The sequence below is a fragment of the Scomber scombrus genome, chromosome 5, assembly GCF_963691925.1.
Source record: "Scomber scombrus chromosome 5, fScoSco1.1, whole genome shotgun sequence".
In the NCBI taxonomy this organism is placed as follows: domain Eukaryota; kingdom Metazoa; phylum Chordata; class Actinopteri; order Scombriformes; family Scombridae; genus Scomber; species Scomber scombrus.
In genome coordinates, this window is record NC_084974.1 from 32,088,757 (window position 1) to 32,159,204 (window position 70,448).

The 70,448-nt window shown below is 40.3% G+C and overlaps 2 protein-coding genes and 1 long non-coding RNA gene across 3 annotated transcripts; 1 reads left to right on the plus strand and 2 right to left on the minus strand.

Annotated features, from left to right (window-relative positions):
- Positions 1-1,853: 1,853 nt before the first annotated feature.
- Positions 1,854-2,921, minus strand: LOC133980091 (uncharacterized). Its single transcript, XR_009925153.1, has 3 exons — positions 2,901-2,921; positions 2,075-2,132; positions 1,854-1,912 (listed from the first exon to the last, which is right to left on the minus strand). It is a non-coding gene; the product is annotated as an uncharacterized LOC133980091 (long non-coding RNA).
- A 5,202-nt stretch (positions 2,922-8,123) lies between these two features.
- Positions 8,124-18,785, plus strand: LOC133980074 (cytochrome c oxidase subunit 7A2, mitochondrial). The gene is made up of 4 exons (XM_062418645.1): positions 8,124-8,249; positions 16,807-16,893; positions 17,384-17,468; positions 18,589-18,785. The coding sequence occupies exons 1-4, from the start codon at positions 8,235-8,237 to the stop codon at positions 18,642-18,644; spliced, it is 243 nt and encodes an 80-aa protein (XP_062274629.1). The 5' UTR covers positions 8,124-8,234; the 3' UTR covers positions 18,645-18,785.
- A 13,306-nt stretch (positions 18,786-32,091) lies between these two features.
- chp2 (calcineurin-like EF-hand protein 2) lies at positions 32,092-39,694 on the minus strand. The gene is made up of 7 exons (XM_062418632.1): positions 39,557-39,694; positions 36,830-36,902; positions 36,627-36,707; positions 36,147-36,274; positions 35,964-36,025; positions 33,724-33,846; positions 32,092-32,761 (listed from the first exon to the last, which is right to left on the minus strand). The coding sequence occupies exons 1-7, from the start codon at positions 39,621-39,623 to the stop codon at positions 32,705-32,707; spliced, it is 591 nt and encodes a 196-aa protein (XP_062274616.1). The 5' UTR covers positions 39,624-39,694; the 3' UTR covers positions 32,092-32,704.
- Between the last annotated feature and the right edge of the window lie 30,754 nt (positions 39,695-70,448).

Genomic DNA, 70,448 nt, shown 5'->3' on the forward strand with positions numbered 1-70,448 from the left:
AAGAAGGAAGGAAAGGAAGAAGGAAGAAGGAAGGAAAGGAGGGAGGAAGAAGGAAAGGAGGGAGGAAGAAGGAAGGAAGGAAAGGAGGAAGGAAGAAGGATGGCAAGGAGAGAGGGAGAAAAGGAAGAAGGAAGGAAAGGAGGGAGGAAGGAATTAGGGAAGGAAGGAAGGACAGGAGGGAGGAAGAAGGAAGGAAGGAAAGGAGGGAGGAAGGAATTAGGGAAGGAAGGAAGGACAGGAGGGAGGGAGGAAGGAAGGGAGGAAAGGAAAGAAGGAAGGGAGGAAGGAAGTAAGGACGGAGGAAAGAAGGAAGGAAAGGAGGGAGGGAGAAACAAAATAAGGATGGGAGGAAGGAAGGAAAGAAGGACAGAGGAAAGAAGGAAGGGAGGAAGGCAGGGGGGAGGAAAGAAAGAGAGAAGGAGGGAGGGAAGAAAGAAGGAAGGAAGGGAAAAAAGAAGGAAGGAAGGAAGGAAGAAAGGGGGATGGAGGAAGGAAATAAGGAAGGGAGGAAAGATAGAGGAGGGAAAGAAAGAGAGAAGGAGGGAGGGAGGAAGGAAGGAAGGAAGAAAGGGGGATGGAGGAAGGAAAGAAGGAAGGGAAGAAAGAAAGAGGAGGGAAAGAAAGAGAGAAGGAGGGTAGGAGGAAGGACAGATGGAAGGAAGGAAGGAAGGAAGGAAGGAAGGAAGGGAGGAAAGAAGGAACAGTCAAAACAGACGGGGTCAATTTGACCCGGGAGGACGACACGAAGATTAATGTGTTCAATGTGTGTATATTGGGTGTGTACTCAGTGTGTATACTGAGTGTGTGTACAGTGTGTATTTAGAGTGTGTACCTTGTAGGGTCGCTCACAGGATGGAGTGATACCAGCTTCCTCCAGAACTCTGCAAAGAAGCAGCAGCATCAGTCCCGTTAATGAATCTGTGTGTGTGTGTGTGTGTGTGTGTGTGTGTGTGTGTGTGTGTGTGTGTGTGTGTGTGTCGTACTAACTTGTGGAAGTCAAACTGAGCTCGTAGTTTGAGGCAGATCTGGAAATATCTGAGCGGTGAGTTCATTCCTTCGACGCACGCTGCACACGCGCCATGTTTCTCCCACTCCTCCTTCCTGTTACACACACACAAACACACACACACACACACACACACACACACACACACACACACACACACACACACACACACACACACACACACCATGATAACATCAGCTTAAAGGACCACTCTGTTGTTTTTCTTCTCGTCTCTCATGTGCAGAGTCACAAATATATAGTTTCATTCTGTGTGTGTGTGTGTGTGTGTGTGTGTGTGTGTGTCTATTTGTCTGTGTGTGTGTGTGTGTGTGTGTGTGTCTATTTGTCTGTGTGTGTGTGTATTTGTCTGTGTGTGTGTTTATATGTGTGTGTGTGTGTGTGTCTGTTACTCTGTGTGTGTGTGTGTGTGTGTGTGTGTGTGTGTGTGTGTGTGTGTGTGTGTGTGTGTGTGTCTGTTACTCTGTGTGTGTGTGTGTGTGTGTGTGTGTGTGTGTGTGTGTGTGTGTGTGTGTGTGTGTGTGTGTGTGTGTGTGTGTGTGTGTGTGTGTGTGCGCGTCTGTTACTCTGTGTGTGTGTGTGTATATTTGTCTATGTGTGTGTGTATATGTGTATGTGTGTGTATGTTACTCTGTGTCTGTCTATGCGGTGTGTTTGTGTGTGTGTGTGTGTGTGTGTGTATGTCTGTTACTCTGTGTGTGTGTGTGTGTGTGTGTGTGTGTGTGTGTGTGTGTGTGTGTGTGTGTGTGTGTGTGTGTGTGTGTGTGTGTGTGTGTGTGTGTGTGTGTGTGTGTGTGTGTGTGTATGTGTGTATCATTACCAGAACATGAAGCTGGATCTTTTCTTCACTAACGACGGCCAGTGTTCATCCAGCTCGTCCTTCAGCTCCTGCAACACAATCAGCTATCAGCCAATCAGCTGCCAGCCAATCAGCCAATCAGCTGCCAGCCAATCAGCCAATCAGCTGCCAGCCAATCAGCCAATCAGCTGCCAGCTTTTCACACTGCCTGTTAAAGCCATCAGCTCTACCTGTAGATGAACTGGACTCACCTGGACGTCAGACTGGAACATCCGCCAGCAGTCGCAGCATCTCATGGCCTTAAGGGGCCTTCACACACGCACACACATACACACACACACACACAGAGTAACAGACACACACACACACACACACACACACACACACACACACACACACACACACACACACACACACACACACACACACACAGAGTAACAGACACACACACACACACACACACACACACACACACACACACACACACACACACACACACACACACACACACGGTGAACCTCAGAGGTCAGGGGTCAGCTGTGTTACTGTGTAACAGTGGGTGATAGGAGGTGATAATAAAGGAGGTGATAATAAAGGAGGTGATGATAAAGGAGGTGGTGATAAAGGAGGTGATGATAAAGGAGGTGGTGATAAAGGAGGTGATGATAAAGGAGGTGATAATAAAGGAGGAGGTGATAATAAAGGAGGTGATGATAAAGGAGGAGGTGGTGATAAAGGCGGTGATAATAAAGGAGGAGGAGATGATAAGGGAGGAGATGATAAAGGAGGTGGTAATAAAGGAGGAGATGATAAAGGAGGTGATAATAAAGGAGGTGATAATAAAGGAGGTGATGATAAAGGAGGTGATAATAAAGGAGGTGATGATAAAGGAGGTGATAAAGGAGGTGATGATAAAGGAGGTGGTGATAAAGGAGGTGATAATAAAGGAGGAGGTGATAATAAAGGAGGTGATGATAAAGGAGGAGGTGGTGATAAAGGCGGTGATAATAAAGGAGGTGATAATAAAGGAGGTGATTAAGGAGGTGATGATAAAGGAGGTGCAGGTGTGATATTTACCACAGACCGTGGATGCTCCAGCTGTTGATGTTCTGAGGAATCCTGCACTCAGACTCCTTGTTCAGAGACTGAAGGACAGACAGGAAGTGAGACAGGAAGTGAGACAGGAAGTGATGTTAGTGATGCTTTTATTATATTCTATCCTCTTATTATTATCTATTTTAATCGTTTAGCCTTTTTATTGTATAATTGTAGTTGTTTATATTATTATGTTCTCGCATTCATGCTAACTTTTTTCATTAATATATAAACTCTGCTTCACACATGATTATTGTTTTTAATCCTTTCCTTTCCTACCTCCTTCTTTCCTACCTCCTTCTTTCCTTTCCTATCTTCTCCTTTCCTTTCCTTACTCCTCCTTTCCTTTCCTTACTCCTCCTTTTCTTTCCTACCTCCTCCTTTCCTTTCCTTACCCCTCCTCTCCTTTCCTGTACCTCTCCCTTTTCTTTCCTGCCTCCTCCTTTCCTTTCCTTCCTCCCCTTTTCTTCCTTACTTCCTCCTTTCCTTCCTTACTTCCTCCTTTCCTTCCTGCCTTCTCTCCACTCTCCAACTTTCACCTTTTCCTTTCTACTTACCCTCTCCTTTGATCCATCCTCCTTTCTTGTTTTACTTACTTCTTTTCTTCTTTCTTTCCTCCTTTCCTTTCCTACATCCACTTTTCTTTCCTACTTACTTCCTACTGTCCTTCTCTACTTCCTCCTCTCCTTCTCTACTTTCTCCTCTCCTTGTCTACTCCTTCCTCTCTTTCTCTACTTCCTTCTTTCCTTCTTTACTTCCTCCTCTCCTTCTCTCCTACCTCCTTTCCTTCTCTACTTCCTCCTTTCCTTCTTACTTCCTCCTCTGTATCCTATACGTTAACATTGTGAATGAATCTTTAGTTATGCTCAAGTTAAACATGATGATGCTGCTGCTGATGATGATGATGAAGATGATGATGATGATAGTGATGGTGATGATGAAGATGAAGCTCACCTGGCAGAAGCCCCCGGGCCACTGCAGGGTGAAACAGGAGGCATTTCCAGGAGCAGTTGTGGTGGCACTGGAGCTCCAGTGGTCTTCATGCTGAGTGAAGCTGATGTGAGGAAGCAGGAAGAGAAGCAGAACCGCAGGACTCAGACTCACCAGCAGGGGCAGAACCGAGCTCATCGTACTGTTCTAATGACACAATTCATTATGATTACATTATGATGGTTTAAAAGGTAAACATATGATATATAACTGACCTGAGCGGACCTGACCATGGTGAATGTTGCAAATAATATAAAATGTAGAGAAAACTATCAAAATCTATGCTGATGCTTAAATATTCTACATGTTTATATTATTATTATTATTATTATTATTATTATTATTATTAAAAGTAGTAGTAGTATTAATAATAATACTAATACATTATTATTATTAATTAAGTGTGTGTTATTAATATTATTAATAATAATTATAATAATTAGCAATTATTTTATTATTAGTATTATTTTATTATTATTAAAATAATAATAACAAAATAATAAATATAATAATACATTGATTAATAATTAAATACATACAAAATAAAATTAGTATTATAATTAAATTATTATTAATTGTAACAATATTTTAATATTTATTATATTTTATTATTTCAATAATGTTTTAAATTATTAAAATAATAATAATAATAATAATAATAGTAACAACAACACCAATAATAATAATATTAATAGTTTTGTTATTATTAATAATAATAACAACAATTATGATAATGATAATTACATTTCTCTTGATTAAGTAATTGGTGCATCTCTAAATAACAACAATAATAATATATTATATATTATATTATATATATATAATATAATATATAATACACTATTAACGTTACATATTACTGTAAACATATACAACACATATTAATATACAGAGATAAAATATTTAATGGAAAAATCTCTAAAAATGTATTAATCTCATAAAATATAATAATACTCGAGATGTTGAAGGAAGTAGGAGTAGCTGGTAGTGAAGCTGTTTATCACTGAAGGATTTCATACAAATACAATACATACATCACTAAAAAGCACTTTGAGCTGTATTTCCTGTATGAAATGATACGCAAATAAACAGATCAACTATAAAATAAAGAGTTTCCAGAAGGTGAAACTCAACGTAGAGCTGCTGCTGCTGCACTGAGCTGCTGCTGCTGCTTCACTCTGCTTCACAGCACACAAACAGGAAGTGAAACTCCAGAGAGGAAGCAGTTCCTCCTCAGCTGCAGGTGTTCAGAGAACAATCTGTTCCTGTAACCTGCTGCTATATGATCATTTAGTTACTCTTCATTTACTTAATATAAGTAATAATAAGGATTCATTACAACTGTCAACTGTCTAATATTACTACATGTGAGCGTTGCTGCTGTCACATGATGTCTGACGCTGTCCACCTTAAAAAGGTAAGGTAAGGTTAATGTTAGTAAGAGCCGGCTCCAGACTGAAGGAGGTTTAAACGTGTTTCTGCAGGCTGGACGTCAACAAACCTGCTTCACAGAGACATTTACGTGTGTTTAGAGAACTGTAATTCCACCTTTAACTCACAGTGAAAGTACTTTATTACATTTATGTCACAGCTTTACTGACTTTAAATGACTCATATTCTTCACATCTCCATCTCTATATTAATATTCTGTGTCTCTACTGAATATCTTTGCATGTTGGAGCTGAATCACATCTGAGATATGAGAGTGGAAACACCTTAGCAACCGCCTTAGCAACCACCTTATGAACCACCTTAGCAACAACCTAGGAACCACCTTATGAACCACCTTAGCAACAACCTTAGCAACCATCTTAGGATTCACCTTTGTAACCACCTTGGGAAACACCTTAGGAACCACCATAGCAACCACCTTAGAAACCGCCTTAGCAACCACCTTAGAAACCGCCTTAGGAACCACCTTAGTAACCACCTTAGCAACCACCTTATAAACCATCTTAGCAACCACACTTAGGAATAACCCTAGCAACCGCCTTAGCAACCACCTTAGAACCCATCTTAGCAACCACCTTAGGAACCACCTTAGAAACTGCCTTAGAAACCGCCTTAGAAACCATCTTAGCAACCACCTTAGGAACCACCTTAGAAACCGCCTTAGGAACCATCTTAGAACCACCTTAGCAACCGCCTTAGCAACCACCTTAGAAACCATCTTAGCAACCACCTTAGGAACAACCCTAGCAACCACGCCTTAGCAACCACCTTAGAAACCATCTTGGCAACCACCTTAGGAACAACCCTAGCAACCACGCCTTAGCAACCACCTTTGAAACCATCTTAGCAACCACCTTAGGAACAACCCTAGCAACCACGCCTTAGCAACCACCTTAGAAACCATCTTAGCAACCACCTTAGAAACCATCTTAGCAACCACCTTAGGAACAACCCTAGCAACCACGCCTTAGCAACTACCTTAGAAACCATCTTAGCAACCACCTTAGAAACCATCTTAGCAACCACCTTAGGAACAACCCTAGCAACCACACCTATGGAACAAACAAAAAGTGTGACATGTCCCCTTTAAACTAATAAATTATAATGTATTAACCCAAACCAGCCGGCCATCCATCAGTTCTCCTCACCGGACAACAAGTTGAATTACTTACGACTGCAGCTACACACTCAGAATGAAGCGAGGGGCCGCTGTGTTCTCATGTTTCCAGCTGGACAGCTTCACATTGTCCTGTGCTGACAGGAACACTGCAGGAGAGCCGCGGCCCCCTGTGGTCAGTCCTTATTTATTTCTTATTATAAACCAAATGTCATTGCTAATCAGTTTTTTACTGTTTTTGCAAAATAATGTCAAATATTTGCTCATAATGTATCAAAGACATTTATAAAAGTTTACCCACTCAAAGCTGAAGCTGAACACAATGAAAACATCAGTCCACACATCACTGTTTATGAGTCACAACAGCTAACAGAGCAATATGAACAAAGACAGGAAGAGATGCGTGTTTATATTAGTGGCACAAAACTTGTTTTCATTCCCAGAACAATGTGGATGAGCTGTAATTCATTGGAAACAATCTTACTTATCTTGAATTAATATTATCTACGTCCCAGTGCCAAACTGGTGGAATCACAATTAAACAAACTTGAAACTGAAATTGTCCTTTTTGCACGATGAGTGTTTGTTTTGGTGGGCATGCTTCAATGTTGATGTTTCTGTACTTTTAGTTTTTATTCAAGATTGATTTCAGGACTTTAACCCTCCTGTTGTCCTCTCGAGTCAAGGAAGTAAGGGAGGAAAGATGGAAGGGAGGAGAGAAGGAAGGAAAGGAGAGAGGAAGGAAAGAAGGGAGGAAAAAGGAAGAAAGGAAAGAAGGGAGGAAGAAGGGAGGAAGGAAGGGAGGAAAGGAAAGGAAAGAGGAAGGAAGGAAGAAGGGAGGGAGGAAGGAGGGAAGTAAGGGGGGAAGGAAGGAAGAAAAGGAAAGGAGGGAGGAAGGAAGGAAGGGAGGAAGGAAGGAAAGGAAGGAAGGAAGGAAGGAAAGAAAGAAGGAAAGAAGGTAGGAGGGAGGGAGGGAGGAAAGAAGGAAGGAGGAAGGGAGGAGAAAGGAAAAGAGGAAGGAAGAAGGAAGGAAGGAGGGAGGAAGGAAGGGAGAAGGAAAGGAAGGAAAGGGGGAGGAGAAGGAAGGAGGAAGGAGGGGAGGGGAGGAAAGGAAGAAGAGGAAGGAAAAGGAAGGAAAGGAAGGAAGGAAGGAAGGAAGGAAAGAGGAGGAAGGAAGGAAGGGAAGGAAGGAGGAGGAAGGAAGAGGAAGGAAGGAGAAGGAGGAAGGAAGGGAAGGAAGGAGGAAGGAAGGAAGGAAGGAAGGAAGGAAGGGAGGAAGGAAGGAGAGGAAGGAATGAAGGGAGGAAGGAAAGGGGAAGGAGGAACAGGAGGAAGGAAGGAAGGAGGAAGGAATGAGGAAGGAAAGGAGTAAGGAGGGAGGGGAGGGGAGTAAAGAAGGAAGGAAGGAAGGACAGGAGGAAGGAAGGAAGAAAGGAAGGAAGGAAGGATGGAAGGGAGGAAGGAAGGAATGAAGGGAGGGGAGGAAATAAGGAAAGAGGAAGGAAGGAAACATAAAAGTAATAAAATAATAAAGTAGAATATAAAGAGAGTTTTGCGTATGGATCAGTGGTTCATAATAACTGTGAGTCTTTGCTTTGCCAGGCAGACACAGTTTGGCCTTCACAGCTGACCATAGTTTGGCTGAGATTCAGATACTTTTATACTGAGTGTGTAGTTGGTGTGTGTGTAGTTGTGTGTGTGTGTGTCCTTGTCAGGGTGAAGGGAAATCTGCAGCTCGTCTTCACAACGCCACAGACATGAATCGCCTGCTGGTAACTACTCCTGTTTTCTCTCTTTTTTTGGGCTCAAATTGACTCTTTTAGCTTCTAGAAGGAAGAAATTTAAGACGATGTGGAGATATATATATAAAAAAAAAAGAAGGACAGAGCAGATTGTGTTTGTGTGTCAGAGGGAAATACGGGAGGGTGACCTTTGTACTCTGAAGGGACAGAAGCGTAAAAAGTTTAACAGCAGCCGAGTGTTTGTGTTCACGGTGTCAGACGAGGTAAAGATCTGATCTATATATAAACATCTATACTGACAACATGCAGGCTCGCCCTCACATGACCTGTTGCACGTACACAGAGGACACACACACACACACACACACACACACACACACACACACACACACACACACACACACACACAGGCCTACATGTTGCAGAAGAGAAAGTTTGCAAGAAGTACGAGAAAGTACGTTTTTACTCATTTACAGGGAACAAAAAGAGGAAGTTAAAGTCCTGCAGCATGTTGTCCTCAGGTCAAGGAAGGACAGGAGGAAGGAAGGAAGGAAGGAAGGAAGGAAGGAAGGAAGGAAGGAAGGAAGGAAGGAAGGAAGGAAGGAAGGAGGAAGGAAGGAAGAAGGAAAGGAAGTAAGGAGGGAAAGGAGGAAGGAAGGACAGAGGAAGGAAGGAAGGAAGGAAGGAGAAGGAAAGGAGTAAGGAGGGAAAGGAGGAAGGAAGGACAAGAGGAAGGAAGGAAGGAAGGAAGGAAGGAAGAAAGGAAAAAGGAGTAAGGAAGGAGGGAGGAGGGAAGGAAGGAAGGAGGAAAGGAGGAAGGAAGGACAGGAAGGGAAGGAAGGAAGGAAGGAAGGAAGAAGGAAGGAAGGAAGAGGAAGGAAGGGAGGAAGAAGGAGGAAGGAAGGAAAGAAGGAACAGTCAAATGAGATAGGGTCAATTTGACCCGGGAGGACGACAGGAGGGTTAAAAAAGTAGAAAATGATCAAAAGTTAAAACCGTCTTTATTTTCTTCTTAATGTTCTTGAGTGTTGAGTTTTTCTGGGCCTTTAAGGTTCAGTGATGAGCAATTAAAAATCAGTTAAACTAGATTTAAAAGCAGCATCAGTTTGTTAAAATGTACATTTAGTATTTTTGTTGGTTTTATATCATTTGAAATGACATTTGCACCATTTTTTACCAAAAGTAAGACTGAATGCTCCTGAAAATGTCAAATGGTGTAACCACAAAAGAATGATACATATTACATATAAAAGTTATAATGTAAGATCATGCCAAACTAGTTGATATGGTGTTTTATTGACAATTTACTGTTTTTAAGCAAGTTGAATTATTTGGTACAAAGTTTTTATGGTTACACCACTTAGACATTTTTGCCATAATCCTCTAATATATTCTCTCAAAATTGATTTAAAAGCAGAAATTTGATGCTGGGTCCACAAAAAAAGAATGTGTGCAAGTTTATTCATATGTTTATTTTCACATTTTAACAAATTCTACCACTTTCTATTGTTCGTGAGTCTTTCTAAGAGCTAAAAACACAACAATAAAGTTGAAGTATAAATCAGGCAGGGAGTTCCGGTCCTCTGAAATGACGCCAACGCAGAAGTAACTTAAAACTGCATTCTATCAAAAGGCCACCAGGGGGCGACCGTTTTGGTGTCAAAAGGACTTCCGTCTCTATACAAGTCAATGGAGAATTCACCAACTTCTCACTTGATTTCTAACCTCAGTAAACGTTTTCAAAATGTGTTTATGGTCTCAATCGCTAGTTTAAAGCCTTCTTCAATGCAGTATGATGTTCATTTGGGACATTTTGGCCTCCCTGATTTTATATGTGACGATAAAGCAGGGTATGCATTAGGGCGTGGCTACGTGGTGATTGACAGGTTGATTGGTTCACAGGTTCAGGAGGGCGCCTCATGCTCCTCCTGATGCCCATATAAGTAGAATCCATGTTTTTATTTTTCCCAGCATGCACCTGAAATTTTCAAGATGGCGCCGCCCAGATCCGAAACTATTGGCCTCCGAGCAGCAGTCCACAAACCAATGGGTGACGTCATGGATGTTACGTCCATTTCTTATATACAGTCTATGGTTAATACTCACAAACTGAGATGTAGTTAAAGTCTTTTCCTGTTTTCAGTCTTTTTGGACCATTGAAAAAAGCCTTTAATAAAAAGGACAATGACAGCTGTAGCGCTAAAGAAGCTAAAAGATAAAACTGAAGCTCTGTAACTGAATTAATTTAATTTATTTAACAAAAACATTTGTGGTTTTTAATCAGATGTTTAAAATCTTTATTTAATGACTCTTTTTTATATTTAGAGCAAATGAGAAAATAGTACGATGCAGCTTTTAACCGAATTTCCAGAGAATCGATCATGTTATGTGAATATTTGGAGATAAAATCAAACATTTTTATGAGTGTGATTGGAAACAGTTCTGAGGACAGAAACTAAACAATGATAAATTGTGGAAATCTTCTGTCTGCATGGCTGAAAAACCAACATTTCTATCTGCCATGTGGGGATACAATTACTTTTTTCCAAAGAATCATAAAATGTGTTTTATATTTGGCCAGTTTATCCTCAGTTTGTCAGTTTCTCTGTTTGTAACAGTCAACGGAGTTAAAGCTTACAGATGATCTGTGGTTGATCCACTGCAGGCTGTTTATGTTTATTTATAACACACACACACACACACACACACACACACACACACACACACACACACACACACACACACACACACACACACACACACACACACACACCGTCATGGCTGCGCTCAGCGACCTGATGTGACCTTGTTCCAGCAGTAAAGGAAAGTCAGGCAGAGAGTTAAAGAGACAGACAGCTGAACACTTTCTGTAACACAGATTGTGTCATTAGGACTTTATTTAACCCTTTACATTCTGTTCTGTTCTGTTCTGTTTTAACTTTTTTCAGCTTGTAAAAACCATAGACTGTATATAAGAAATGGACGTAACATCCGTGATGTCACCCATTGGTTTGTGGACTGCTGCTCGGAGGCCAATAGTATCAGATCTGAGCAGCGCCATCTTATTTCCTTCCTTCCGTCCTCCCTCCCTCCCTTCCTTCCTTCCCTCCTTCCTTTTACCTTTCCCCTCTTTCCATTCTTCCTTCCTGTCTTATTTCCTTCCTTCCTTCCTTCATCCTCCCTATCTTCTTTTCCTTCTTTCCTTCCCTCCTTCTTTCCTTCCTTCCTTCCTTTTACCTTTCCCCTCTTTCCATCCTTCCTTCCTGTCTTATTGCCTTCCTTCCTTCCTTCCTTCCTTCCTTCCTTCCTTCCTTCCTTCCTTCCTTCCTTCCTGTCTTCCTTCCTGTCTTCCTTCCTATCTTCTTTTCCTTCCTTCCTTCCCTCCTGTACTGTGCCAAACAGATAATGAGTCCACAGAAAACTGTTTGGAAAAAGACTCTTTTTAAATGTTTTAAAGGAGAAGTCGTCAAATTTAAAAGTAAGAAGTATTTAGAGCTGGGGAGTCAAACTAATCTTCATTCAAGGGCCACATACAAATTTCAGGTGCATGCTGGGAAAAATAAAAACAGGGATTCTACTTATATGGGCATCAGGAGGAGCATGAGGCGCCCTCCTGAACCTGTGAACCAATCAACCTGTCAATCACCACGTAGCCACGCCCTAATGCATACCCTGCTTTATCGTCACATATAAAATCAGGGAGGCCAAAATGTCCCAAATGAACATCATACTGCATTGAAGAAGGCTTTAAACTAGCGATTGAGACCATAAACACATTTTGAAAACGTTTACTGAGGTTAGAAATCAAGTGAGAAGTTGGTGAATTCTCCATTGACTTGTATAGAGACGGAAGTCCTTTTGACGCCAGAACGGTCGCCCCCTGGTGGCCTTTTGATAGAATGGTCAATGGTGCCGAAAACCGAAAATCCTCAAATAAACTATTGATGTAGCAAGTCACACATCTGATTGGCAACTGAAAGAGGAGGTTAGATATACAGCAGGTCTATAGTTGGCTAAAACCTCTGAATCAAGAGTAAAGACTGTCTGTTACTGATCATATCTAATAAAGAAGGGCTGACTGAGGGAAACACTGACTAGGATGGAGTCTGAAAGAACCTTAACCTTCCTGTTGTCCTCGAGTCAAGGAAGGAAGGGAGGAAGAAGGAAGGGAGGAAGGAAGGAAGGAAAGGAGGAAAAGAGGAAGGAAGTAAGGAGAGAAGGAAGGGAGGAAGGAAAGGAGTAAGGAGGGAGGGAGGGAAGAAAGGAGGAAGGAAGGAAGGAAGGAAGGAAAGGAGGAAAATAGGAAAGAAGTAAGGAGAGAGGGAAGGGAGGAAGGAAAGGAGGAAGGAAGGAAGGAAGGAAGGAAAGGAGTAAGGAGGGAGGGAGGGAGGAAGGAAAAGAGGAAGGAAGGAAGGAAGGAAGTAAATGAGTAAGGAGGGAGGGAGGGAGGAAGGAAGGAAAAGAGGAAGGAAGGAAAGAAGGAAGGAAAGGAGTAAGGAGGGAGGGAGGAAGGTAGGAAGGAAGGAAGGAAGGAAGGAAGGAAGGAAGGAAGGAGGGAGGGAGGGAGGGAGGAAGGAAAAGAGGAAAGAAGGAAAGAAGGAAGGAAAGGAGTAAGGAGGGAGGGAGGAAGGTAGGAAGGAAGGAAGGAAGGAAGGAAGGAAAGGAGTAAGGAAGGAAGTGAGGAAAGAAATATGGAAGGAGGGGAAGAACGAAGGAAAAATTAAAGAAAGAGGGAGGAAGGGAGGAAAGAAGGAACAGTCAAAACAGACGGGATCAATTTGAGCCGGGAGGACAACAGGAAGGTTAACATATATCAAGTTTAACAGCTGTTTCTAAGAGTTTTAAGTTTCCTGTGTTTGAGGATAAATCGATGCCTATTGAGGTTAAACGGTCATTAAAGAAACTGATGAAGTCATCATTACTGAGAGTTATAGGAATACAGGGACCAATAAAGTGATGAGTGTTTGTCAGCTTGTCCCAAACCTAACACTGTGTTTATTCTCCTCTCTCAATATTAAAGCTTTATCTTGCCAGATTAAACAACATTCTTCCAATTTGGTGAAACACTTTAAATGTGGCTCCGGTTCAGATTTCCATCTGATGGAACCCCCGCACCCCCCCCCCCCCCCCCCCCACACACCCCCGCCCCTGCCCCAAAAGAAAGTATTGTTGCAACAGCGCTTAATCGACACTAACATGACAGCTGATCAACATCCGCAAAGCATCAAGACACCACTGTGCAGCATCACCATCAGATCATCTTCCCTTAGGTCACTGCACACTTTACAATATACATACCATGTGACACAACATACTGCCCGACTGCTCTTAGAGGAAACTTCTAAATCACTTCACAAATAAAATAAATTTCTATAACAGACACAAACATGCTCCAAAAACGCTTCTAAACTTACTTCACAAAGAAAGAGAGAAAGAGAGAGAGAGAGAGAGAGAGAGAGAGAGAGAGAGAGAGAGAGAGAGAGAGAGAGAGAGAGAGAGAGAGAGAGAGAGAGATTAGCCCAACAGCAGCGCCAATCTGGTCCAGAGAAAGTTAAAAAAAAACAACTAGCACTCACCGATGACTTGTAGATGAAATCCATCCTGCGATCCTTCATGATGAAAGAGTCACCCGAAGCAGGTCCGCAATCATATCTTTATCTACCGATCTTGCCGTTAAATCAACCGCCATCACCTTTCCAGAATAACAGTGCGTCATCACTCACCTGCCCATGGGCCAATCAGCAGAGCTCATTTGAATGACGACGCCCAGAAACTCTGCTTGACTTAGGGCGTTCTGTCAATAACACATCAACATCTGATTGGCTGATGATACGGTCACTCAACGTTACGCAGCCAATAGCAGCGTCCAGCTCGATCAGAGGCTAGCAAAGCAACTACTGCTAGCCCCAGCAGAGGAAAGGAGCTGTGATGCGTTTATAGGACATAGGAGATTTGAGCTCCACAAAATATAACCATTCGTTTTCTGAATGAACCCATTTTTGAAACTGAAAAAACCCATTTTTGACAGTGCTAGCAGTGCTAGCCTTGCTGCCCCTGACTGCACACCACTGCAAGGAAAGTGGGCCGGATTGGATACGTTGTTGGGCCGTTTCTGGCCCACGGGCCTCATGTTTGAGCTCCTGCCTCAGCAACCTTTCCCCTACTCACAGCGTCGCTGATCACACCTATGATCCAGTTCTGTATGATGCAACGTTTGTCTTCTTAATACATGTTGACATCTTAATGCCGTTGGACAGATTTCTATCTGATGGAACCGGAGCCACATTTAAAGTGTTTCACCAAATTGGAAGAATGTTGTTTAATCTGGCAAGATAAAGCTTTAATATTGATAGAGGAGAATAAACACAGTGTTAGGTTTGGGACAAGCTGACAAACACTCATCACTTTATTGGTCCCTGTATTCCTATAACTCTCAGTAATGAAGACTTCATCAGTTTATTGATAACATCGTAACTATGAGAGACAAAACACCTTTTAACCTCAATAGGCATCGATCCTCAAACACAGGAAACTTAAAACTCTTAGGAACAGCTGTTAAACTTGATATATGTTAACCTTCATGTCGTCCTCGAGTCAAGGAAAGAAGGAAAGATGGAAGGAAGGAAGGAAGAAAGGAAGGAAGGAAGGAAGGAAGGAAGAAAGAGAAGACAGGAAGAAAGGAAGGAAGGAGGAAGGAAGGAAGGAAGGAAGGAAGGAAGGAAGGAAGGAAGGAAGGAAGAGAAGACAGGAAGGAAGGAAGGAAGGAAAAGAAGACAGGAAGGAACGGAGGACGGACAGGTGGAAGGAAGGACAGAAGGAAGGAAGGGAGGAAGGACAGAAGGAAGAAAGGGAGGAAGGACAGAAGGAAGAAAGGGAGGAAGGACAGATGGAAGAAATGAAGAAAGGAAAACAGGAAGGTAGGGAGGAAAGACAGGTGGAAGGAAGAAAAAGAACACAGGAAGGAAAGTGGGCCGGATTGCTCCCCCTCGACGGGCCGGTTCTGGCCCACGGGCCGCATGTTTAACCCCCTCATTTAGAGTGTATTTACTGCTTCAAATGTAAAAATGGGTCAAATGTGACGGTTAAGAAGCTGAAATCAGAGAATGTTTGCTTTGCTTCCTGGGCTGAAGAGTTAAAATGAGTCATTGATCATTAAAAAGTAGAATAATCTCTTCTGCAATAATCACAGTCTTCTGCATGGAGCTCGTCTATCAGGTGACTTTCTGACCCCGACTCGGTTGGTCGTCTGCGCTGTAACGGAAAAAGGAACAGAGTCACTTTCAAATCAGCTAAAAGAGAAGAGCGTTTAAAATGTGAAGAATAGCAAACACAGAGTGAGGTTTTCAGTTTCCACATTAAACCGCAGTAACCAATGAGAGGACAGCTGCTGCCAACCAGTCAGCTCCCAGCAGTAACCAATGAGACGACAGCTGCTGCCAACCAGTCAGCCAGCAGTAACCAATGAGACGACAGCTGCTGCCATCAGTCAGCTCCCAGCAGTAACCAATGAGACGACAGCTGCTGCCGATCAGTCAGCCAGCAGTAACCAATGAGACGACAGCTGCTGCCATCAGTCAGCCAGCAGTAACCAATGAGACGACAGCTGCAGCCATCAGCTCCCAGCAGCCGGAAAACAGAAACGATACGAGCCTCACGCTCACTTTCCCTTCCTCTTTCAGTTTCTCTCCATTTTTAAACTGTTGCAGCCTTTTAATTATAGAGACTGTGATGTTTCATAATGTAAAAAATACTGTGAAAAGCATTCACACGGGTAAATGAGTATTCAGGCATATGTACAGGAGTGTATGTATGCAACTGTTGAGAGGGAATAGATATAGATATGGATATATGTACGTATGTGTATATATTTTATTATTATTATTTATTGTATTTTTATTGTATTTTTATTGTATTTATTTATTTATTTTAATTTTATAAATTTTTTATTTTTTTAAATTTATTTTTATTAATTTTTATTTATTTATTTATTTTAACTTTAATTTTTATTTTATTTATTTATTTTTATTTATTTATTTTAATTTGTATTTATTTATTTTTAAATATGATGCCCATTCTTTCTTTATTTTTATATATTCTCTACTAGTTTTATTCTTCTTGTATGTTTTTTATATATATATATATATATATATATATATATATATATATATATATATATATATATATATATATGTACATCATAGTAATATTGTAATACTATATATTTTATATTAAGATATATGTACACATGTTAGAATATTTAAGGGGAAGGGAAAAAAATAAATAAAAAAGGGTATTGATGTTAAGTTGGTTTAAAAGTGTATCGATAATGCCAAGACTGTTTTATAATATATTATAATATATTCTGGTTCTACAGCAACTACTGGCAATGACATGACTGTACGCAATGCTCTGAAAATTAAAAATAAATAAATAAATACTGTGAAAATAGAATTTATTCAATCTGCATGCATCCTGGAAAAGACAAAGATTTCTCTAAACTCTCCTCTGTGTTGCAGCTGCACTTCAGACAGGTTTTATATTTCACTATCTTACTTATTTCTGTTTGTTTTGTTTTGTTTTTTTCCAGAAAGTTCCACTTCTGGCCAGACGTGCCTTCAGCACCTCGACCAGACAGCTGATCAACAGAGTCCCAGAGGCCCAGAAAGTCTTCCTGGTAAGAGAAGAGACTAGTTTAAGACCTTATTGGGCTCACATGCATTTATTATAATATAAAGACAGTCAATGTGGCAGATATCCACTTTAATATGACTCAGACTGCTGAAACCTGAATAAACCAACAGTCTTGTAGTGATTCCTCCTGTTCATACCGAGCATCAGAACATCACAAACCCTAACCCTGGAAACATGTTGAAAACATGATGTGAAACTAATATGAAGCTTCAGCTGTATGAAAGTCTTCAGTTACTATACTTCCACTTAGTACTACTACTACTACTACATAAAGTACTACTAATACTACTACTACTACTACTACTGCTACTACTACAAAAAGTACTACTTCCACAACTACTGCTACATAAAGTACTACTTCTACTACTAAGGAGATGTTGTAATGGTCCGTATGAACAGGAGGAATGATTCAACCTCTCTCACTTATCCTTTAAATGCTGAACTGAGGACTGGTATTGGTTCTGTGGTTACAGGCGGACAATGGGTTGCCTGTCCACATCAAGGGAGGAACCTCTGACGTCATAATGTACCGGATGACCATGACGATAACCCTCGCAGGTAAGATGTTCTCACTTTACACATCTCTGGGTTACGTAACGCGGCGGTGTTAACCAATAGCACGGTTACACACCGGAGCATAAACCCGCCCCTGCTGCTGTAGAGGTATAAATACATTCAGCGCACACTACTACTACTACAGTCTACAGTTAGCCAGTTAGCTGAGTTAGCCGCCGAGCTAGCAGCTGAGTTAGCAACAGAAAGCTCTCAGACCTAGCGTCCATGTTTCCGGTAGAGGTGATGACTTTGATTGACAGGTGACACTTGGTAGGGGGCGGGGCTTCACTCCCACAGCGTTTGGGAGCAGAGAAATAGGCAGACTTTTACACAACTTTGAAGCCTAATTTCATATATTTGGTGATTTTTTTAATCATTCACATTTGACAGGGTGGTTAACAACACACTTTTCTGTGTTATGTCAAACTCAGAACACATATTTATGTATACTTTACACGGACTTTAACCTTCGTGTCGTCCTCCCGGGTCAACTTGACCCCGTCTGTTTTAACTGTTCCTTCATTCCTCCCTCCCTCCTTCTCTCTTCCTTTCCTTCCTCTCTTTCCTCCCTTCCTTCCTTCCTCCCTCCCTCCCTCTGTCCTTCTTTTCTTCCTTCCTCCCTTCCTCTTTTCCTTTCTCGCTCCTTCCCTCCTTCCTTCCTTCCTTCCTTCCTTCCTTCCTTCCTTCCTTCCTCCCTTCCTCCCTCCTTTCCTTCCTCCCTTGACTCGAGAACAACAGGAGGGTTAATATATGCAAATGTACAAATTTGACCTGTGTTTATTTATAAAAACAACTCAAAAATCATGTATTCATCATATTCTATCAAATAAAACAATGATTGTGAATGTCTATTTTCCCCCATAATATTAATCACACTGAAGGATTAACAGCATTTATTAAAGACTGATGGGAGATTTATGAATGTGAATTGATGCTGAGACTAATTATGAGTCAGAATATGAACAGTATGTAAAGGGTTAAAACAACAAATGAGCCAAAAAGAAAAAAAAAACTGATGTGAAACTGTTCTCAGTAGTAAAGATACAAACAGGTGTTGAGCCTCAAAGATACTAAAATAAAAGTGTCTTATATTATCTTTGTTATTTCTGTTTCTTGTCTGCAGGAACCTGCTACTCTGTGTACTGGCTGCTCTACGCCGCGATGCCTCGTAAGAAGTAGAAGAAGAGTAGAGGCTCGGTCTACTGCATGCAGCCGGACGCTCGGCTCCATCTAACACTAATGTTTGATGTGTACATTTCTTTGATTTCGTCATCATGACTCACCTGAACCTGTAAAACCTGATAAAAGACTTTAAATCAATGTCTGCAGAGTTTTACTTTGTTTGTGTCTCTGAACTTCTTCATGTGCAGTAATGAAAGTAAGAATGCTGTAGTACAGTCTGAGGTACTTGTATTTTACTGTAGTACAGTTTGAGGTACTTGTATTTTACTGTAGTACAGTCTGAGGTACTTGTATTTTACTGTAGTACAGTCTGAGGTACTTGTACTATACTGTAGTACAGTTTGAGGTACTTGTACTTTACTGTAGTACAGTTTGAGGTACTTGTACTTTACTGTAGTACAGTTTGAGGTACTTGTACTTTACTGCAGTACAGTTTGAGGTACTTGTACTTTACTGTAGTAGTTTGAGGTACTTGTACTTTACTGTAGTACAGTCTGTGGTACTTGTACTTTACTGTAGTACAGTCTGAGGTACTTGTACTTTACTATAGTACAGTTTGAGGTACTTGTACTTTACTGTAGTACAGTTAGAGGTACTTGTACTTTACTGTAGTACAGTTTGAGGTACTTGTACTTTACTGTAGTACAGTTTGAGGTACTTGTACTTTACTAAAGTACAGTTTGAGGTACTTGTACTTTACTGTAGTACAGTCTGAGGTACTTGTACTTTACTGTAGTACAGTTTGAGGAACTTGTACTTTACTGCAGTACAGTTTGAGGTACTTGTACTTTACTGCAGTACAATTTGAGGTACTTGTACTTTACTGTAGTACAGTTTGAGGTACTTGTACTTTACTGTAGTATTTCCATGTGATGCTACTTTCTACATCTCAGAGGGAAATATTGTACTTTCTACTCCACTACATTTATTTAACAGCTTTAGTTACTTTTCAGATGCAGATTTGACACAATGGATAATATAACAAGCTTTTAAAATACAACATTGTTGAAGACTGTGTAAACTGAATTCAGACATTTTCTTCTAAACACATTAAATAGGTCATAAATGTATTTCTAAAAAATGTGTGAAAAGTATTTCAACCATTTAGATTTGAATTGAATTCACAAACTGTGTTTCAACATTTCTGTCTGGATTTAATGGGCGGGTCTGAAAATCAGTGTTTAGCATAAACCCGTCCCTGCTGCTGTAGAGGTATAAATACATTCAGCGCACACTACTACAGTCTACAGTTAGCTGAGTTAACCGCCGAGCTAGCTGCCGAGTTAGCAGCTGAGGTAGCTGCCGAGTTAGCAGCTGAGTTAGCAGCAGAAAGCTCTCAGGCCTAGCATCCATGTTTCTGGTAGAGGTGGTGACTGATTGACAGGTGACACTCGGTAGGGGGCGGGGCTTCAGCGGACTCAGCAGGCACTGCCACAGCGTTTGGGAGAAGAGGAAAAAGGTTGATATTTACACAACTTTGAAGCCTAATTTAATATATTTGGCGATTTTTTTAATAATTCAAATTTGGCAGGGTGGTTAACACACTTCCCTGTGGTATGTCAAACTCAGAACACATTTATTCTTACTTGACACGGACTTTAAAGATGAAACCAGTGGTTTACAAAAAGCAGTGTGTAGTCAGCTCACATTTCAGATGTCTATGAGTTGTTAACAGCTCCACCAAATAGTGATTTTTCCCTCTAAACTTCTAACATGGTTTCATTTTAATGAATGTTCAAATGATCCAATATTTCAGCAAAAATCAAAGATTAGAGAAAAAGTCCAAAAACTGAAAACACATTTGTGTATCAGAACTTAGTTTGTTTTTCTTTCCTCTCCCATTAATCATCTCACCACCCCTCACATTTATCTGCTGACCCTTTGGAGGGGCCCCACCCCTAGGTTGGGAACCACTGGACTAAACTAGCTAACTGTATATAAAGTAGTGTAAACTAGCTCCACCTCCAGCAGCTACAACAGTAACATGCTGCTCTAACACTGATGCTTCACTATTAATAATCTAATGATGTCATAATAATAATATATCAGTCAGAGGACCAAACCACTACTTTACTGTAATACTGCATACTACATCACTCATAATACTGCAGTACTTTTACTGTAATACTGCATACTACATCACTCATAATACTGCAGTACTTTTACTGTAATACTGCATACTACATCACTCATCATACTGCAGTACTTTTACTTGTAATGGAGTATTTGTACATAGCAGTAAAGTTAAATGTTGAGCAGCTTTTAACTGAGACTTTACTGTAAATGAGGAAACACAGTTTGAATCCACAGTGCGGCTCCTCGTCCTGATAACCGTCCCTGTTCTTTAAACACAACAAGCTCCACTCTGGGATCAGAGTTCCTTGTTCTCTCCCTTCAGGTCTACAGGTTGTAGATGGGTGTAACCAACATGTGACGCAGCACAGAGCTGTCAGGCTGCATTCACTGCAGGATCACATGATCAAATAGAAAGTGAAACTCAGACAGTCGTTGCCTCTGAGAGCTGAAATGGCGCAGAAAGATCAGCTGGACGAGAAACACTCAGCTGTTCGATCTGTCTGGATCTACTGAAGGATCCGGTGACTATTCCCTGTGGACACAGCTACTGTATGAGCTGTATTAAAGGATTCTGGGGTGGAGAGGATCAGAGGAAGATCTACAGCTGCCCTCAGTGCAGAGAGGCCTTCACACCGAGGCCTGTCCTGAAGAAAAACACCATGTTAGCAGCTTTAGTGGAGCAGCTGAAGAAGACTGGACTCCAAGCTGCTCCTGCTGATCACTGCTATGCTGGACCTGAAGATGTGGCCTGTGATTTCTGCACTGGGAGGAAGCTGAAAGCCTTCAAGTCCTGTCTGGTGTGTCTGGCCTCTTACTGTGAGAATCACCTCCAGTCTCACTATGAATCACCTACATTTAAAAAACACAAGCTGGTGGAGCCCTCCAAGAAGCTCCAGGAGAACATCTGCTCTCGTCATGATGAGGTGATGAAGATATTCTGCCGTACAGATAAGAAGAGTATCTGTTATCTGTGCACTATGGAGGATCATAAAGGCCACGACACAGTCCCAGCTGCAGCAGAAAGGACTGAGAGGCAGAGAGAGCTCGAGGTGAGTCGACTAAACATCCAGCAGAGAATCCAGCACAGAGAGAAAGATGTGAAGCTGCTTCAACAGGAGGGGGAGGCCGTCAGTCTCTCTGCTGATAAAGCAGTGGAGGACAGTGAGAAGATCTTCACTCGGCTGATCCGTCTCCTCCAGAAAAGAAGCTCTGATGTGAAGCAGCAGATCAGATCCCAGCAGGAAACTGAAGTGAGTCGAGTCAAAGAGCTTCAGGAGAAGCTGCAGCAGGAGATCACTGAGCTGAAGAGGAAAGACGCTGAACTGAAGCAGCTCTCACACACAGAGGATCACAACCAGTTTCTACACAACTACCCCTCAGTGTCACAACTCAGTGAACCTACAGACTCATCCAGCATCAATATCCGTCCTCTGAGATACTTTGAGGATGTGACAGCAGCTGTGTCAGAGCTCAGAGATAAACTACAGGACATCCTGAGGGACAAATGGACAAACATCTCACTGGCAGTGACTGAAGTGGATGTTTTACCATCAGAACCAGAACCCAAGACCAGAGCTGAGTTCTTAAAATATTCACGTGAAATCACTCTGGATCCAAACACAGCAAACACATGGCTGTTATTATCTGATGGGAACAGAAAAGTAGAACAGACGAGACAACAACAGTCTTATTCTAGTCACACAGACAGATTCACTAAATATCTTCAGGTCCTGAGTAGAGAGAGTCTGACTGGACGTTGTTACTGGGAGGAGGAGAGGAGGAGTTGATGTAGCAGTCGCATACAAGAATATCAGCAGAGCAGGAGATGAATCTCTATTTGGATGTAATGACAAATCTTGGTCTTTATATTGTTACACTAACAGTTATGAATTTTGCTTCAACAACATCTCAACTCCAGTCTCAGGTCCTGATTCCTCCACAGTCGGAGTGTACCTGGATCACAGAGCAGGTATTCTGTCCTTCTACAGCGTCTCTGAAACCATGACTCTCCTCCACAGAGTCCAGACCACATTCACTCAGCCTCTCTATGCTGGACTTTATGTTGATTATGATTCCACAGCTGAGTTGTGTAAAGTGAAATAGACAGAAGTCATTTCAGACTTCATGTGTCAGATGTTGTAATTCTTCATGTTTTTGTCTCCATGTTTCTGAGCTGCTCAGAGATCAGCTGACATGCTAATAGTGATATTCAACACTTTGTTTACTTTATGTTTCATTGATATGTTCAGTTTCTTTAAATGTGACTTTTTCCTGTGTGTTTTTATCCATGGAGGCTCTCACTGCTCATCACCATGTTTTTAACTTCTCTTTGTTCTAAATGTTAGTTTCATGTTTGTATTGATGTATTTGTGTCTGTTGTTTCTTAAACAGAGAAAACAGCACAACTTCCTTCATCACAGATATTTTGTTCTCATCACTTTGTAAATTCATAAAGAAATGTTCAATCAAACTGTAATGATCATGATAATAATCATTAATGATGTTCTTGTACATAGCTGACATTCTGGGTTAAACTAACTGACTGTGTGGATGAAGTCAATCTGAACATGAAATCATTGATCACACTTTACTGATTGGATGTGTGAACAATCTGAAGCTTCAATAATCAATAAACAGGATTTTTATCAACAGTGATCAAAGTGTTTTCTTCTTTTACTGTAATACTGCATACTACATCACTAATAATACTGCAGTACTTTTACTGTAATACTGCATACTACATCGCTCATAATACTGCAGTATTTTCACTGTAATACTGCATACTACATCACTCATAATACTGCAGTACTTTTACTGTAATACTGCATACTACATCGCTCATAATACTGCAGTACTTTTACTGTAATACTGCATACTACATCGCTCATAACACTGCAGTACTTTTACTGTAATACTGCATACTACATCACTCATAATACTGCAGTACTTTTACTGTAATACTGCATACTGCATCAAGTTTATAATACTTATGTAGTTTCAAGTAAAGGAACTGAGTACTTCCACCATTGACTGTTTGCCTTCAAGGCCCAAATGTCGGCACATATTCATGGAGTTCAGTTCCCTGATCTTCAGCTACAGAGGAGGAAGTTGAGTGAAATAATCTTTGAGTTTGAGTGAAACCTGCAGGAGTTTCGGTCCTCAGCGATCACACTTGAGTAAACAACAAGAGCAACATGTAGTCCTGCATGTTGGCCTACGTGATCAAGAGTAAAAAAAGAGAAGAACACAAAGAGCAGAAATACAATAACAGCTAGAGATGGATGAGGCTCCAGGAGGAACTGAAACAGTGTACTGTACAGTTTGATTTGAATTGTTGATGGCAGCTGAGGGTTTCTGATCTTCTCCAGCTGTTCGACACAAGAAGAGGCTGACAGAGCAAAAAGGTGATGTTGTGTGGCTCCATCTAGTGGCACCAGAGTGGAAACACACCAATATCTTATATAAGGCAAGGCAGCTTTATTTATACAGCCCATTTCATACCCTGTGGCAACTCAATGTGCTTGTTTAACATTTAACAGTAAGAATTGGAAACAAAAAACATAAAAACATACAATTTGAGAAATAAAAATAAAACCCAGTAATAGTACAAACATGTAAACATTAAAAATACAAAAATAAAAATAAAATAAAAACAAAGTACAGAAAAATAGAAAGAGAGAAATAAAATAAGAACTAGACTATAAAAGAGCATTAAATAAAAGGTTGCAGCATAAAATAATGATTTGCTTTAAAATTATTAAAAGGACATACAGTCCAAATGAAAGATTAACATTTAAAGTGCTTTAAAAGAGCTCAATCATAAGCACAGGAGAAGAGAAGTGTTTTTAACCTGGATTTAAAAATATTCACATTTGGGGCTGATTTCAGTTGTAAAAGCTGCTTCACCATGTTTAGTCTGAACTCTGGGCTCCACTATCAGAACTTTAAAATCTATTCTATAGCTGACTGGGAGCCAGTGTAAAGACTTTAGAACTGGAGTAATGTGCTCTGATCTCTTTGTTCTGGATATTAGAAATGTGATAGTACTTTTCAAACTAGTACCTTGGTGTGCTTCTTTTTATTCTGATATCTGAAGCAACTTCCATCTTTGTGTCATATATCTTGATAATTCAGTGATTTTCTATTGTTTATATCCTGTTTTGATGTCACATGGTCAAAGCTACAACACTTATGGTGAACATATGTAAACAGACAGGAGCTAAATCACAGACACTGAAATTTTGGGATCTAGTAGAGTTCAAAACCGCACAAATTCTGTATAAAGCACATCATAAATTACTTCCTGGCCATATACAAAAAAACTTTATTGATAGAGAAGGGGGATATGATCTAAGAGGGAGATGGAATTTTAAACAACCAATTGTTCACACTACTCTGAAAAGCATTTGTGTATCTGTCTGTGGGGTGAAGCTGTGGAACAAGTTAACTAATGAGATCAAAAAAAGTAAAAATCTGGTGCAATTTAAAAATAAGTTTAAAAAATTCATTTTGGAAAGATACAGTCTTGACGGTGGGGAATGATTTTTGGGATTAATGTTAAATATTTATTTTGCTTGATATTTGCTGAGTATGTACATGTAGGTGTATGTATATGTGTGTAGATGGCACGTATGTTTGTTTGTTTATGTATAGGTAATGTATATACGTATATTTACATGTATGGTTTAAAGGTTAGGGGCATCTATAAGCTTGTAGCTTCAGCCCTGACCCTTTCGATCAGCCATGCAGCCCTGTTGTTAGAGGGATGTGTTACTGCTTTCTTTTTTTGTGGTTTTATTTATTTTTTGCTGATCGAAATATAATAAATAAACTCAAACTACAACGGCCTGTTTCAGACAGAGACTGACCTGAGTGGCTGCATAAAGGACCAGTAGAAGATAAATAAGGAGTTTTTAACTGGAAATCATGCAAAGATATTCCAGTAGAGACACAGAATATTAATATAGAGATGGAGATGTGAAGAATGTGTCTTTTAATGTGGTTTAACATGTTTAACTGCATGAAGGAAAGTCCAAATATAACCTGAAAAACAATCTGTGACTTACAGCAGCCCAAAAAAAAATCATGAATTATTAATTTATTTGAAGGTTAATTTATATTTAAGTTTATTTTATGTTATTTATTCATATTGAGAGGGACCAGATTTTGTCTGGTACAATAATTAATTGTAGCCTGACCTAGAAAATGGTTTTCCCAGTTTGGGAGTGGAATAAACTGGACTGACCTCAACCCTCATTCAACACCTTGATGGATGAAATGGAAATCTGACTGTGAGCCAGACTTTAAACAGAGTTGGAATTCTTGAACGAATGTTTGAAGTGAGAGTCTGCGTCCAGTTTGTAATCCAAAAAATTAGAAAACCTCCCCACACGCTATCGCTTACTGCTGGTTTACGACATCACTATCAGTCTGATCTTCATGATCAGGAAACACACACACACACACACAATACTCCATTACATATAACTCACTTGTGGGCTGACAGCTCCAATCTTTATTTTCATTCATCATTCTGTAACAAGCAGTAGGATAATGTCCAACTGGAAACACTTTGATTTCATTCCCTTCCTTCCTGCCCCCTCTCCTCCATTCAGCTGTATTCACACAGCATTAAATGGATCCAATCGTCTCACTTGCAGACAGCAGATGTATTGCAGATGTAGATTCACAATGAGATCTTTTTTGTTCTTGTTCTTGCGCCCGTTTGGTAATTTCCTGGACTGAAATAAAATCTGCCCACGCTGAGGTGTGTCCAGAGGAAGAGCCGCAACAACAAAGATTGTGTTGTTTTTTCCATTTGGCGTTTTTGCAATCCGCTCACCAGCTTCCAAAAATCACAAATCTTTCATATTGGAGTGTTTTCACCCACACACAGATAATGGATGACATGAATTACTATCATATTGCACCAGCCATTAACAGGGTGAGAAGAAAGCCAGCAATGTATGAACAAATATTACTTTCATCACTGCATCCTTATAAGTAAAGAATTAACCTTTACATACTGTTCATATTCTCTCCTCAGTTTGTTCTCCTCATAAAAAGTGTCTATACCAAATGTTTAAGCACAGATGTGTTTAGAAAGCATCAATAGTCGATCTGACTGATCAATAAATGTGATTAAACCTTGATTCATGTTTCATAGAGCAGAGAGAGTGTATTTTTTTAGCTAATGACATAACTACTCTGGGTGGCGTTACTTTGGCCTCCAGCACCACTGTAAGGAACCTAGGAGTTATATTTGATAAAGATTTGTCTTTTAACTCCCACATAAAACAATTTTTCATTTTTCATCTATGTAATATACTGCAAAAATCAGACGTTGGTGTTTCTAGGCTGGATTATTGTAAATAATTATCATCAGTCTCTCAAGACTCTCCAGCTGCAAACATACTGACAAAAACTGAAAGATCATATTACTCCCATTCTAGCTTCTCTGCATTAATAGAATTTAAAATCCTTCTCCTCACATTCAAAGCTCTTAATGGTCAGACTCCATCATATCTTAAAGAGCTTATAATACCTTATGAACCTACTATAACTCTTCGCACCCAGCATGCAGGCCTACTGCTGGTTCCTAGTGTTTCTAAAAGTAGATTGGGAGGCAGAGCTTTCAGTTTTCAGGCTCCATCTTTCATATTCAGTCCAGAGAAAGCTTAAAACTTTCCTTTTCGATAAAGCTAAATATGGTCACTTCTTTTCACTGTGCTCTGACTCAAAATACCAAGCTGGCTGGCAATCAAAATGCAAACTCAAGGCTTCATAACTGGATAACCAATGGGTAACATCATGGTGGCTTTTAAAAAAACAGTCTATAGTTCATCACCATGAACCTTGACTAACTTCAGACTGTAGTGTTGTTAAAAAATTGATTATAATTGCTTTAACCTTTACATACTGTTCATATTCTACACCTTCATAAAAAGTGTCTATACCAAATGTTGAAACACAGATGTGTTTAGAAAGCATCAATAGTCGATCTGACTGATCAATAAAAGTGATTAAACCTTGATTCATGTTTCAGAGAGCAGAGAGAGTGTATTTTTTTAGCTTTTACACCACTAAACATCTCCTATCACACAATATCATGTCCTATTTTACCTAAGACATGATAATATAACATAGCAGTACTGAAATATTCTACTCAAGTAAAAGTACCACTACTTTGATGACATTTTACTTGAGTATAAGTAAAAAGTACTGGTCTAAAAGTAGTTCAAAAATAAAGTGATGGCCCATAAATCTCTAACTAGTCGTTTTAATTAAAGGTAAAAGTATAAATGTACAAATTAAAGTTCAATGTCAAAAGGAAATGTGTCAACACACAACATTTAAAACGTTTATGGAGATATAATGTGTCATTTTAGAGCAGACCATCCCATAAAACATTTTCAAACAACCGAACCATTGAATTGAAGGAGGCATAAATTGTGGATTCTGTAAACCAGGAGCGATTTTAGACCCTTTTTAGGGATGCTCTAACATCTCAGCACCCCGAAAAATAAATAAACCCTCCATAGTCTCTTTTTGCAGGGCATTGAATGAGCTGAGCCCCTCTAAAGGTCTGATCCTAACATTTAGTGTAGAATGAGATGTTAACTATAGATTTAAAGTGTCATAAAACATCTGAACATATAAAAATAAAAATCAATCTACACATAGAGTGCAGAAACATAACCATTACTCTCTGTTCAATCACATAACACCATACTACTTTCACTTTTCACTCTGAATATCTCCATAAATATACCCAGATGCAGATATATAGTGTTCAAATCAATGTAAATGACCCTGTATACATTTACAGTACAGTAAAGTATTTTTACCATGACAATTATTCATTATGAACTTCTATTACTCAACATAAATTCACTTATTTATACTCATAAAGCACTATTTATGTTTTTAAACAGCTCTATTAATCAATATTCATCTTTGTAACTGTAGCATAACATCTCTTTTTAACCTTTTTAAATGTAAATGAACAGTATTACATGAGTATTTAAACAACTCCAGTGCAATAAAACACATTATACACATGACAGTTATCACAAAACAATAATTATCACAACCTGGCATCTTGTCAACACAAATATGCATCATGTGCTGTCTCTATTTCTCTCATTTAACTTCAGAAGCAGCACATTAGCTAACTTAGCCACACCGTTAACACTCACACTGAATATCAAAGGTAATATCTGAGCTAGCATAGCGGCAGCGCCACTCGCGGCTAGCGTTAGCATCGTGCTAATTTAAGCTAGCGATCTTTTTAGAGTGAGTTTACACTGTTGACAATGATACAGACAATACCACAGTGGGTTCAAACATTAGGAAACATTCCTGTAACTCCAACTGGTTTAAGTAAAGTATCTAAATGAAAGGCATTTTCACGCAACAAACTACATCAACAAGCTAACAACAAGGCTTAGCCTCTAGCATGTAGCATGTAGCAGCAGCTTACCGGAGGCTCACACGGTGAAACGGCTCCTCTCATCCAATATAATAATACACAAGACTCGTTCCTAACAAGCAAAAGACTTATTAAACAGTGCTATGAGGTGATGAATCATTAACATTAATCATTCAACCTTTACCTCGTCTTTCTTACCAACGTTGGTCAGCTCGTTGTGTAGTGGGGCTTCTATCAGTGAGAGCGGACTGGTGACCATGACAGTGAGTAAAGAGCTGATGCGCCACCTGGTGGTGGGGAATTTAACACTATTAAATGACAAATGGGTTTAGTACCCATGTACATGATTTACTTCTTTTTCTGCATCAAGTTACATAATTGTGTTCAGTGAGATTTCTGAAATTATAATATGTAGGAAAAAAATGTCCTTATCTTTGAAAATGTCCACCAAAATGTTTCCACATGTCTGCAGGAAAACTGGAAACCCTGCTGGAAGACACAGTGCCATCTAGTGGAGCTTTTTTAGTATTACAACTAAACTGAGTAAAGTTAGAGGTAGAGATGGCTCAATCAGGTTGAGTTAAATTCAACACGTTTTTCTTTTTTATTCATATTTTTAACACAACACAACATCTGGAGTTCATTAATAATTTAATATAATAAAAAGGCCCAAATTTTAAACCAAGACCATAATCATAACTACTTAAAACGAGAACATAATACAGATTTGGTAAAGAGATTAACTGAAAGTACCAAAATAAGTACATAAATCTTCTGTTTTATATCTGGGGCAGAGTGATTAATTGTTTTAGGAAACTTCATGCATTTTTATTTGAGTGAGATAGAATTTATTTCTAAATTTAAAATGTGCTTCTTTGATTTTGTTACTTGGAAAAAATGGAAAATGGAAAATGTAGTCTGGCCAGGTATTTTCATCTAACTCTTTAATATGTTTGAGAAAGATGAACGACCTTTGGACAACATATCATAGAATTCACTGTTATTTATTTTCTTATTGTGATTGAGGTTTGGTTAGGACAGGGATAGAGATATAGATATAGACATAGATATTGAGATATATATATAGTAACTCAACATGTGCTCTACCAAACAGCTGCACAGAACATTACAAGAGTTTAACACTTACAGCAGAGATGTCAAATATGAGGCCCGTGGGCCAGAACTGGCCTGCAGAGGCGTCCAATCTGGTCCACTTTCCTTGCTTCCTTTCTTTGTTCCTTCCCTTTCTTCCTTCCACCTTTCCTGTCTTCTTTTCTTCCTTCCATCTTTCCTGTCTTCTTTTCCTTCTTTCCTTCCTTCCTTCCTTCCTTCCTTCCTTCCTTCCTTCCTTCCTTCCTTCCTTCCTTCCTTCCTTCCTTCCTTCCTTCCTTCCTTCCTTCTTTCCTGTCTTCTTTTCCTTCCTTCATTCCTTCCTTCTTTTCCATCCTTCCTGTCATCTGTCCTTCTTAATACATTGTATTTTATTTATTTTTTGTGGCTTTTTCATAAAGTTTCCATGTTAATAAAACCGTGGCGACTGATCAGTAAGCAGCCTGAAAACTTGTCCAACCACATGAAAAATATAAAACAAATACTCTGGAAACAACCTCACAAATGCCTTCAAAACAAAAAAAAACATACATAATGATTAAAGAAATAATTAATGATAAGCCTCACCAATAATAGCTTAATAATAATACTAATGAAAACATGCTTCTTTTATAAAACGTGTATTAAAGTTAAAGTCCTAAAGCAAGTAATTCATCACCATTATTATAAAAAGTTCATATTGGCCCACTTGTATAAAGCTAAGGTCCAAAATGCTTAAAGTCCTCATTAATCAGATTTGGTAAAGCCTCAAATCTATTACAAATAAATAAACATCTGGTTGTCTGGTTTTTTGTCTTTTCTTCTGGGATTTTCAAGCAGCTGAGTCTGACTGAGTTTGACAATTGTGATTAAAGATTACAACTTTCATTTCAGTTGAGATTTTAAGCCTTATGGTTATCAATGTGCATTTTCTCTGGAAATAAGTCACCACTAATGTTTGCAGTTCATATTGCAAAAGCAACAAAACTAATTTCTACACTTGTGAACCTTCCAGGCTCCTGCTGACATTCACACGGATGAGATCAGACTGACCTAAGTCTGCAGTTATATCCCAGAAAAAGTGAGTGTTGTCAAACCCTGATTATGCACCCAGTTACTCTTAATTACTGTGTGGGATCCAGTCCTCAAACACTCGACCCTACAGGTGTTCTGAATAACCCTCCAATCAAGCTGTTGGGATTTCAGCTACAGCAAAGGAAGGAATATGTGGGCTGTCTAACAACAAACTGTGGCTCAAGTCTATTTACACTGTCTTAAACATACAAGTAAGAGACAGCTGTTTACAGCACGAACAGGAACGCAAAGGGAATGAAGAATGAATGCATGAACACATTCAACTTTAACCCTGTAAGGCATTAATCTGATCTCACGAGGGCCGAACCAGTAAACAGAGGGAAGGAAGGACAGAAGGAAGGAGGGAAGGAAGGAAGGACAGAAGGAAGGAAGGAAGGAAGGAAGGAAGGAAGGAAGGAAGGAAGGAAGGAAGGAAGGAAGGAAGGAAGGAAGGAAAAAAAAGGAGGAAGAAGAAAAAGAAAGAAAGATGTTTCCTGATCTCCATGATTCCCCAGATTAAATGTAATATGTAGAACAATTGTATTCCATTACCTTTATTTAATATAAAAGTTATAATGTAAGATCATGCCAAACTAGTTGATATGGTGTTTTATTGACAATTTACTGTTTTTAAGCAAGTTGAATTATTTGGTACAAAGTTTTTATGGTTACACCACTTAGACATTTTTACCACAATCCTCTAATATATTCTCTCAAAATGGATTAAAAGCAGAAATTTGATGCTGAGTCCACAAAAAAAGAATGTGTGCAATTTATTGATACGTTTATTTTCACATTTTAACCCCTTTAAATTTAAACTAAACCACATGGACACAATAAAACATCTGGGTGACAGAGCAGCTCTATATGGGTTTAGAGATAAAGCGATACCAGTGAATATCACATCCAGCATTATTGTACTAAATATAATGACATGCACCATAAATGTCTCCAGTAATAAATCTTAAGGCAGAGTGATATACAGAGTTAAGAGGTTTGAGAGTTGAAGAGGATGTGTGTCTCTAAATTACATCACCGTCATCCAGGACTGGCCATAAAACTGTCTCAACAAACCTTTTTTCCAACAAGACATAGAAATAAATAACATCCTGGTATTTGTGCCTGAGGGCCGCCGACTTTGCTCAGATTATTTGATACATCAACCTCCATAAAATCCAACAATGAGCTTCAGCTGGAGGCTAAAACATATGAGCCAACACTGTATTTCAGTGCTGTTCATTGATCTCTTCCTGCTTCCTGTTTCTCTTCACATCTTTCATTGAATCATCTTCATCATCGTCTTCTCCGACCGGCTTCAAGAAAAAGAGCTGCCGTCTTCTTCTCCACGCAAACAGGAAACAGTGAAGTATCGGAGTAGGAAGTGTCTTTATTTCAGGAAGCGACGGATACTCATCTTGTGCTCGATGTCCACTTTCTCCAGAGACTAAAAAAGGACAAAATGAAAATAGTTTTAAAGGAATGTTACGTTCTTTTCCTGTCATATATGAAGACGGTGTAAGGGCGTGTATACAATTTCATGTGTAAATTTTCTTTAATATATTAATTTTAAAATGCTGCTTTCTCCTTTTTTAATAAAGATATATGATCATCACTAGAAGCTGTGTGTTGGTGTTGATGTTAAAGTTGTTTAGGCATTTATTCACAATTAAAAATTAAGTTTGTCTTGATTCATTATTTGCAAATATCTTAATAAAAGTTAATAATAAGTTATTAAGTTTTATTCAAGCATAGAGAGTTTATTTAACCTTTGTGTCGTCCTCCCGGGTCAAATTGACCCCGTCTGTTTTGACTGTTCCTTCTTTCCTTCCTTCCTTTCCGTTTGTCCTTCCTCCCTTCCATCCTTCCTTCCTTCCTCCCTTCCTATTTTCCTTTCTCCCTCCCTCCTACCTTCCTTCCTTCCTTCTTTCCTCCGTCCTTCCTTCCTCCCCTTCCTCACTTCCTCCCTTCCTTCTTTCCTTTCCTCCTTTCCTACCTTCCCTCCCTCCCTTCTTTCTTTCCTTTCCTACCTTCCTTCCTTTCGTCCTCCTTACTCCCTTCCTTCCTTCTTCCTCCCTTCCTTCCTTGACTCGAGGACAACAGGGGTTAATCTTCTACTGATTTAACAAGTCAAAATTCAGCAGGCAAATAGAGTCATGCTGCTCATTCTGCATCTATTTACTAAAAGAAATGATGGATTAAAAAAATAATATACATCTGCATTTGCTATTAGTAATATATGCTGAACTTAAATTAATCCAAATCAGATTTATGGAAACATTAGTGTTGTTTTTATCCAGATCAACATCCTAAAAAGTGTCTGTTTGGTAGTTTAGTTTAGTTTTTCAGCTGTTAGGTTCTTATTTAATAGTTTTTAAAAAGTGAAAACTCAGTAAAAACTCATCTCACCTTTTTGAACTCGTCGAAGGAGATGGCATCATCGCTGTCCAGGTCTGCTTCCTGTATGGCTCGCTCAGCGATGCTCTGCAGCTGCTCCTCCGTCACCTGCAGCCCCAGCATCGCCCGCAGCACCTGTCAATCACACAACCAACCAATCAGAGCTCACGTGTTGGGTGGGCAAGTTACTGAAAATTAGTAATTAGTTACAGCACAGTTACGTCTCTCAAAAAGACACTGAATTACTTTACCAGTTCAATCCAGTTACACAAAAGACAGTTTAACCCTCCTGTTGTCCTCGAGTCAAGGAAGGGAGGGAGGAAGGAAGAAGTAAGGAAGGGAGGAAAAGAGGAAGGGAGGAAGGAAGGAAAGAAGGACAGAGGAAAGAAGGAAGGGAGGAAGGTAGAGGGGAGGAAAGAAGGAAGGGAGGAAAGAAAGAAAGAAGGAGAGAGGGAGGAAGGGAGGACGGAAGGAATGAAGGATGGAAGGGAGGAAGGAAGGAAGGAAAGGAAGGAAGGATGGAGGAAAGAACTAAGGAAGGGAGGAAAAGAGGAAGGGAGGAAGGAAGGAAAGAAGGGCAGAGGAAAGAAGGAAGGGAGGAAGGTAGGGGGGAGGAAAGGAAGGAAGGATGGAGGAAAGAAGTAAGGAAGGGAGGAAAAGAGGAAGGGAGGAAGGAAGGAAAGAAGGACAGAGGAAAGAAGGAAGGGCGGGAGGACAGAAGGAACAGTCAAAACAGACGGGGTCAATTTGACCCGGGAGGACGACATAAAGGTTAAAAGTCTGCATTTTACTGCAGATCCAGAAATAGCAGCAACAGGTTAATAACAGGTATTATTTATGACCGGGACTTTACTATTTACACGTAAGAGAAATGAAATGAGTAACGAGCCCTTTTTAATTTTTGTAATTGTGTTATTCAATGTGAAAAAGTTTGTATGTAACAAGGAGAATGTATGTTGTCAGGGGCGCCATAAGGGGGTGAAAAGTTAGGAGGAATCTAAAGGCCCGTGACAGACAGGGGAATGAGTTTTTTGTTGTTTTCTTTAAAATGTACTTATAATCATCAATAGACTTTAATAAAACATTTTATTTACAATGTACTCAATAAACTAACACTTTATTTTTCTTGTTTCTGGCAAAAATTAACCATCCAAAGCCTCTGTATTGCCCATACACCCCCCTCTATTTACATGAAGTGGTTAAGTCCTGTCTCCTATTTTCATAGCTCAGTGTCAGTAGATATTGTACAGTTAGTATTGGACTACAAAAGAGTTGCAAGCCTTCACAGGTGGCGGTGTGGTTAAAGCAATTGTGCATGGTTGGAGGGACCTGTGTGTGGTGGTGGGGCCCAATGTGATATCTTTTCATGGGGCTCAAAATACCTGGTGGCGTCCCTGTATGTTGTATCTGAGCTTTGAATGGTATGCAACGTCTAAGAGAGACAGTAACGTTTCTGTATCTGAATCCATTCACACACTGATGACAGAGGATGTGCATGTGGGTCCCATGTAGGTTAAATGTGGGCTAAGTTGGTACTGAGTGGGCTTGAACTGGGCACATTTTGCAGGTCCCACATGGTTTCAGTAACAAGGGCCCCACATGTGAAGCCTGACTGTATGAGCCCCGTAAGGGATTATAAAACCTGATAATGTAATAAAGTGCATTTCCCAATAATTGAACAATCTCTCTACTGATGATGTCATAAATTATTACATTATTGGGTTAACCTTATTTTTGCAGAACCTAATAATGTAATAATTTCCCAATATTATAATAAACATTATTACATTTTGTATTGAGTTACGAGGGTTTTTATATTACATTATTGGGAAATTATTACATCATCAGGTTCTACAGGGATGTAAGTGGGCAAATTGTATGGGCCCCATATTGTTTCAGAAACATGGGCCCCACTTAGACCCCATATGGGCAAACATATGAGGCCTACATGGGTGTAACCCAGTTGGGCCCAACCTGAAACACAGTCTGAACCCACTTGAAGCCCATATGGGCAAACACAGGTGGGGTCACCATGGAAACTGCAGACAAACCCATTTCGGACCCATATTTGCAGCCCAAATTAAACCCTTATGGGGCCCACATGGACACGCTGGACGTGCTATCACAGCCGTCAGGAGTAATTTTGGGTTAAGTATCTTCTGGGCTGGAGGAGCCGGGAATCGAACTTCCGATCTTCCAGTTAGCTCGACATCCTGAACCACAGCCAGCGATGAATTACAACAGCTACAAACCTGAAGAAGCTCAAATCTGGAGATCTTTCCATCTTTGTCCAGATCGTACAGCTGGAAGACAACTACACACACACACACACACACACACACACACACACACACACACACGGTTTTCTATTAGATATTTCCATGTTTTCAGGTATTGATGGATCAGGAGGTCAGATGTAAACAAAGCGGACTAACATCGGAGCTTCCCGGTCCTGCTGTTAGCCGGCTCCTGCTGCTGCGTCGCGTCTTTAGGTCGGTTTGTGTCGGACGGACGGAAATGAGCGAGAATTCGGACGAAAGAGGGAAAGTCCAAAGTGTCCTGTCTGAAGAGAGAAAGAGAGGAAAGGGAATAGTTTCTTTCTTCTTGTTAAAAGTGGAAAACAAGAACTTCTCTATAATATCACTGTTTTCAAGTCCAGACCAACACAACTAGAGTTATGTTTTAACTTTACATGATTCATTTATTGTGTGAGTTTCTTCTCCACATCAAACATACATCATGTGTGAAAGCTACAGTAATACAATGGTGGTTTAGTTAAGAGCCAAACAGCTGGCTGGGTGGTCAAAAGAAGAAGAGACATTCTGTAGTTTTGGGTCTAAAAAACATGAATAACAGCACTTATAGGCTTTTTAATAATGTGTTGTATAAAGAGAAGCATATGCAGGCTGTCATACCCAGAAGGGAAGAAAGCGTTGACGATTCTGTCTCCGATGGGGTTCATGTCCAACTCACGCACCGTTTCCAGATCTTCAGGCCTTGACACAAACAAACAGCTTTCAGTAAATTCACATCACAAACTGTCAACGCGTTTTCAGAAACTACAAACAAAACAAACAGCGCTGGGACATTTCTAAATATGAATGACTTTCCCACCAACCTGAGCTGTCCCGTCTCGTTTTTGTCCAGGAACTTGAACCTCTCGTGCAGACGGAGGATGTGAGCGGCAGAGACTGAGACACAGAGAAGGTTTGATTGATTACAGACTGATCAATAACCTGATTATCAGAAGAACTTTAATATTTTACAGCTCAGCAGGTCAGATACTGTATGACAGGGGGGTGAAACCAGGAGGGGAGTTCCGGTCCTCTGAAATGATGCGAACGCAGAAGTAACTTAAAACTGCATTCTATCAAAAGGCCACCAGGGGGCGACCGTTTTGGTGTCAAAAGGACTTCCGTCTCTATACAAGTCAATGGAGAATTCACCAACTTCTCACTTGATTTCTAACCTCAGTAAACGTTTTCAAAATGTGTTTATGGTCTCAATCGCTAGTTTAAAGCCTTCTTCAATGCAGTATGATGTTCATTTGGGACATTTTGGCCTCCCTGATTTTATATGTGACGATAAAGCAGGGTATGCATTAGGGCGTGGCTACGTGGTGATTGACAGGTTGATTGGTTCACAGGTTCAGGAGGGCGCCTCATGCTTCTCCTGATGCCCATATAAGTAGAATCCCTGTTTTTATTTTTCCCAGCATGCACCTGAAATTTTCAAGATGGCGCTGCTCAGATCCGATACTATTGGCCTCCGAGCAGCAGTCCACAAACCAATGGGTGACGTCACGGATGTTACGTCCATTTCTTATATACAGTCTATGGGTGAAACTCATTCTAAAGGGCCACAAACAACCATCACATAATAACCTATAAATATAATAATATGTATATAATAAACAATCTATTTACTTAAGAAAAATGAGCAATTTCAACAATGTCTTGTTTATTTTGCACAGAAGCTGCTGATTGACAACATTTTGCATAATTTTAAATATATGAATGTTTTAAATAAATGATCACAATATGTATTAATATATAAAACAATACATATATATATATATATGTATTGTTTTTGTTATTGAGTTGCGTTCATGCTCAGTGTTTAAAAACGTCTGAAGCAGCAGAAAAATTGGAATGACTTTTCTGTCATTTTTATACTTTGCAAACTTGATTGGACCCTTTGGTGGGCCGGTTCTGGGCCGCGGGCCACATGTTTGACACCCCTGCTGAAGGATCACTGCTGACTTTCACTCAGGATAGAGAGCAGAGCTTCATATTCTCTCTTTTATCTGTATATTTCAAACAGGACTGCGTGCATTTAAGAGTGAAACACAACCGAGAAGATACATTTTAAGCTTTTTAAATCTTTAAATCTAAAAAATGTCTTTTGTTTTTCTGACATATTCTTCTCGACTTTGTACTGAAGTCTCGTCAGCATCTGTTGTATCTGTTGTTTTTAAATGTGCTCTATAATTAACTTGACTTGACCTGAAGAACTAAATAAATTACTATGTAGTACAAAGTCTAACACAGAACTACTCTACAGAGACATGATCTCTGTTATTAAGAGGAACATGTGACCCAGTGCAGTGGTGCAGCTCATTAACACACACACACACACACACACACACACACACACACACACACACACACACACACACGCACACACGGTCCTTTTAAAATCACAAATAATAAAATTAGAAATAAATTATTTAATATAATGATGCTATAAGTCAGCAGAGAGCACGTTGAAGTTTTAGCTGTTTAACAACGTCGGTATCAGTCGGGACATTTCAGGGTGTCGACGCAGAAACTGAGAGATTAAAAACCAACACTGCTATCACACACACACACACACACACACACACACACACACACACACACACACACACACACACACACACACACACACACACACACACACACACACACACACACACACACACACAGAGAGACACACACACACACACACACAGAGAGGGAGAAAGATAGTATTAACACATGCAGACTGATGACAGCTTCATATTAAAAGTGTTTTTTTATCACTTTTAAATTACTCTTCACTTCTTCAGACTCATGCAGGAAACGTTAAAGCTTCTTTTCATTGTGTCCATGTGGTTTAGTTTAAATTTAAAGGGTTAAAATGTGAAAATAAACGTATGAATAACTTGCACACATTCTTTTTTTGTGGACCCAGCATCAAATTTCTGCTTTTAATCCATTTTGAGAGAATATATTAGAGGATTATGGTAAAAATGTCTAAGTGGTGTAACCATAAAAACTTTGTACCAAATAATTCAACTTGCTTAAAAACATTAAATTGTCAATAAAACACCATATCAACTAGTTTGGCATGATCTTACATTATAACTTATTATAAGTGATATTTATCATTCTTTTGTGGTTACACCATTTGACATTTTCAGGAGCATTCAGTATTACTTTTGGTAAAAAATGGTGCAAATGTCATTTCAAATGATATAAAACCAACAAAAATACTAAATGTACATTTTAACAAACCTGATGCTGCTTTTAAATCTAGTTTAACATATTTTGAATTGTTCATCTTATCAACCTTTATCTATCACTGACTCAGCTACGTAGTGAAATTAAGGTGAAATATGTGACTTTTTTTGGGTTAAAGCAACTGTTTAATCATTCAGTGGTGACCCAAGAGAGGTTTCATGATATTTTAAGATGGTTTTAATGTTTATACAAATGATAACTGATGTTTTGTTCATGTTGAAGATCCACAAACAGTTTCTTTTTCTTTTTTCTTTTTTTTTTGCACATCTAAAAGAACAAAAGCCAAAATAATCTGAACTCACAGCCGGTTTCCTCTATGAGCTCCTGAGCGTTTGGGATGCGTCTCAGTTTGGAGCTACTGGTTCCCATCCTGCTGCACACACACACACACACTCTAACACACACACACACACACACACACTCACAGCTCACTCTAGGTTGTTAATGATGACGTGCTGTAAGCTGCAGTTTACAGTGTGAAGTTGCAGGCTGATAACAACACTCTGACACTGTGATCCAAACACACACACATGACACACAGCCAATGAATCCTCATCTAAGAAGCTCTGATTGACCAATGGGCTTCATGGACGAGCCCCAACAGACGCACTGCAACTACAAGATATATTCTGACTAGATAAGAGACAAAGCATGCAGGCGCTGCAGATACAACTTTAACCCTCCTGTCGTCCTCACGGGTCAAATGGACCCCGTCTCTTTTCACTGTTCCTTCTTTCCTTCCTTCTTTACTTCCTTTCCTCCCTCTTTCTTTCATTTTTCCTTCGTTCTTCCCCTCCTTCCCTCTTTCTTTGCTCCCTCCTCCTTCCATACTTCTTTCCTCACTTCCTTCCATCCTTCCTTGCTTCCTTCCATCCTTCCTTGCTTCCTTCCTCCTTCCTTCCTTCCTTCCTTCCTCCTGTCCTTCCTTGACCTGAGGACAACAGGAGGGTTAAAGTAGGGGTGTCAAACATAGGGCACATGGAACAGAACTGGGTCCAATGATTTGTAGATGTGTTTTTTCGTACATACACACATACATATTTCAGTTCCGAGCTTTATTGTCCCTCGAGGGGAAATTTAGTTTGCAGTGAAAGTACAAAAAACAACTAACACAACAACCATAAATAAATAAATAAACAGTGACATAACAAACATCATCTCAGCATTCAGCACAACCAAACTTGATCAGAACAATCAAACAATCGGAATAAAAGTAACAGCGTCAGAAAAGTCTCGCCACACGAGCAGTGCGATTAGGGTTTTACAGGTTAACTGCGTTGATTGCACCTGGAACAAAGGAACATTTGTGCCTATTTGTTCGTGCTCGAGGTCGCTTATATCTCCGTCCAGACGGCAGAGGAATGAATTCTTCCAAAAGTGATCAGAGCTGGACAAGATGCACCATGCTTTCTTTAAAACAAGCCTGTCAAAGATCTCTGAGAGAGAGAGCTGCTGCAGGCCAATTATCTGAGGGCGTACTCACACTAGGCAATCGTACCGTGCCCTAAAATCTGGATTATTAGTCTAGTGTGAGTGCAAGTGTACCGTGCTTGAGTACGGTACACTTCCCTGGTCCGGTACGGTTGGAAGAGGTGTGCTTAGGCACGGTACACTTGGTCACGCATGCACACTAGGGATTCATATTTTACCCGAAATAAGACATCGATGATTTTTAAAAGGCAACACTAGCTGCGCCCTGTTCACTTCAAGCAACACTCAATGCAATGAGGAGACATTATGTATGAATGGGTTCACAATCCAACCATTTTTTGTGTATTATTTTATCATTATTAAGGCAAAATAACTCAATTTATGTCCATCGACATTATAATGAATGAATTACTGGCTTCTTTCACAATTTTGAACAGGCGATTTTTAATTTTTACTGACAGGTTTCCATAAAACGAAATTATGTTATGTGTAAAAACATTAAGACGGACTCAGTAAAGGATTTATAAAATAAAACCATCAAAGTCTTGTCAACATTAAAGGAATTTAGTCTGTGCAGAAAGTAGAATCTCTGCAGGCCCTTTTTGCAGATTGGATCACTATTTGGCAAGCAGCTGGTAACTATAGATAGGCAGAGATAGGTAGAGTCTGCTCAGTGATGTTATCGGTCCAGTTTATGGTTCGATTGCATTGATGCAGAAACATGTGCACGTTATTAATGTTTATTTACTTGGTGTGTTGACTCAGTGGAGCCGAAACTGCTCCTTATAAATGAACCGTCTGTCTATGGCCACTAGATGGAGCCATTCCCTCAAAAATACACACATACAGACACACACGTCCTCTCAGTTAGGTTAGGATATTGGTTTAATTTGGGGTATTAGTTATTTTTATGGACTGTATATATTTATGGAGACATTCAGTCCCTGATCATTAGTTTATATTCAGATAAAGACGGATTATTACGGCTTTGCACATTAAATAGCAGAAAAATGCACTTATACATTTATTTAGATGTTTAAAGCTGCACTAATCAGTTCTTTTATATATAGTTAAATACAAAATAAAGTGCCTCTTTTAAGGTTTTTGTGTTTTGGTTTTGGCTTTATCTTTTGTTTGAGATATATTTGTTAAAAGATGACTCAGTTTTATAAAAAGTTCAACTGAAAATCAATGCAGATACAGATAGAGTCTCTTTTATTCCACATATTCTGCTTCTTCATGGTCAAAACTTGGTGCCTACATTACCCATAATTCAACTGGAGGTTGTGTTATGCTATAGTCTTTATTTTCCCCTGTAAGACTGTTGTATTATTGGATTATTGTAACTTTTAATATCTTACCTGGTTTAGATGGTGTTCTTGAGGCATTGAGTCTTAAACTACAGCTGTCAGATAAATGTAGTGCAGTAAAAAGTAAAATGTGGCATAAAATGTTAATACTACACATAATTGTACTTTAAAGGACGAGTACACAATTTTTCAAGTGTGTCTGTGGTGTAACCATAGTAACAAAAAGACTTTGCTACTAAAAACACTGTAACGTTGAAACATAGAAGATGAAGATTTGACTCATTCAGACGACTGAAGCTTCATATTAGCTTCAGATCAACTTTTAAATCCATGTTTCCACAGAAGGAGGACTGTGGGTTTAGTCCTCCATCACTTCCATTGTAAACATGATGAAGGATCTAATGGTCAGTATGAACAGGAGGAATCATTACAGAGAGATAAACACACTTCATGCTACTTTGGGCTCCTGACTGTTGCTTTAAGACACACTTTAAAACACAGTAGCAGTGTCAAATGTGTAAAAAAGGCTTCATGAAATCAGCTGTTGCTGTTATAGCAGTGATTTGTAGACGTGTTAACAGTGTTATCAGCGGTAATGTCGATGTTTCATCAGTCCTAGTTCAGCTTCTCCCTCTGGACTTTGACCCAGTTTAATTTTTTCCTCCAAACACACACACACACACACACACACACACACACACACACACACACACACACACACACACACACACACACACACACACACACACTGAATTGGCAGGCTGAGAGTTTGCATTCCTCTCTGGTAACATTTACAGTTGACTTATCATCGCTGTTCATCTAAATAAAGCTGGATTTTAATAACATTAGTGTGTAACAACATGCACACTAATGCTACGTTTGTTAGGTTTGGTTATGTGTGTTTTTCTGTTGCTGTACTTCTTCATTTTTGTGCATTTTGGGCGACTTTAGGAAGACATTAGTGGTGTTTTTTACAAGCTATCACATGACGAAACGGGGTAAATTTAACCCAAACAGAACAGCATGTAAGGGTGTGTAGTTGTTTCATTTTCACTCTGATTTATACACCAAGCAAACAAAGAGGAATAAACATGAAGTCAGTCACATGTCGCCTGGCAGGTGACTCACTAATTGGACAGTTTTGATGATGTCATCCTGCATGAACATCGGACAAAGAGAAAAAGAAGAAAAAATGTGCTTGTTGTTGTTTTATCCAAATTTTCCAGCAAAAAACCCCAAAATTTCTGTGACAGCTTTTATCAAACAAACAATAACACTGTCCTCCATGTCAGCGTGTACTAATACATCTAAACAAAGCGGTTAAAAATGCACAACCTCGTCAAGCTTTATCACATTTTTTATGCAGCTGTTTATTTTTCCTTATCTTGACTTTTATCTTATTTCCGTCGTTATTCCCAACAACTGATTCCTTTGCTCTCAAGTCTTATACAAACACTGGGAATTAACTTATTATCAAAGATCTCTGAGTACTTGAGTCTATAAAGTTACACATCCCTTAGCAACAAGTAGTTTATTCAAGTGTACTACGAGTAAACTTATTTTATACTAAAACTGAACCACAAGTCATTAATAAATTGGTGATAAATTCTTAACCTTTGTGTCGTCCTCCCGGGTCTAATTGACCCCGTCTGTTTTGACTGTTCCTTCTTTCCTCCCTCCCTTCCTTCCTTCCTTCCTTCCTTCCTTCCTTCCTTCCTTCCTTCCTTCCTTCCTTCCTTCCTTCCTTCCTTCCTTCCTTCCTTCCTTCCTTCCTTCCTTCCTTCCTTCTGTCCTTCCTCCCTCCTTTTCTCTTTCTTTCTTTCCTCTCTCTTTCCTCCCTTCCTTCTTTCCTTCCTCCATCCCCCTTTCTTTCGTCCTTCTGTCCTTCTGTCCTTCCTCCCTCCTTCTTTCCTTCCCTCCCTCCTTTCCTTCCTTCCTTTCCTTCCTCCCTTCCTTCTTCCCTCCCTCCTTCTCTCTTTCTTTTCTCCCTCCCTCCCTCCTTCCTTCCTTCCTCCCTCCTTCTTTCCTTCCCTCTTTCCTTCTTTCCCTCCCTCCCTCCTTCCTTCCTTCCTCCCTCCTTTCCTTTCCTTCCTTCCTTCCTTCCTTCCTTCCTTCCTTCCTTCCTTCCTTCCTTCCTTCTATCCTTCCTTCCTTCCTCCCTCCCTCCTTTCCTTCCTTCTTCCTCCCTTCCTTCCTTGAATCCAGGACAACAGGAGGGTAAAATTTAAATAAACAGTAGATTTTAATAAATACGAGTCAAACACTCAACCAACATTCATATCAGCTGCACAAAAATGTTTTTAAAAAGTTCCAATTTGTTGTATTTTTTGGGTCACGTGAGGAGAAGTCTTTATATTTCTGGCTAAAGGAAAAGTTGTTAAGGTTTGTTTTCATCTTTCAAGTGTAAAACTGGGTCAAATTAGACCCTGAACACTATCTAAGGGTTAACTTTGACCTGTTGACCTCATTCATACACATTTCTTTGTGCCACCTAGTGGTAGAAAAAGCTCATTACATCAATCTGTGTAGAAACCAGATGGCAGCTTCTTGGTGAAGTCAATCAAAAGTGGACCAAAATCCCTCCTAGATATTAGGGGTTAATAGAACCTGATAAGTACAATAACTAAACATCATCTTTGAACAGGAAGTAGTTTTTAATATAAATAAAGTCCTCATATGGAGACAATGGGTTTATTTTACTGTTTAACAATTAATTCACCAGTGTATAAAACTATTTATTTCCTCACATTTACACCAATGATAATAAAGTCCCAACATCCTCAAACATCCTGATTAACAGTGTCGTAGCTTGTTGATAAAATTACTCACATTTGTATCAAACTACAAACATTATTAAACATAAATAAACAAGTTTCAGCCATAAAATCTGATAAGGTTTTGTACCTGGTCCACTTTCCTGATTGAATAAACTACTTTTTGCTAAGGGTAGATTAAAAAAAATGAGATGGCAAAGCTGAACCTTAGATTAGACCAAACTGTAAGTGAGACGTTCTGCAGAAAAAGGCGTTTAAAGTTTAAAGCTGTTACGGGAATAATCATGAAATGAGTGACAGCAGGCTGATCCTGTTCATGTTACAGTGAAATGAGACGGGTCATGTTATGTCTTGTTTTGACTGTCGTGTGTTTGCTTATCTGTCATCTGTGTCGTCCATCAACCCGCCCACGTGTCACTGTCACACACACACACACACAAACACACACACACACACACACACACACACACACACACACGCCCCAAACATACCTGTGCTTTCATTTCCACACCTGACATGAAGGCCGCAGTGGAGAGAAGTCGACAGGGGCGGGACTTCTAAGAAACTGAGACAAAAAGAAGCGAAGGGACGGGACGCCGTGATGGATGGATGACGGGAAAGTAAACGGATAGAAGATACGAATGAATTCATGCAACGGGAAAACACCGACACGACATTTTTCACAATTTCCTGACATTTTATAATCCAAGCAATGAGTCAAATAACGGTTAGTTGCAGCCCTGGTTGGTTTTATCCAATCACAACATGAAACATTAACCCTCCTGTTGGCTTTGGACAAATCTGACCCGCTTTAGAAATGTTTTTACATCAGAAATATGGATTTATTTCATCTAATTGCCTGAAAATCACATGGATTAGGAAAGGAGGGAGGGAGGGAGGGAGGAAGGAAGGAAGGAAGGAAGGAAGGAAGGAAGGAAGGAAGGAAGGAAGGAAGGAAGGAAGGAAGGAAGGAAGGAAGGAAAGAAAGAAAGAAAGAAGGGAGGAAGGAAGGAAAGGAGTAAGGAGCGAGGGAGGAAAAGAGGAAAGGAGTTAGGAGAGAAGGAAGGGAGGAAGGAAAAGAAGGGAAGAAGGAAGGAAAGGAGTAAGGAGCGAGGGAGGAAAAGAGGAAGGAAGGAAGGGAGTAAATATGGATTGATGGATATTGGATGAAAATCACATGGATTACTTTCTTTACAAGTATCATCATCACTACTTTCATTGAATTGGGTTATAATTTATACTTTATACTTTATTGTAAACAGTCAAACTAAGATGTGCTGCCTTTCAAATATTTGAAATGGTTTCTAAACTGTATCATTTTGTTATAATCCATCAACATATTCCTTTCCTTCCTTCTTTCCTTTCCTTCCTTCCCTCCTTCTTCCCTCCCTCCTTCCCTTCCTTCCTCCTTTCGTTCGTTCATTCGTTCCTTCCTTCCTCCTTTCCTTCCTTCTTTCCTTTCCTTCTTTCCCTCTTTCTTCCCTCCCTCCTTTCCTTCCTTCTTCCTCCCTTACTTCCTTCTTCCTTTCGTTCATTCCTTCCTTCCTTCCTCCCTCCTTTCCTTCCTTCTTCCTGCCTCCTTTCCTTCCTCCCTCCCTCCTTTCCTTCCTTCCTCCCTCCCTCCCTCCCTTCCTTCCTCCTTTCCTTCCTTCTTCTTCCCTTCCTTCCTTGACTCGAGGACAACAGGAGGGTTAAATGAGGCTTATTGATCACAATTTTTCCAAAAAATTAGTATGAAACTTGTGGTAATAAGTTGGAATGAAGTTGGCTAAAATGGTCCAACAGAGAACTGGGTGATAATTTATACTTTATGTTTTATTATCAGTCAAAGCAGAGCAATGTGACCCGGGACAGGAAGGTTTCTAACAATGTGCAGGTCTAACAGGACAAAGACTGAGATTCAAAGGTTTGAAACCAGTTTACCAGTCGAGCTAGACACACCAGAAGAAAAAAACCCAACAACCTATAAGCCCCGCCCCCCTCTGATTGATTGACAGGTGATCAGTGTTGACAGATTTATGAATCGCAGCCTCGGCTCTGCTCTGCTGTTCAGCCTCACTGAGCTTTTGTCCCGACTGCCACAACCAATGAAACCGAAAGCATGTCAGGGAGTGTGTGTGTGTGTGTGTGTGTGTGTGTGTGTGTGTGTGTGTGTGTGTGTGTGTGTGTGTGTGTGTGTGTGTGTGTGTGTGTGTGTGTGTATTGGCAGCCAGCCAGCAGGAAATGAATGAAGTTTTCCTGGCTGAGTGAACTCTGACCCCCTCCCAACTCCCTCCACCGCCTACTGGCTCCGACACAGAGCAGAGCAGAGCAGGACGGAGGTGTGATATAATAAATAAAAACTCTACATAGACAGCAGACTAAAGTGCTACTAACATATTTAAAATACAGGTAACATGAATTGCCCAGGTGTCATTGATACGTATTTACAGAGTCCAACGACCGACTCTCACTTCCACAACCTGACATACTTGTGGTGCAGCAGCTAATTAAAGATTAGCCCGTCCAGTGTCAGAGGTTCATAAAGGCAGACGGAGCAGAGAGCAGCAGACTCATCATGAAACAGCATAAAAGGTGTGGTGCAGTCTAGTCCGCCACAGTAGTCCAACACGTGTGTCTCATTGCTCCTTAACCCTCCTGTTGTCCTCGAGTCAAGGAAGGGAGGAAAGGAGAAAGAAGGAAGGAAAGAAGGAAGGAAAGAAGGAAGTGAAGGGGTGAAGGGAGGAAGAAGGAAGGAAAGAAGAAAGTGAAGGGAGGAAGGGAGGAAGAAGGAAAGAAGGGAGGGAGGGAGGACGGAAGGAAGGAACGAAGGAGGGAAGGAAGGAAAGGAGGGAAGAAGGAAGGGAGGAAAGGAAAGAAGGAAGGAGGGAGGAAGAAGGTAGGAAAGGAGGGAGGAAAGAGAGAGGAAGGAAAGAAAGAGAGAAGGAGGGAGGAAGGAAAGGAAGGAATCACGGAGGAAAGAAGGAACGAGGGAGGGACAAAGGAAAGGAGGAAAGAAGGAAAGAAGGAAGGGAGGATGGTAGGGGGGAGGAAAGAAAGAGAGAAGGAGGGAGGAAGGAAGGAAGGAAGGACAGACGGAAGGAAAGAAGGAGGTCAATTTGACGCGGGAGGACGACACAAAGGTCAAAACCAGAAGTTGTCATCTATCTATAAAACCTCATTATTCAAGCTTTGTCTTCTTACCCGAAGAAGGTGTCTGACTGCTCGTAAATACCCAACGTGTGGGTGTTGGGACATTCCCTTTGGCTCAGGTTATATTTAATCCTCAGATATTGAGGTTAGAGAGCTCGATGACGAACCCCCTCTCAGGTTTAATAAGTGTTACAGAGGACTGGTTGTACTGGTCAGCTCCCAGCATGACTGAGCCGAACCGACCGACCTCCAGTCTGAGTTAAAAAAAGGCTGAAAAAGGTTCTCGTTAACCCTCCTGTTGTCCTCGAGTCAAGGAAGGAAGGGAGGAAGAAGGAAAGAAAGGAGGGAGGAGGGAAGGGAGGATGAAGGAAGGAAAGGAGGGAGGAAGGAAGGAAGACGGAAGGAAAGGAGGGAGGAAGGAAGGAAGGACGGGAGGAAGAAGGAAGGGAAGAGGGAAGGAAAGAAGGATGAAGGAAGGAAAGGAGGAAGGAAGGAAGGAAGGTAGGAGGGAAGGAAAGGAGGAGGGGAGGAAGGAAGGAAGGAAGGAACAGTCAAAACAGACCGGGTCAATTTGACCCACGAGGACGACACGAAGGTTAAAACCAATTTTCTTTTTTTCTTCTTTTTTTTGGTAGAAATATGTCAGGAATGCGGTTATATAACTGTGCCATTGTTTCTAGAGACAAATGAGAGGTGACGCTCTGCAGTCCGGCCTCCAGCAGGAGAGAGACGGAGCGCAGGAGGAACATCCCACTGGGTCCAGGCCGGCTGGTAATGAGACAGAAAATTCCTTCCCAACAGAGGAGAGAAGAAGCTGAGAGACCAGTGAAGGGATGAATGATATGATATAAAACCTGTTAACCTGTAATGTCAGAACGGAGACTTCGAGGCCGTCTGCTGCTTATTTTGGTCTAATTCTGGCCGACTTTGGTCCGAGCCAAACCTCAACAACTACTGATAAGAAGAACTTATAGACCCTAAATATTGAACCCTTATTACATCCTGACCTTTGCTCTGCTGCTACAGTAAAGCTTTCATAATGTTTACAATGGAAGTGATGGAGGACTAAACCCACAGTCCTCCTTCTGTGGAAACATGGTCCTCCCGGGTCAAATTGACCCTGTCTGTTTTGACTGTTCCTTCTTTCCTTCCTTCCTTCCATCTGTCTGTCCTTCCTCCCTCCCTCCTCCTCTTTCCTTCCTTTCTCTTTCCTCCCTTCCCTCCTTCCTTCCTTCCTTCTTTCCTCCCTCCCTACTTCTCTCTTTCTTTCCTCCCCTTACCTTCCTTCTTTCCTTCCTCCTTTCCTTTCTCCCTCCCTCCCTCCTTCCTTCCTTCTTTCCTCCGTCCTTCCTTCCTTTCCTTCCTCCCTTCCTTCTTTCCTTTCCTCCCTTCCTTCCTTCTTCCTTCCTCCCTTCCTTTCCCTTCCTTTCCCTTCCCTTCCTTCCTTCTTCCTTCCTTCCTCCCTTCCTTTCCTTCTTTCCTCCCTCCTTTCCTTCCTTCTTCCTTCCTCCTTCCTCCCTTCCTTTCCTTCTTTCCTCCTTCCTTTCCTTCCTTCTTCCTCCCTTCCTTACTTGACTCAAGGACAACAGGAGGGTTAAAAGTTGATCTTAAAGTTAATATGAAGCTAAAACTGATTCTGATGAACAGGAGGAATGATTACAGAGAGGATCCTTTAACTATAGTTTACTGATAAAAAACCCGAAAATATCTGAATTTACAACCTTCAGTTTGTTATATGATGGAAATCAAATTTTGACAGATAAGTCTATGGTTGCTGCTCTCACGCTCACACGCCACACCTGACATTTCTCACACCGGGAAGTGATAGCTCTCACCGGACACAAATTATTATATGATATACAGAAGAGAACAGTGACGTATATTTATCCCGCTGTCCCGGTGGGATACGGGAGTCTTCCGCATATCTCCAGACACTCCCCTCCGACAGCATGCACTCCTGTACTGGGGTGCAAATAGCATACATTGATATTTGCACCAAGACGGGTGCAAATAGAACACTTTGCTATATATACCAGGGTACAAATAGCATCCACTAGCCTTTGCCATATAAAAAACTGTCACGTCAGCATTTCCTTTCCAAACAGAAATCTCTGTAATCAGATACACACTGATGTTAAAGATCTGTCTGACAGGATCTCTGTGAGGTTGAAGGGTTTAGTGTGTCTGACTCTGACAGAAACAGTAGAGTATCAGGTGAGCTCACCGCACCTGAACTACATCTCAGGGATTTCCACATCAGCTCAGATCGATTCCAAAGTCTCCAGCTGTACAGGAAACGGCTGCGTCACGCCTGACAATAGTGACATTTGTGACTCATTGACAGCTACGCCCGTTTACTTTCATTATTGTCACAATGACAGTTATTCCCCGTGTCACCTGTACACACACACACACACACACACACACACACACACACACACACACACACACACACACACACACACACACACACACACACACACACACACACACACACACACACACACACACACACACACACACACACACACACACACGCCTGGGTGGAGCATTTCTAGTAAACAGGTAACACAACACACTGATTTATCATGAAATTACAAGCATGCAGGTTTGATTTCAGAAGAAAAATTGTGCAAAGGAAGTAACACATTCCTGCACGCTGCCTATGTTAAGTTTATTATTAATGCAAAAAAAAGCTTTATCGTGCTTCAAATTCACAATATGAAACAACACAGTTAACACGTTTCTTTCTCTTTGATCACAAGACACAATTAAGGAAAGTGATTTTGCACTGAGAATGCAGTTTTAAGTTACTTCCGCGTTGGCCTCTTTTCCTCCTCCCCACCTGCTTTATATACAGTGTATATATAAGGGTCTCTTTATAGCTGTTTGATTTTCCACTTTTTGCACTAGCGCTCTCATTATCTAACAGTTTGCAGAGTCTCAACTGGAAGTGAACGGCAGGTTTATTATAGAACAACAAGCTTGATTTCAATATGAATCTAACAGAATATCACTTAGCTGGAACACATACAGATACAGTGGTGTCTTTGCTTTGTTTAACACATACTTCCACCTTTATTTGCTACTTCCCCAAGTCCATTTCCTCAACGCAATCCTTCCCTGCTGGCTTTAATTGTTGTATATGCTGGGACATTGTTCATTTAGCTCTAATACTGCGTTACATTAGCAGATAATCATCTCTTTAAAAAATAATCTGTCTTTATGATCTGTCTTTTACTTTCCCGCCTGAAAAGCCCCGGGCCTCTGTTATCATCGCTGCCTCTTCCTCTTCCTCCTCGGACTCGGGAGTTTCCAGTTATGTTGCTCCCTAAACGGGTTTCTTGAATTTTTCTCGTTTCAGCTTAAGAGTGAAGTCATCTGCTTTCCTGTAAGTACTTTTTTTACTTAAAAGGCTTTATAAAAGGCACTCTGGTCAATCATTTAAATATACACTCCCTCCCTGTGTGGCTCAGCTGGATGAGCAAGTGACTCATTGCTCTCAGAGGCCAATAAGGTTCCAGCTGATAACACATCAGTCATAATTAGAGAGATGAAAGGGTTAAAACTTCCTTTCTTTTTCGGCATGATTCAGTCAGGACGTTTCATTTTCGCTCATCGAGTTATACAACATGAAGTCATAAATCAATTTAAGTGGCAAAATCAGCACAAACTTTGCAAACTTTGACATAAATTGTAAATTACACAACTTTTTTTGTCAGATAATCATCAAATATATATATATATATTATTTTCTCTTAAATTGACTTTTCCCCCTTTTAATACAATACTCTCATGTACTTCCAATGGTGGACAGTAGGAGTTTATATAAGGCCTTAATTTACTGTAATACTGCATACTACATCGCTCATAATACTGCAGTACTTTTACTGTAATACTGCATACTACATCACTCATAATACTGCAGTACTTTTTACTGTAATACTGCATACTACATCACTATAATACTGCAGTACTTTACTGTAATACTGCATACTACATCGCTCATAATACTGCAGTACTTTTACTGTAATACTGCATACTACATCGCTCATAATACTGCAGTACTTTTACTGTAATACTGCATACTACATCGCTCATAATACTGCAGTACTTTTACTGTGATACTGCATACTACATCGCTCATAATACTGCAGTACTTTTACTGTGATACTGCATACTACATCGCTCATAATACTGCAGTACTTTTACTGTGATACTGCATACTACATCGCTCATAATACTGCAGTACTTTTACTGTGATACTGCATACTACATCGCTCATAATACTGCAGTACTTTTACTGTAATACTGCATACTACATCGCTCATAATACTGCAGTACTTTTACTGTAATACTGCATACTACATCGCTCATAATACTGCAGTACTTTTACTGTAATACTGCATACTACATCGCTCATAATACTGCAGTACTTTTACCGTGATACTGCATACTACATCGCTCATAATACTGCAGTACTTTTACTGTAATACTGCATACTACATCACTCATAATACTGCAGTACTTTTACCTTAATACTGCATACTACATCGCTCATAATACTGCAGTACTTTACTGTAATACTGCATACTACATCACTCATAATACTGCAGTACTTTTACCTTAATACTGCATACTACATCGCTCATAATACTGCAGTACTTTACTGTAATACTGCATACTACATCGCTCATAATACTGCAGTACTTTTACTTTAATACTGCATACTACATCACTCATAATACTGCAGTACTTTTACTGTAATACTGCATACTACATCGCTCATAATACTGCAGTACTTTTACTGTAATACTGCATACTACATCGCTCATAATACTGCAGTACTTTTACTTTAATACTGCATACTACATCACTCATAATACTGCAGTACTTTTACTGTAATAAAACTACATCAAGCTCATAATTAGTAAGTAGAGGATCTGAATAATCTACTTCTACCCTTGTTATTGATGCATTTACATGTTAACGCATCAATAACAATGATTCATTACTATCATAGCATTACACTGTCATGAGGGATTTCCCCCCTAAAGACATTTCTGAATGTTATTATTGGCTGTAATCCATCATCGGAACAACATTTATCTTCATCATGATAGATATCAGCCACTAATCATCGTCATCGTGCATTCCTGAGACATTCTCGGAGGAATACTTTAAGCTAAAATTAAACTTCAGCCATCAAACTGAAAGCAACTCTGAATGTTTTGATGACTAACAGATGTTCTGATATGCAGTGAAGTATTTAATGAGGGTTAAAGATCAACATGGTTGGTTTCCATTCCAGCCACATACACACACCACATTAAAAACAAAAGTTAATAGGTTAGATTGTAACTAGATTAATACATGGGAAAATATGTCAACCCGAACATTAAACAGGCTGCGAAAGTACAGACAGAAATACACATTTGACATTTGGAAATTCACGATTGTGCCCAATAAACAAAGAAACAACGACTTTCGCTTTCATTTACAACCAAACGATGCTAGAACGAACACACAGGGCTGCGTATTGCTTGAAATGAAACCGCTGCCAAAACAATATCAAAGCAATACTTACTTTAAAAAGGACATAGTTGGATGTTAAATGTGGTCAAACTCTAATCTGCTCTTAATACTTCGTTTGCATAGTTAGAAACATTCAATTATATTGGTTTTGACCATAAACATATACATTTAATTGATATGTTATACAATGATATTAACAAACTCAAAGTCTGGAGCAGGCGGGGAGTTCGGGTCCTCTGCAATGAGGCCAACGCGGAAGTAACTTAAAACTGCATTCTATCAAAAGGCCACCAGGGGGCGACCGTTTTGGTGTCAAAAGGACTTCCGTCTCTATACAAGTCAATGGAGAATTCACCAACTTCTCACTTGATTTCTAACCTCAGTAAACGTTTTCAAAATGTGTTTATGGTCTCAATCGCTAGTTTAAAGCCTTCTTCAATGCAGTATGATGTTCATTTGGGACATTTTGGCCTCCCTGATTTTATATGTGACGATAAAGCAGGGTATGCATTAGGGCGTGGCTACGTGGTGATTGACAGGTTGATTGGTTCACAGGTTCAGGAGGGCGCCTCATGCTCCTCCTGATGCCCATATAAGTAGAATCCCTGTTTTTATTTTTCCCAGCATGCACCTGAAATTTTCAAGATGGCGCTGCTCAGATCCGATACTATTGGCCTCCGAGCAGCAGTCCACAAACCAATGGGTGACGTCACGGATGTTACGTCCATTTCTTATATACAGTCTATGCATCAAACACATCGGACACTTTTGTCTTATGTGGTAAATGTGCCAGAAAGTTGATTTTCTCAGAGTTGGAAGATGTCATACAGGATTGGGTTTGGAATTCAAAAAATATGTTTAAAATGATTTTCCAATTTTCAAGGCTCTTGCTAAAACCACTATGACATTGGTGGAATTGGACGAAAGTGTCTATATCAGACACAAAGTTTAAATAAAGACCAAAGAAATAAAGAATAACCAGAGCTCAACCAGACTCTGGATGGTTCTGGTTCTTGTTTGATATCCAACTGAACATAACGTAGATAGAAAATAAAAGCTGTAATTGTGGATGTTTTACACACTATTCTCGTAAAAAGGGGGGAAACATGTAGGAGGCAAATGTTCTTGTTTTTACGTCAGATGTTATTCTTTCAGATTTACTCTAAATGTCCCTGATGTCTTAATCACGTTTAATCCAAACTTTGTTTTAAAAAAAGGCTCAGAAGTCACAATTTGTTTGTTTTCCTTATTGTTTGATGTAGCAATGAAAGTGAAAGAATATAACAGCTCAAACATTACAGCGTTATGATCCAGCATGTCTGATTTAGAAACCTTTGAACGGGATCGGTACTTTCTATGTTTTGTTATGTTATGTTTGTCCACCTTTGTCCTCTCAGAAACAATGAAGCGGCTTCCTGCTCTCGTAATGATAAATCTCTGTTGGCTGAGCTCACAGAGGGAAAGACACCTGCAGTATCTGACTCATGTAAACTAACCTGGAGTGATTTTAGTTTCGGTTACATTTGCAGACGTCATTCCTTAACTCTGTCTGAACGGAGCAGCTCAGTCTGTCCAGTTATTAATGCAGCTACTGGTCGGCTGCAGCAGCTGTTCAATGCAAATCAAATTTAGCTGAATTACAACATCATGATATTCACAAAATGCAGATTCATGCATCGGTAAATTAAAGGACAGGTTCACAATTTTTGCAAGTGTGGTTTAAACCAGCAGTCAGGTGTTGGGTTTAGGGTTTAGGGTCCTGTTCATACTGACTATTAACCTTTACATACTGTTCATATTCTACCTCTTTTCTTTGGCTTTTGACACCATGTAGAGTGTTGATTTTTATCTATATACATGCATATTTTTATCTTGTGCGGGCTGTGCATTTTATTTATTTTATTTATTGCTTTTACCTTTATATTGTGTTATCTATTTATTGTGTTTTATCTATTTGTGCAGCACTTTGGAAACCTTGTGTTTGTTAAAATCGTGCTATATAAATAAAGTGGATTGGATATTTTGACTCATAATTAGTCTCTACACCAATTCACATTCATTTATTTCCCATCAGTCATTAATAAATATTTGATTAATCCTTCTGTTTGATTAAAAGACACATTCACAATCACTATGTTATAGTCCAGGTCTATATTTTACACAATATGATGAATACAAGAACATGTTTGAGGCCTGATTTTCGATTTTGTTTTTCATTAACAGGTCAAACTGCTGCACACACAAACATAACCCTACACAAAAATGCATTTAATCTCCATTTGTGTAAACTGTGGGTCATATAAGGTTGAATCCGACTAATATAAATGTGTGTAGGATGAGTTTTTACAGCTCTTAAATATAAAAACATTGGGTCAAATTAGGGTTAAAAGATTTCCTTCAGTTGTGCTTTCAGTGGAAGTGATAGAGGACACAATCCAAAGTGTTATGAGGTTTATATCAGGACTTTGGCCGCTATAAACTCACATAAATCCCACATTGGTCTCATTGGGAATCCCTGAGTGACATCATGTGGGGACAAAGCCCTCGGAGTTGTGTTTTAATACTAATCTGTTTACAGTGATGATTTTATCGTAAAGAAGGAAGTAGGGGAAAATAGGGGACTCCCACTTTGGAGCCAGCACACTTGGGGGAATGATTGACCCGTCCGCTGGAAAGCCAGTTTTGGTTTCGTCACAGGATCAGCTGCTGACGGCTGGTTTTGTTTATTCTCTGTTCTATCTGGTTAATCACTAACCATCCTGTCATTGCCAACCTCTGTCCTGCAATCAGCTCATTCCCCTCACCTGGCCTTCATCGTCCTCAGATTTCCCTGCTCTATTCCTGCCTGAGACTCTCTCTTTCAGTTTAGTTAGCTTCTTTAGTTTGAAGTCTTGTTTTTTGTTTTGGACACTGCATCTGAAATTGTGCTTTTGGGTCCAGCACCTTCTGAGACAAGAAAACAAACAAGAAAACAAAGGGGAAAAACAAGCTTTTCTCCTGTTTGACAAGGAGAATTCAACTCATATCTTTATTTTTCTGCCACTTTTTCCCCGATGATTCAATCCAATAAACAAACTATCATAATGTACACAGACCCAATTATATAGATATTGGGACTGTAATCGTCATTTTGTGCATCTTTGTAGGGTTAGGGTTATTTAAATGTTCATCTTAATAAGAGGTGGACCACAGCTTTCTTTCTTTCTTTTTTTCTCCTCTTCCTCCTACTTCTTGTTCTTTCTTTGCTTCTTTCCTCCTTTCTTTCTTTTTCCTCCAACTTGTTCTTTCGTTCCCTTCTTCCTCCTTTATCTTTCTTTCTTTACTTCTTTCCTCCTTTCTTTCTCCTACCTCTCCTCTTCCTCCTTTATCTTTCTTTTTTGTTTCTTTCCTTTTCTTTCTTCCTTTCTTTCTTTCTTTCTTTCTTTGTCTTTCTTTCTCTCCTCTAACTTCGTGTTTTCTTTCTTTTCTTCCTCAGTTCTGTCTTTCTTTCTTTCTTTCTTTCTTCTCTTCCTCCTTTCTATCTTTCCCTTCTTCCTCCTTTATCTTTCTTTTTTGTTTGTTTGTTTGTTTCTTTCTTTCTTTCTTTCTTTCTTCTCTTCGTCCTTTCTTTTCTCCATTGTTTATCTTTCTTTTTTGTTTGTTTGTTCTTTGTTTGTTCACTTTGAGTGGTCAAAAAGACTAGAAAAGTAATATATATATATATAAGTACAATCCATTTATTATTTACAGATTCAAGATTCAAGACAACTTTATTAATCCCTTGAAGAGCAATTCATTTGACGACTCACACCACAACATACTCGTACACATAAATAACAAAATAAAACACAGAAGAAAGAAGGGCGCCTCATGCTCCTCCTGATGCCCATATAAGTAGAATCCATGTTTTTATTTTTCCCGGCATGCACCTGAAATTTTCGAGATGGCGCTGCTCAGATCCGAAACTATTGGCCTCTGAGCAGCAGTCCACAAACCAATGGGTGACGTCACGGATGTTACGTCCATTTCTTATGTGCTGTATCTTCTGCTTCCAGATGGAGATTTGCTGTTGTTTATTTTCATTATTTGTTGTCAGTTTCACTCCTGAGAGTTAGTTTGAAGGTTTAGTGGTGCTTTATTTGTCACATATACAGTTGCACAGTGAGCTTCAGTCTAACTCCAGATCTATATCAGTGCCTTGGACTTGCACTGACAGGAGAATTAACATCATCATACATGTTTTTGGACAATTGGAGGAAACCGGCGCCCCCGGAGGAAACCCATATAAGCACGAGGGAGAAAATACAAACTCCACACAGAAACGCCCCAGCTGTGTACTGAAGCCAAGACCTCCTTGATGAGAGGCAGCCGTGCTTTCCATTTGAGGAACTTGTTTTCATCTGGAGGGATTTTCTTCAATTGGAGCGAAGCCAGCGGGGGTTTAACTGTCGGATATAATCAATATAATTCTTTTTTTAAACTCCTGTGTGAGGAGTGTGTGTGGCTGACGCAGAAGACACATGACTTTTTCCACAACTGACCACACCCTGCTTAATTTTTACATTTGAAAGATTTAAAAAAAAAACACCATATACTTATTTCTTTTAGCCTGGAACTTCCATAATGTGAGCCACGGTATACTAAAATGTAAATAAAATGCATCTTTTTTGTGTGTGTGCAGCTGATACACATTACACATACATGAAAATGTCCAAATTTGACCTGTGATTATTTAAAAAATCCTCAAAAGATTAGCATTCAAACATGTTGTATTCATCATTTTCTATAACATGTTCTAATCAAACAGAATGATAAATCAAACATTTATTGATGAAAGATGGGGAAATTTATGAATGTGAATTTGTGTAGAGATTAATTATGAGTCAGAATATGAACACTATGTAAGATAAATACGTAGGTTAGATAAATATAATTGAAATGATATGAAACATTATATTGGCCATAAGAGGATATTCTGTCTTAATAAAAATACTGTTCTGTTTTTATTCTGAGTCCCTCCTTTTTTGTTAAAAGTAAAATCTAAATATTGGTCTTTTTTTATGAATAAGCCTTTACATTACAATAAGCCAAACATATGGGGCCTACATGGGTCTCACCCAGTTGGGCTCCACTTTAAACCCAGTCTGAACCCACTTTAAGCCCATATGGGCAAACACAGTTGGGGTAACAATGGAAACTGCAGACAAACCCACTTGCGACCCATATTTGCAGCCCAAATGTAACCCTTATGGGCCCACATGGACATGCTGGCTGGGTACTTATCTCATCCTACTAATATCTACCAGTTATATCTGAACCTTTACATACGTTGTCTGATTTCCTGCATATTTACATAGTTCTTGCATCCTTCCTCTCCTACACACTGTATCTGTCATGTTAGAGTAGAATAGAGCTTTACTGTCATTGCAAGTATACAATGAAACTCTGTTAGAGCAGCATAAAAAATGAAATGAGAAATAAAATACATACACACAACACTAGTATCCATCATGTTAGAGTAGAATAGATCTACACACAAAGTAGGAACAAGAAGTAGAGCGCTTACTAACAGTATAAAAGTCCTCTGAATAGATGAATAAACAATGCACGTCCCCACTTACATGAGTACAGAACAATAAAATGCCCCCGAAACTCTTCACAATATGACTTTTTTCTCTCCTTCCAGTTAATTAGTGATGAGAGCAGAGGTTTGCCGATAAGTTGGAAATCATCTGAATTGTTCGATTTGGTTTGCTGACTCTGAATCAGCAGCTTGTTCGGGGGGGGGGGGGGGGGGGTGGGGGGGGGGGGGGACTCTCCGGGTGTACGTCCCGCCATTATGGAACTTCCTGGTTGTTTCCTGTTTTTGTTTTGTCTTAATGTGAGTAGTTTCTGTTGATGTCTGATACAGTCTCGCTGATAAAGACGAGTGCTGCTGGACGGGTCATTAAACATTCGAAGGGGAACCCCGAACATGTCTTGTGGAGTTTGTTTGTTCTCGACAGAAACATCAACGTGTGACAAATGATTCATCTGCTTTTTTTTTTTTGACCAAACAAGGCAACAACGACAATTCATAGAATATATAGTACAGAGCAGTCGAGATGAACTTTGCTTGTCTGTGGCTTTGGTGCAACAGCCCAACAGTGTTTTTTGAGTGGTGGATCCTCTTTTCTGTGGTTTCCGACAAAACCACAGCTGACTGATATTCACACAGGAGGAAACTACAACCAGCTTGTTGGTTTCATTGAGCTGTTCATTCATGACTGCCGTTACTTTTACAGTAATGTTCCTCACAGCTTCATTCAGACGTAAACATTTACAGTAACAGATAGATTTGAACATTCATTCTTGCTGTTGAAGTGTTGAAGTGTTGCATGAATGAGCGTCATCAAAGGCCTTAATATGTAAAAACAGATGATCTATTATTCCTGCAGCTGCCTCTTCACACTGGTGATGACAACTGGCAGCATTTACATTAAATACTTTTACTGTAATACTGCATACTACATCGCTCATAATACTGCAGTACTTTTACTGTAATACTGCATACTACATCGCTCATAATACTGCAGTACTTTTACTGTAATACTGCATACTACATCACTCATAATACTGCAGTACTTTTACTGTAATACTGCATACTACATCGCTCATAATACTGCAGTACTTTTACTGTAATACTGCATACTACATCACTCATAATACTGCAGTACTTTTACTGTAATGCTGCATACTACATCACTCATAATACGGCAGTACTTTTACTGTAATACTGCATACTACATCACTATAATACTGCAGTACTTTTACTGTAATACTGCATACTACATCACTCATAATACTGCAGTACTTTTACTGTAATACTGCATACTACATCACTCATAATACTGCAGTACAGAGTTTACTTTCCTATCAGGGCCTTCGGAGATGAAACTTCACCCAATCCTTCAAGTCAGGCTGGTTTCATGATGGAAGAGGCTTCACTACAGCATGTTCCTGCATGTTTTATTGTGATAAATGTTGTAAAACTGTGATAAAATGTTGTTGACCCATTTAAATGAACACATTAATCATGCATATTCCAGCATCTCTGCACTGAGGCATCAGGGGAAAAACCTTCTCATCCTGTTTGTTTTTGTGGGATTCAGGATGTTTATGTCGCGTACGGCAGAAACATGTATACAGATGTTAGATTTCCATCATAGCACAAAATTGTGATGACGACGACGTAAGGTGAGTGAAGCAGTGAACATGTGTGTGAGGGGGTGAGATGTTTGTATCAGTCACTTCCTGAGCATCCGTCATTTAGGGTAAGTTGGGAAAATCCAACTTAAAAGCTTGAGAAACTGGAGAATCATCTGCTGGAAACGTGACTCTCAACACTAAACTCAACTATTCACACCTGCAGTCACAAAAGGTATGTTAACGATGTTTCTGTGGAAGTCCCTGTCAAGTCATCCAGAGTTGATAAGAAGAACTTCACCATTGTGTGAGTAGTAATGTGACAGTTTGGTAAACCCCAGATACTTCTATAGTATCACCATCTGAGTTTTGGTGCCAAAGTACACACAGAGCCGATAAAGCATGACCATTAAATCTTTCCTGAATGAGTGAGTAGACTGATGAAAGACTTCCATGAAATGAAAACCAAGTATTAAGTACATCTTACTAGTCAGTATCAAGTGTAATGTACTTTATTCTCAACTTAACATCCATGAAATATTAAGTAAATGTTCATCATATTTAAGCATAAATAATATTTATTTAAACTAATTAATTAAAGTCTACTTCATTTTTTCACAGACAGGAACATCACTGTTAGGAAATTATAAAGTAAATCTTATCATTAAGAGAGTAGATTTTATTATACTTTTTTATAACTGGAAATCTTCTTGGAAATTGACTGGAAATATTCCAGTATTTCATATTTAAGCATAAATAATATTTATTTAAACTAATTAAAGTCCCTGTAAAGTAAGAATAAATATGTGTTCTGAGTTTGACATACCACAGAAAAGTGTGTTGTTAACCACCCTGCCAAATTTGAATGATTTAAAAAAATCGCTAAATATGTGAAATTAGGCTTCAAAGTTGTGTAAAAATCAGCCTCTTTCTCTGCTCCCAATCGCTGTGGGCGTTCCCGCCGAGTTCGCTGAAGCCCCGCCCCCTACCGAGTGTCACCTGTCAATCAAAGTCACCACCTCTGTAGGCGTTCCCGCCAAGTTCGCTGAAGCCCCGCCCCCTACCGAGTGTCACCTGTCAATCAACATCACCACCTCTGTGGGCGTTCCCGCCGAGTTCGCTGAAGCCCCGCCCCCTACCGAGTGTCACATGTCAATCAAAGTCACCACCTCTACCAGAAACATGGATGCTATTGCTGAGAGGTATGTTAACGGCGTTTCTGTGGAAGTCCCTGTCAAGTCATCCAGAGTTGATAAGAAGAACTTCAGCATTGTGTGAGTAGTAATGTGACAGTTTGGTAAACCCCAGATACTTCTATAGTATCACCATCTGAGTTTTGGTGCCAAAGTACACACAGAGCCGATAAAGCATGACCATTAAATCTTTCCTGAATGAGTGAGTAGACTGATAAAAGACTTCCATGAAATGAAAACCAAGTATTAAGTACATCTTACTAGTCAGTATCAAGTGTAATGTACTTTATTCTCAACTTAACATCCCTGAAATATTAAGTAAATGTTCATCATATTTAAGCATAAATAATATTTATTTAAACTAATTAATTAAAGTCTACTTCATTTTTTCACAGACAGGAACATCACTGTTATGAAATGATTAAGTAAATCTTATCATTAAGAGAGTAGATTTTATTATACTTTTTATGACTGGAAATCTGCTTGGAAATATTCCAGTATTTCAATTCCAATATTCCAGTTAATCATATTTAAGCATAAATAATATTTATTTAAACTAATTAAAGTCCCTGTAAAGTAAGAATAAATATGTGTTCTGAGTTTGACATGCCACAGAAAAGTGTGTCGTTAAGCACCCTGCCAAATGTGAATGATTAAAAAAAATCGCTAAATATGTGAAATTAGGCTTCAAAGTTGTGTAAAAATCAGCCTCTGGTCTCTGCTCCCAAACGCTGAAGCCCCGCCCCCTACCGAGTGTCACCTGTCAATCAAAGTCACCACCTCTGTGGGCGTTCCCGCCGAGTTCGCTGAAGCCCCGCCCCCTACCGAGTGTCACCTGTCAATCAACATCACCACCTCTGTGGGCGTTCCCGCCGAGTTTGCTGAAGCCCCGCCCCCTACCGAGTGTCACCTGTCAATCAAAGTCACCACCTCTACCAGAAACATGGACGCTATTGCTGAGAGGTATGTTAACGACGTTTCTGTGGAAGTCCCTGTCAAGTCATCCAGAGTTGATAAGAAGAACTTCAGCATTGTGTGAGTAGTAATGTGACAGTTTGGTAAACCCCAGATACTTCTATAGTATCACCTTCTGAGTTTTGGTGCCAAAGTACACACAGAGCCGATAAAGCATGGCCATTAAATCTTTCCTGAGTGAGTGAGTAGACTGATAAAAGACTTCCATGAAATGAAAACCAACAAAAGTATCTGTAGATTTTCCAGCATCCTTCATCCTGGCATTATTTAGTTTAGTTTAGTTTAGTTTATTTTGGTCATTTTTAAATGTGTGCAACTCAAATAACAAAGTTAAATGAATAAAGTTAATAATCATATGTTCTCCAACTGGAGACTAAAGCTGTAAATAATGGTCGTGGTTAAGCTGCAGTCCCCAAAAGTGACCTAGATCAGCTCACTGTGTGTGTGTGTGTGTGTGTGTGTGTGTGTGTGTGTGTGTGTGTGTGTGTGTGTGTTTGTGTCTGTGTGTCCGTGTTCATGTGTGTATGTGTGTGTGTGTGTGTGTGTGTGTGTTTGTTTGTGTCTGTGTGTCCGTGTTCATGTGTGTATATGTGTGTGTGTGTGTTACTGTGTGTGTGTGTGTGTGTATGTGTGCGTGTTAGCATGTGTGTGTGTTTGTTACTATTTGTGTGTGTGTGTATTACTGTGTCCGTGTCCATGTGTGTGACTGTGTGTATCCATGTCTGTTTGTGTGTGTGTGTGTGTGTGCGCGTGATACTGTCCGTGTACATGTGTGTGTGTGTGTGTGTGCGCGTGATACTGTGTGTGTGTGTATTACTGTGTCCGTGTCCATGTGTGTGTGTGTGTATGATACTGTGTATGTGTGTGTGTGTCCGTGTCCATGTGTGTGTTACTGTGTGTGTGTGTATGTGTGTCCGTGTTCATGTGTGTGTGTCTGTATGTGTGTGTCCGTGTTCATGTGTGTGTGTCTGTATGTGTGTGTCCGTGTTCATGTGTGTGTGTGTGTGTGTCCGTGTTCATGTGTGTGTGTCCGTGTGTGTGTGTGTGTGTGTGTGTGTGTGTGTGTGTGTGTGTGTGTGTGTGTGTCCGTGTTCATGTGTGTGTGCGCTGGAAGGATTTTAAATTGAAACCTTTCTCTTCATGCATCTTTATTTTGCAGCCAGCGGACTAAAACGCAGCGCTGTAGATTATCGTTCTGCTTTCCAACAAACTCTGGAGATGTTTGCTGATTGATTTCATTCTTGACTTTCTTCCCTTTCTTTGTGGAATTAGAAAAAAAAAAGATTATAAATGAACCAAACGTCTGTGACACATGCAACAAAAACACAAACAGTCAACAGGCAGCCTCAGTGTGTCCTGCAGCTGTTACTCAGATATGTTTCCTGATAAACACATTTCAGAGATGTGACCTTATTCCAGAGTTAAGTACTTCTGCTGCTCAGAGTGTTGTAATCACAGTGCTGCAACTTCTCAGCTATTGTTTAGATTGGTAGAAATACAGATACAGATAGAGCCTGTTTTTGACAATGTAAGGAGTAGAAAGTCCAGATATTTGTGTTTAACCCTCCTGTTGGCCTCGAGTCAAGGAAGGAAGGGAGGAAGAAGGAAGGAAAGTGGGAGGAAGGAAGGTAGGAGGAAGGGAGGAAAGGTGGGAGTAAGGAAGGGAGGAAAGGAGGGAGAAAGGATAGGATGGAACGGAGGAAGAAGGAAGGAAGAGAGGAAGAAGGAAGAATGGAACGGAGGAAGAAGCAAGGAAAGGAGGGAGGGAGGAAGGATGGAACGGAGGAATAAGCAAGGAAAGGAGGGAGGGAGGAAGGATGGAACGGAGGAAGAAGGAAGGAAAGGAGGGAGGGAGGAAGGATGGAACGGAGGAAGAAGGAAGGAAAGGAGGGAGGGGGGAAGGGAGGAAGGAAAGGTGGGAGGAAGGAAGGGAGGAAAGGAGGGAGGAAGGAAGGGAGGAAAGGAAAGAAGGAAGGGAGGAAGGAAGGAAAGGAAAGGAGGGAGGAGGGAAGGGAGGAAAGGAAAGGTAAGGAAAGGAGGGAGGAAGGAAGGAGGGAGGGAGGTAGAAAGGGTAAAGGGAAAGGAGGAAGGAAGGAAAGAAGGACAGAGGAAAGAAGGAAGGGAGGAAGGTAGGGGGGAGGAAAGATAGAGAGAAGGAGGGAGGGAGGAAGGACAGAAGGAAGGAAGGGAGGAAAGAAGGAACAGTCAAAACAGACGGGGTCAATTTGACCCGGGAGGACGACGGGAAGGTTAAATGTAGAGAGTGAAAGTAAAGTTCAGATACCTGGAAACTCTACTTCAATAATAAAGTAAAATTACTTTGGAACTTCCCACCTCTGCTGAATGTTTCTGCTCTAACCTTTCACTCTCCTGCTGCTTCCTCCTTCACCTGCCTGGCATTCGGCCCACTGCGGTCGGCGTTGTTGACATACTGGAGTCATACCTGAGCGATGACATCATCCCTCACACCGAGGACGATGACAGCGGGCGGACTCTCACCCCACTAACTAAACTACCACAGCTCTCTCTGTTAGTCACAGTGAAAACAAGACATGACATGCAAGAGATTTGAACATTTAAAACAAAACAAATCAAGTTAAAGTCTTCTTAACGTGTTCGTATGTTCCTGCTAAACGGGTTTTGATGCTGAAGATATTCCTTCCTTCCTTCCTTCCTTCCTTCCTTCCTTCCTTCCTTGTTTCCTTCCTTCTTTCCATCCTTCCATCATTCCTTCCTTCCAGCCTTCCATCATTCCTTCTTTCCTTCCTCCCTTCTTCCTTCCTTCCTTCTTTCCATCCTCCCTTACTTCCTTCTTTCCTTCCATCCTTCCATCATTCCTTCTTCCCATCCTTCCTTCCTTCCTTCTTTCCTTCTTCCCATCCTTCCCTTCTTCCTCCCTTACTTCCTTCTTTCCTTCCTTCCATCCTTCCTTCTTCCCATCCTTCGTCTCTTTCCATCCTGAGCCGAGGACGATGACCCCACTAACTAAACTACCACAGCTTTCTCTGTTAGTTACCTTCCTTCCTTCCTTCCTTCTTTCCTTCCATCCTTCCTTCATTCCATCCTTCCATCCTTCCTTCTTTCCATCCTGAGCCGAGGACTCCCCCCCCCTAACTAAACTACTACTAAACTGATGTGAACTTCCAGGAATGCAGGGACACTGGCTTCCACAGCAGAGTGAAACTGAAAGCTCTTTTTTATCTGGTTGATCTCGGCTGTAATTGACTGTTAGGAACTTTATCAACGTCACACCCACAGAAAACCTTTGACTCAGTAAACAACATAAATCACTGTTGTTAAAATGTGTGCAAGTTATTCATACGTTGATTTTCACATTTTAACCCCTTTAAACTTAAACTAAACCACATGGATACATCAAATGTCACTGACCCATATATATATCGTCTCTCATAATGAGCCACAAGATCCCAAACAACCAAAAAGAAAATAGGTCAGAGGACTTGGGACACGATGGTAGTTTTCACATCTTTAAAATGTGGAGCATTGGGATTGTTAGCAGGAAGCAGTGTACATGTCATTTGTGGGCAAAATATAGTGGAGATATTTGCACACTCAGCATTTCAGACACTCTATTTATGAACAAACTGTTCTTAGGCAAGCCCAGAGCAAAGTGACTGAGCCATCCCATAATATGAGCTCCTACCCTCGGCCAGACGATACAGGGACACTAACTGCAAACTCAATCTCTTTAAGAATTCATTTATTCCAACCTCCATCAAACTCCTAAACAATGCTGCTTAAAGCCGAAGATTGCGCAATAATTTCATAGTGCTTTTATTATGGTGATCTTTTAGCATGTGTGTTTTAACCAGGCGGGGAGTTCCGGTCCTCTGCAAGGAGGCCAACGCGGAAGTAACTTAAAACTGCATTCTATCAAAAGGCCACCAGGGGGCGACCGTTTTGGTGTCAAAAGGACTTCCGTCTCTATACAAGTCAATGGAGAATTCACCAACTTCTCACTTGATTTCTAACCTCAGTAAACGTTTTCAAAATGTGTTTATGGTCTCAATCGCTAGTTTAAAGCCTTCTTCAATGCATGTCTTTCCTTCCTGTCTTCTCTTCCTTCCTTCCGTCTTTTCTTCCTGTCTTCTCTTCCTTCCTTCCATCTCTCCTTTCTCTCTTTCTCTCTTTCTTTCTTTTTTTCCATCTTTCCTTCCTTCCTTCCTTCCTTCCTTCCTTCCTTCCTTCCTTCCTTCCTTCTGCCTTTCCTTCCTGTCTTCTCTTCCTTCCTTCTATCTGTCTTTCACTCCTTCCTTCCTTCGTTCCTTCCTTCCTTCCTTCCATCTTTTCTTCCTTCCTTCCTTCCTTCCTTCCTTCCTTCCTTCCTTCCTTTCTTTCTTCTTTTTAATGGACCTCATTTATCATAAGTGAGTTCAGTTCCCAGTGACAGTATATTACTATTAATTAGTTTACATGAGTCAGTCGTTGTTCAGTCAGTAAGAACATTCAACTCTTCCCTACTGATGATGTTTTTATATGGCTTTAATTGTCCCATTATGTAAATATGTGCTTTGTTGAATGAATCAATGATGCTGGTTTCAATTTAATAGTCAGAAGTTAATAAACTCGTCATGTCTCCTGCTTTGAGTCGCTGTGAGTCATTCATCTTTTTTAATGTATTAAATCCACAACTTGATCTTTTCCTGAACCGTAACCAGAACAATGCTGCCAGAGTCTAAGACAGCAGACGTGTTACTGTAAGATCTGATATATGGTGTGAATATTTTACTGGTTCATTTAGTAAAGAAACACATGGTTATATAACACTCATATTTAATTTCCTTCATAGTGTATTTGCTCTTGTTGTCCTCGAGTCAAATAAGGATGGGAGGAAGAAGGAAGGAAAGGTGGGAGGAAGGAAGGAGGGAAGGGAGGGAGGAAGGAAGGAAAGGAGGGAGGAAAAAAGGAGGGAGGAAAGAAGGAGGGAAGGGAGGGAGGAAGGAAGGGAGGAAAGGAAGGAAGGAAGGAGGAAGGAAAGGAGGGAGGAAAGAAGGAGGGAAGGGAGGGAGGAAGGAAGGATGGAAGGGAGGAAGAAGGAAGGAAAGGAGGGAGGAAAGAAGGAGGGAAGGGAGGGAGGAAGAGGGAAGGAAAGGAGGGAGGAAGGAAGGAGGAAGGAAGGAGGGAGGAAGGAAGGGAAGAAAGGAAAGAAGGAGAGGAGGGAGGAAGGAAGGGAGGAAGAAGGAAGGAAAGGCGGGAGGAAAGAAGGAAGGGAGGAATGTAGGGGGGAGGAAAGAAAGAGAGAAGGAGGAAGGGAACGTACGGTACAGTTTATAGGAAGGATTCTGATTGGCTGTCGGGCTGCTGTTTGGTTTATAGGAAGGATTCTGATTGGTTGTCAGTGTTTCTCTGAAAGTGATCCAACGATATTGTTAAACACTGTTGATGTGGTTATAGTTGTGGTGTGAACTCCTCCATCTACTGCAGTTACAACCATTTTTAATTTGTTATATTTATATTTATAGCTCTCAGTGTGGACGGGCCTTTACAGTTTACTGACTATCAGACGAGCTGGAAGCAGATTAGAGATGCAGCTGTGGTGCCAGTGAGCATCTGTCCGATGTAAAGGGAAACAAAACAATCTGATCCAACACGGAAATCAGAGGAGACACAGCTATTCACCTCCCTGCTGTCCCTCTTGTTAAATCTGAAGAAGTTGTCCGGCGGACTCAGCTCTGCTAGAGAATCATCGACAGTGATGGACCTGTCGCTTTGCATCACACAGTGACAATAATGACACTGACTAACAGCGAGGAATGCCAGCCGGTCCGGCGGGAGGGGAGCACAGTGAGGTCAGAGTGTATGAACTCAGTTTCATTCACAGACTGAAGCTGCAGCAGGTTTCCTGATACGATGGGAGACTTCTGAATATGTTCGGGTTATTTGGTTTAACATGATGTGAGAAAAGAAATGCAACTAACCAGATTCAACAGTTACAACGAGAGAAACCTGAGAGTTGTTTAAAGATGATGAAGATGTGTTTGTTAGTATGTCTGTAATGATTCCTCCTGTTCATACTGACCATTAGATCCCTTCATCATGTTTATAATGGAAGTGATGGAGGACTAAACCCACAGTCCTCCTTCTGTGGAAACATGGATTTAACCTCTGTGTCGTCCTCCCGGGTCAAATTGACCTCGTCTGTTTTGACTGTTCCTTCTTTCCTTCCTTCTTTCCTTCCTCCCTCCCTCCCTCCCTCCTTCTCTCTTTCTGTCCTTCCTCTCTCTTTCCTCCCTTCCTTCCCTCCTTCCTCCCTTCCTACTTTTCTCTTTCTTTCCTCCCCCCTACCTTCCTTCTTTCCTTCCTTCCTCCCTCCCTCCCTTCTTTCCTTCGTCCTTCCTTCCTCCCTCCTTCCTTCATTCTTCCTCCGTCCTTCCTTCCTTCCTCCCTTCCTTCTTTCCTTTCCTCCCTTCCTTCATCCTTCCTTCCCCTCCTTCCTCCCTCCTTCCTTCCTTCTCCCTTCCTTTCCTTCTTTCCTCCCTCCTTTCCTTCCTTCTTCCTCCCTTATTCCCTCCTTCCTTCCTTCTTCCTTCCTCCCTTCCTTTCCCCTCCTTCCTCTCTCCTTCATTCTTTCTCCCTTCCTTTCCTTCTTTCCTCCCTCCTTTCCTTCCTTCTTTCTCCCTTCCTTCCTTGACTCGAGGACAACAGGATAAAACTCACTGAAACGTCACGAGTCAAAGATTTAAAATGATCTCAGTTGTCTGAATGAGTCAAATCTTCATCTTCTATGTTTCATGTTTTTTTAACATGCAGTGTCAGTTTCAGCCTCAAGTCTTTAGTCTTTAAATTGTTTTTCTTTCTGATGATGAAACATCATATTTGGGATTTCACTTGTCAGTCACTGTTTCAGCCGGAGGGCACAACTTTAAAATGCATGAGACACACATGAGAGAGCTACAGGAAAAACAGGTTGTGTGTGTGTGTGTGTGTGTGTGTGTGTGTGTGTGTGTATGTGTATGTGTGTGTATTATACTGTGTGTTACTGTGTGTGTGTGTGTGTGTTTGTGTGAGAGTGCGTGCGTGTGTGTGTGTGTGTCCATGTCTGTGTGTGTGTGCGTGCATGTGTGTATGTGTGTGTATGTTACTCTGTGTGTGTGTGTGTGTGTGTGTGTGTGTGTGTGTGCGTGTCCGTGTCTGTGAGTGTGTGTGTGTGTGTGTGTGTGTGTCCATGTCTCTGTGTGTGTGTGTCCATGTCCGTGTGTGTGTGTGTGTGTGTCTATGTGTATATGTGTGTGTGTGTGTATGTGTGTGTGTCTGTGTGTGTCCATGTCTGTGTGTGTGTGTGTGTGTGTGTGTGTGTGTGTGTGTGTGTGTGTGAGGGTGTGTACTTGTGTGTGCGTGTGTGTGTGTGTGTGTGTGAGGGACTGTGACTGCAGCAGGCCTCAGGTGGGGGCCAGCAGGGGCCACATAGCTGAGAGGAGCTGAGGCGTGATGAGACATGCAGCACCTGAACGCACCGCAGGTTTATTTGGGTCACTTCCAGTTTCACAGAAACAGCAGCAGACACACTGATGATCATACAGAGAGACTTCAGCTCTGATGTTATTTATATTATTTATTATTTCAGCAAACTACAGAGACCCTGAAAGTCTTGAAAGAAGCATTTTTTTTATCTTAACCCTGAAATACTGTTCATATTCTGACCCTGTCTGTTTTGACTGT

What these genes read in the sequence shown, in the direction of transcription:
- LOC133980074 (XM_062418645.1), top strand. An exon ending in AGGCCCAGAAAGTCTTCCTG is followed by an intron (nt 16,894 to 17,383) that starts GTAAGAGAAGAG and finishes CTGTGGTTACAG; the next exon opens with GCGGACAATGGGTTGCCTGT. An exon ending in CATGACGATAACCCTCGCAG is followed by an intron (nt 17,469 to 18,588) that starts GTAAGATGTTCT and finishes TCTTGTCTGCAG; the next exon opens with GAACCTGCTACTCTGTGTAC.
- chp2 (XM_062418632.1), bottom strand. Translation starts at nt 39,623, where the DNA reads ATGGGAACCAGTAGCTCCAAACTGAGACGCATCCCAAACGCTCAGGAG. An exon ending in AACGCTTTCTTCCCTTCTGG is followed by an intron (nt 36,275 to 36,626) that starts GTATGACAGCCT and finishes TTCTCTCTTCAG; the next exon opens with ACAGGACACTTTGGACTTTC. An exon ending in CCAGATTTGAGCTTCTTCAG is followed by an intron (nt 33,847 to 35,963) that starts GTTTGTAGCTGT and finishes TGTGATTGACAG; the next exon opens with GTGCTGCGGGCGATGCTGGG.